A 72,089-nucleotide genomic window follows, 5' to 3' on the forward strand; every position below is an offset into this window, starting at 1 on the left:
CCAGCCTCTTCTCACGTCAGGGATGAAAGTCTGACCTGAGACGCATCACTGAGCACACCTCATGGCCCGATCTTCACATTTGTTTCCCTAAACACTGTAAACCTAAGAGATTCGAACAGATCTTGCTGCCTTTAGGAAGTAGTAACGGTGATTCTGTGTATAGCATGCAGGATGCTTTTCCCAAGCTCATGATAAATCTCATTAAACTTAACTCTTTGCAGAAGAGAAATCACATGTACTCACATCATAATTCAGGCTCAGTGCATGTTGGCAATTAAAGACTCATTAATAGAGACTTTGATTCTGCATTTTATGAGAAGACCAGACATGTGTATTATGGCTCTTTGAAAATATTACAGTATTCTGCACTGTAATATATGTGATTAAGAAACTAACTGTGTTAGTTTCAGGTGTAGAGCAAAGTGATTCAGTTATACATATGCATACATCTACTGCTTCTCAAATTCGTTTCCCACTTAGGTAGTTACAGAATGTTAAGTAGAATTCTCTCTTTTATACAGGAAGTCCTTCTTGGTCATCCACGAAAATATAGCCGTATTTGTCAATCCCAAACTTCAAATCTAACCTCACCCTGAGACTATCCCCTCTGGTAACGATAAGTTCATTCTCTGTGAGTCTGTTTTGTAATAAGTTCATTTTTTCAGACATCACAAGTAAGCGATATCATGTGATATTTGTGTTTCTCTGACTCTTCTTCACCTGAAATTATTTCGTGACTGTGACTGCAGACTTTGCACACAGACACTCTCTCTGTCTCTCTCTCTTCCTCCCTTTCCAACCCAAGGACCACCCGTGTACACAAAGATAACGTGTGTAAAGATGACGGTTGTGTTTTTTGGGAGGGGGATTTGTTCTGCCTGTAAAGGTGGACCACACTGCTTCCTAGATACTCAGATGAACACAAAATACGTCAAATAGAGACTTCCAAGCTCCAGAATGCTTGAGTGAGGGGCGTGTCCACAACAATCAACTCTAAACTGGGACAAAATGGCCCAGCTGTTTCAGGACGCCAAGGGCAGACATACACCCAGTTCAGCTGTTGTTGACAGACAGGAAAGAACCTCACTAAGGGCAGCGATTCCACACCATTGTGCTGGGGGTGGGGGTTGTTAACATTAGTGATGCTCCCTAAGTAATAAATCAGGTCTCCTCTTGATCAATATGTATGCAAAGGAGTAACAGTACAGTCACCCTTCTTAAAATGTCCTTTTATTTCCTTAATATCAGGTCTCAGAATTGATCTGTATTCTTTGTCATTTCAGTTTGTGCATTTTTACTGCCATGTAATGTTTTATTGCAGATATTTAAACCACAAATTTTTTAAATATAAATTTATTTATTTTAATTGGAGGTTAATTACTTTACAATATTGTATTGGTTTTGCCATATTTCAAAATGAATCCGCCACAGGTATACACGTGTTCCCCATCCTGAACACACATCCCTCCTCCCTCCCCGCACCATCCCTCTGGGTTGTCCCAGTGGACCAGCCCCAAGCATCCAGTATCATGCATCGAACCTGGACTGGTGATTCGTTTCATGTATGATATTATACATGTTTCAACAGCATTCTCCCAAATCATCCCACCCTCTCCATCTCCCACAGAGTCCAAAAGCCTGTTCTACATATCTCTTTTGCTCTCTTGCATACAGATTTTAAAAATTAAAAAAATGTATTGAAGTATAGTTCATTTCTGCCATACAGCAAATTAATTCAGCTTGACATGTATATTCTTTTCCATCCTGATTTATGCCAAGATACTGAATAAATTTCCCTGTGCCATACTGTAGGACCTCATTCTTTATCCATTCTATGTATAAAGAGATTTCATCTGCTCATCCCAAGCTCCCAGTCCTTCCCTCCCTGGCAACCACAACCCTGTTCTCTATGTGTGTAAGTCTGTTCCTGTTTCATTGATATGTTCCTTTTAGATTCCACATACGCATGATATCACAGGAAAATTGTCTTTCCCTTTCTGCCTACTTCACTTAATATGTTCATCTCCAGGTTCATGCATGCTGCTGCAAATGGAATGATTTCATTTTTTAAATGTCTGAGTGGCATTCCATTCTCTGTGTGTATAATCATATACATCTTCTTTCTTTATTCATCTCTCGATGGACAATTAGGCTGTTCCCATGTCTTGGCTATTGTAAGTTTTGCTGTTATGAACATAGGGGTGCATCAATCTTTTCAAGGTATAGTTTTTTACCAGATGTATGCTCAGGACTGGAATTGTTGGATCATATGGAAACTCTGTTTTTACAATTTTGAGGAACTGTCGTACTGTTTTCCACAGTGGCTGCACCAGCTTACACACCCCCAACAGTGTAAGAGGGTTCCCTCTTCTCCACACCCTCTCCAGCATCTGTTATTCGTCAAGTGTCTAATGACGGCCATTTTGATCGGTATGAGGTGGTACCTCCTTGCAGTGTCGATTTCCTTTCTCTACTAATTAGCAATGCTGAGCATCTTTTCATATGCCTATTGGCCATCTGTGTATCTTCTTTTAAACCACAGATATCAGTTGTGAGAGTGACCTCCATGGATTTTGTCTAAAATGAACGACACCTCGGTAAATGTCTCATGAATGTGCTCTGAGTCCAGCCTCACGCTGCTTGTCAAGGGACAGAGTGATGAGGTCTTCAGGAAAGGAATAGTGACTTTATGTGGAAAGCCAGCAGACCAACGAGATCATGAACTTGTGCCCCAAAGAATTATCGTACCTGACTTAGACGGGCTTTTGGGGGAAGGAGAGGGATGGTCCAACACTGTTTACTGGATGTAAAATAACCCTAGACCATTGGGAAGAAAATTCCAAGAGAGAAAAATACAGATTAAACACCCATGTGTGAACTCACACACACACACACACACACACACACACACACACACAAAAAGAGAGGGGGAGGTGTAGCTGGTTGTTGCAATGTTTTAATTAACTAGTTAATGTCTGTGCTGGCTCTTCATCGCTGTGCACAGACTTTGTCTAGGTGTGGGAAGGGGGCTGCTCTTTGCTATGGTGCAGGGTCTCTCATCACTGGGGATTCTCTTGTGGTGGAGCACCTGCTCTAGGCACATGGGCTTGTGGCCCACGGGCTTACCTGCCCCAAGGTATGTGGAATCTTCTCGGTACCAGGATCAGGCCTGTGTTCTCCACATGGGGAAGCAGATTCCCAACGCCTGGACCACCAGGGAAGCCCTTTTGCAAGCTTTTTTTCCACTTAATTTATTTATTTTTATTTTTTTTCTATAATTATTTTTTTAGTTTTTATTTTTACTTTATTTTACTTTACAATACTGTATTGGTTTTGCCATACATTGACATGAATCCACCACGGGTTTACATGCATTCCCAAACATGAACCCCCCTCCCCATAACATCTCTCCCCATAACATCTCTCTGGGTTATCCTCGTGCACCAGCCCCAAGCATGCTGTATCCTGCATTGGACATAGACTGGTGATTCGTTTCTTACATGATAGTATACATGTTTCAATGCCAGTCTCCCAAATCATCCATCCCTCTCCCTCTCCCTCTGAGTCCAAAAGTCTGCTCTACACATCTGTATCTCTTTTGCTGTCTCGCATACAGGGTCATCATTGCCATCTTTCTAAATTCCATATATATGTGTTAGTATACTGTATGGCTGTTTTTCTTTCTGGCTTACTTCACTCTGTATGATTGGCTCCAGTTTCATCCATCTCATCAGAACTGATTCAAATGTATTCTTTTTAATGGCTGAGTAATACTCCATTGTGTATATGTACCACAGCTTTCTTACCCATTCATCTGCTGATGGACATCTAGGTTGCTTCCATGTCCTGGCTGTTATAAACAGTGCTGCGATGAACATTGGGGTACACGTGTCTCTTTCAGTTCTGGCTTCTTTCGTGTGTATGTCCAGCAGTGGGATTGCTGGGTCAAAAGGCAGTTCTATTTGCAATTTTTTAAGCAATCTCCACACTGTTCTCCATAGTGGCTGCACTAGTTTGCATTCCCACCAACAGTGTAGGAGGGTTCCCTTTTCTATTTATTTTTAATTAAAGGACAACTGCAGTACTGTGATGGCTTCTGCCACACATCAGCATGGATCAGCCATCGCTGTACTTACGTCCCCTCCACTGTGGAAATCTTTTAATTCTGGAATCCTTTGTTCTTGAAACTGTCCATGCAGGTCTGATCATAATGTCCCTTTAAGCCCCTGACAAGACAAAAGGTTTCATCTGTTCTGCCACTTGTTACCTCTATACGAATGGGAAAGTACTATACCTTTCAAGTTTAGAGCCTTGAGAATAGTTTAGGCCCTCAGTCGTGTCTGACTCTTTGTGATCCCATGGGCTGCAACCTGCCAGGCTCCTCTGCCATGGGGGTTCTCCAGGCAAGAATGCTGGGGTCAGTTGCCATTTCCTTCTCCAGGAGATCTTCCCAACCGAGGAATCGACTCAGGTCTCCTGCGTTGCAGGCAGATTTTTATCATCTGAGTCACCAGGATAGCCGACCAGTAACATAATGTGATTCAATATTTCCTCCCTCAATTAACATTGCCATTGTTTTCCATTTACTTTTGTCATGGCCATGGTGGGATTTTGGCATCATGCTTTCACTCTCAGTGTAGCATAACACTGATGTGGACTATACCATAAATTTAAACATAGAAGTATGAATACAATGCTAGATTTCTAATTAAAAAAAAAGATATGCAACCAGCAACAAATATTTACTGTATAGCATGGGGAGCAATAGTCAATATCTTATAATAAGCTAAAATGGAAAATAATCTGAAAAATAATGTGTGTGTGTTTGTATAACTGAAAATCACCTTGCTGTGCATCTGAAATATTGTAAGTCAACTACACTTCTAATAAAATATGTATATGATGAAATTAAAAATTGAACCAGTAAAATAAATAAATTTTAAAAGAAAATGAAGTCACTCAGTCATGTCTGACTCTTGGCAACACTATGGACTGTAGGCTGGCAGGCTCCAATGTCCGTGGGATTTTCCAGGAAAGAATACTGGAATGCATTGCCATTTCCTTCTCCAAAGAGTGCAGGCCAACTTCAGCATACTCCCTGATGGTCTGTGTACTCACTCTCACATTCCATCTCTGCATACGGTCAATGCATGTGGGCACCCAGAGCTGCCCCAGAGTCTCAGCCCAGATGGTGAGTTTGTGGAAGGTCCCTGGAAGGAAGTCAGAGTCTGAGTCTCAGGATTTCCCCACCCCTCACTCCTCAGCTCAGCTCAGGAGCCCTTCCAGGTTTCACCAGCATCACTCTAGAATCCAGTGCCCCGACCTTGCCCCCCACCAAGTTCCTGGGACTCAAGTGAGATATAGGTCCCAGGAGACCTGAGAGAACCCACCTGCCTCTGGCCCAGACTCAGCCCTGGAAGTGAAAGATCTACCTCGAAAAGCTTGGGCTGATTCTCTCCCCATCAGGATCGCTGGCCCCTCAAGTTGTCTGAGCCCTGTGGTTCCCATAAACTGGGGCTAGCGTGGGCGTCCTGTGCCCACCTGTGGTCCCCTCCCTGCCCTGCACATCTGTCTGAGGAGGAGAAGCTCAGAGAGGATGGAAGGCATGTCTGTAGCTCTGAGTGCCCAGCCGCCCCCGCCCCCACCATGTACAGATGAGGAGACCATGGGGCCCTAGAGGACAAACAGGATGTAGTCCCTGGGGGGCTGCCGCTGCCCCTCGGGGTTCCCACGGCTTTGGACCTGCAGAGGGTGGCGGCACCTCCGTGGACCCAGTGCTGATGTCTCCAGGCAGGGCTCAGGAGGCATCTCAGCCCAGACCTGAGGTCTCAGCTCTTTCTCTTTCTGCCCAGTCGGATCACCTACTCTAGAAGTTGGGACCCAGTTTCTTGTCCTGAATCAGCCCTGGACAATCTGGCTCCAACTAGGACTCAAAACTTTATTTTCTCAGTCCACTCCAGAAATGGAATTTACTTCTCATCTTCAGTCAGTTCATAAATTATTGCAGAGCACCTACTCTGTACAAGGCATTGGTGCCACACAGCAGAAATACACCCATGACCCAGTAAACCCATCTTCTGTAGGTGCGTGAAGAATTCAGATTCTGCTGAATGTGGGCATCAAATGCTAACATTCAAATATTTTTTAAAAAGAACATATATAAGAGTAACTGGGGTTCATGTCTACACTGTGAACATTCAGAAAAATGAAGATTATGACATCTGGTCCCTGCACCTAGAAGCCAAAAGAAAAAAGAAAAAAAGGATAATTAGGAGAAAAATGGAAACAGTGACAGTAGCAACATGTGAGCCCCAGAATGTCTTCACTTTAAGCGATCCTGACATTTCTTGGTAAAAGAGTTCTTGGGTGGTTTAGTTATAAGCCAGGAGAGACATCACACAGACAGCTCAATGAGAATAAGTCTCTGCAGAGCTTGATTTTCACCCCATTTGCCACCTCACTTCACACCAGGGTCCTCATGGCGTTATCCTGTTCAGCCGTCCGCTTGGTTGAGCCAAGCCCCATTGTGCCACCAGTTGATAACTTAAAAGGCACAAGATTCTCAAATCCTTCGCTTTGGTGAAAAGAAGAAAAAAAGACAAAACATGCAAATAACGATGGATTAACACAACACATGCAAAGCCTCCCTGGGGCAAGTGTTCCCTCTGCAGCCCTCAGTGATCTGGAGGGGAATGTCCACTAGAATTCTCCGTGATGACGGGACTTTTTAAACATCTGCTCTGTCCACACCATGGCACCTGGCCACATGACACTACTGAGCACTTGAAATGCGGTGGGTGTGACTGAAGAACTGAATGCTTCACTTCATATACGTGTAGAGTCATTGTCTGTACCGCGAGGCTGGGTGAGTACTTTATCGGCCAGTGCAGATCCAGACTGAGGGGGATATTGTCCTGTTTCTACCCCTGGAACCCCAGCACCCTCAGGGCACATGCCTGGGAAAAGTCTGAGGTTCCTTTCCCGATAGCTCAATGGTAAAGTATCTGCCTGCCAATGCAAGAGGCATGAGAGACGTGGGTTCGATCCCTGGGTCAAGAAGATCCCCTCAGGAAGAGAATGGCAACCCACTCCAGGATTCTTGCTTGGAGAATCCCATGCACAGAGGGGCCTAGTGAGCTACACAACGTCATGGCTTCACAGAGTCGGACATGACTGAATCGCCGTAGCACGCAGACACACAGCCTCATGTGGCAAGTGGCACCACACTGGATATCTCACAGAGAATATACTTCATCTTTTTATTTCTCCAACTTGCATTGCCTTGATTATTATTTCATGGAAAGCATTTTGTTTTAAATAGAGCAGGGTGCACATGTCAGTCTTAAACTTCCAATCTATCTCTCCCCCATCCTTTCCCTCTGTAACCCTAAGTTTTTTCCTAAGTCTAGAAGTCTGGTTCTGTCTTGTAAACAAATTCATCCTTGTAAACTGTTACTGAACAGAGGCTTTTTAAAAATGGCTTTCTTTTATTTAAAACTGAATAATTTGAAGTGTCTACTTGCAAATTTTTATGCTTTACTGGAATTTTCAAAAAAGTAGGATGATCATTGTAACCTCCCTGTATGTGCAATTGATTAGAATACCTTCTCCGAAAAGGTTAGATAGTTAAAATAGAGTGTTAGAATAGCCAGGGGATTACTAAGAAGTGGTGGGATTTTTGAAGATGATCCTATAATTCTTGGACTCCACCGTTCACCTCAGAGCTGCTGGGCTGCTTTGGAGGAGGAAAAGGAGTGCCCATGGAGAAACCCCTTTAAAAAGAGATGTAGCTCTTCAATTGATAACACTCTGTGTGCTCAAAGGATGGGGCCAGGTCAGGGTCAGCATGGTCTTTGTTTACATCGAATTCCTCATGGATATTGGTCTCAGCGAGGAGGTGCAAGGGGCTCAGGGGAGTGGGAGTGAACAGTCCCTCAGAGAGGGTCCTGTGGTTCAAGTGGACGAATATCACATCCTCTGCTGTTGGGTCCTGAGTGGAAGGAGATGTGAAAGATGGAATGAGATGTGATCTTTGAGGTTGGAGCACTGGGCATTGGAGGGGCTCGGGCTGTGGCAAGGGTTTGGGCTGGGAGGACCCACCTCGCCGTTCACTGTTCTGTCTTCCTTGGGCGCTCCTTCCGTGATGGCAACATCTGCAAATGGAAGAGAGTCAAGGCTCTTGGGGTGGGGGCGATTCTTCTAGACTTCCATATCTTTAGTGGGGACATCAAAGCCAAAAAAGCAGGGGTGTGCCGCAGGTTGCTGAGTCTGTCTACTCCACTAAATTAAAAAAAGAAAACAAAAACAAACCATCTCATATATAAGCCCAGCCACTGACGGACTCCCTCAGGAATCTGTGCAAACCCACAGAGCCCATCCTACATCTTCCGTTATGGACCATCCTCTACGGTGTATCAGCAGATTCCCAAGATCATAAAGGGGAGAAGAACAGAGGACTGTGGTTGAAGGGAAGAACAGGGCTTGGAATGTCCCTTGTGGCCCAGGGACAACTTTCCAGTTCAGAGAGTGTGGGTTCTATCTCTGGTAGGAGAACTGAGATTCCACATGCCTTGAATCAACTATCCTCAGTGCTACAACTGCTGAGCCCACGAGCTCTGGAGCCTTAAACTGCACCCCCGCACCGCAATGATGGTTCCCATGCTGTAGCTGAGAACTGATGCAGCTGGTAAGTGGAGGGAGGAGGGAGGGTGGTTCAGGATGGGGAACACGTGTATACCTGTGGTAGATTCATGTTGATGTATGGCAAAACAAATACAATATTGTAAAGTAAAAAATTATTTAATTAACACATTCATAAAACGAATATGGTTCCGTTGTCCTCTGGAAGATATTCATTCAGGGATTACAACAATGTCAATCAGTTTTTAACCTACAGGAAGTAAAAATGCCATTCTCTGCTATGAGCCCACCTCCCCCTGGGTCAGATGATGCTGTGCTTCCCCCCTTCAAACTTACGATTGTGGGTAGAACACCAGTGACAGTTTGGCTCTTCATACTTACTTTATGGGTAACCAGTGACAGACAAGAACAGTGAGGAAGATGCTGGTATAGATGAAGGCTACGGAGAGCTTAAGGAGAAGGTGCAGCTGGCTGGAGTGGCCTTAAGGAAGCCGTGCTTCTGCCAACAAGCCAACGGGAGAAGGTCTGCTTATTCATTCCCTGCCCTACACACAGGAGTTATTGTATACTTGTGTCAAAGTGTGTCAGCAGCCCTCAACCTGATCAGTATGGTCTCCACTTCCCAGGAGGCACCAAAGCATCCAGGAGAGATGCTAGCAGGGGATGGAGTAAAGAGGCCATGCAAGACCAGCAGCGGTCTGAAACCAGGTCCCCCGGGCTCCCATGCAGTTTTTCTCTGCTGCCCGTATGACAAGGCATGGTGCTTGTGAATGAATGGGGACCACTTTCATCCTCCGTATATTTCCCGCTCCATCCACATATGCTTAGAATGGAATCCTCAAGAACACAGGACACTTCTGTTTCTGAACTGTGGAATGTTCAGTTCATAAAACACTAGCAGAGGAATAGCACATAGTGAAGGTGCTCCCTAAAATCCTCCCCTTGACCCCATCCTTCCCCAAAGATGGTCGTGGAGCGAGTGTGAGCAGCTTCATTAAACATGGGGTCAAGTCACTCTGTCTCGCTTTGTTCAATGTAGAAATTCCCAGTCCCAGAGTATCAGAAACTCAGTGCCCCCTCTGGTTCTAATACAGACCATGATCTCAAATATTGACACTACAGGGACATTGAGGAGCCCAAAGTCACAGAGCTGGGAGGTGGTAGAACCAACACTCACACAGGAACCCGCTGTCTTCTCAGAAATGTGCTGAGACAGGAGACTGTCTTGCTTACCTTCTGTGGTGTGTGGATCCATGGTTGACGGGCAAGTGCTTGTAGGGGATCCTGGGGGAGAAAAGCCAGAAGGGGTGAACAGGAACCTTCCTCACCCCACAAAAGGAGGACTCTTACTTCTGGAAGGTTGACCTCCTGCCTGTCCTTGAGTCTGTCATCCCTCAGAGCGCTGATGGGGCAGGGGCGGGCTTCTGGTCCCTCCTGGGGAATGCATTGAGTAGCCCCTCCATCCTGGAGAAGAGATGGTGGAAGGAGGCAGGAAAGATATGCCTGGTGATGAAAGACAGCTGTAATCAAGAGACATTCTGTCTGCTCCAGGAATGAGTATCTATGCTCCTTAGTTGGAAAATCACCTGTATGTCAGGGGTCCTCCTGGGAAAACATTAAGAGCAAGGGGCTGATGCAATCTCGGATCCTCCCGAATGTGCCCAGATTCTCCTCCTCCTGGGTCTACCCTGACCCTTTTCTTTATTTGCCTTGATTACAGGACTCTAATGTGGAGCATCCATACAGGAGGTGGAAGAGGGTTGAGATGCCATCTACCATCTCTTCCTCTCTGGTATTCATTGCCTTTGTTTCTCCAGCCCTAAGGTCCGCTGGTACCAGCACGGAGCACTTAAGATAGAGCCCATGATACAGTAAGATAATATGGGAAAAGCCAAATGGCCTTTTTGGCCAGGGCAACGTGATTTAGTGTTTTGTAAAGCATGGGACTCTTCATGGGGTTCTGGAGGCAGGAATACTGCAGTGAGTTGCCTTTTCCTCCCCCAGGGGAACACGTTTGGTCAGATCTCTTCACTATGACCCATCAGGCTTGGGTGGCCCTGCATGACATGGCTCATAGTTTCATTGAGTTACACAAGCCCCTTCACCACGACAAAGTTGCGATCCATGAAGGGAGGAATGTGAAGGACAGAGGAGTCTGTCGTGCTGCAGTCCATGAGGTCACAAAGAGTTAGACACAGCTTAGAGACTGAACAGGAACAACAAAGCATGGGCCAGGAAGAGGTTCCTCACCTGTGACACTCAGGAACAGTGGGTCGCTGGAGTCTGACCACGAGTAGGGAGAGCGAGTGAAGGAGCCAAGGCTTCTGCAGACCCCGCTGTGGGCTGGGGTCCCAGGACCCAGAGGGAACTCTGCCTGGAGTGCTCTGCGGGGGCCCCGCCCAAGGTTCCCCCTCTCCCTGAGCAGATGGAGCTGGTCAGAGGCGCTCTCAGGGCTGCAGACCAAGGTTACGTTCTCCCCTGACCTCAGCATGGGGCCCCCCTGGGCTGAGAGAGAGGGTTTCTTGGACAGACCTGGAAGGAGGAGAGGCAGTTTCCTGAGACAGGCTCTTCCCGAATCCCAGGTCCTTCAGCCTTGAACTGAGAATTCACACCCGCGGTTCCTCTCAACTCTCTCTCTCTCTTGCTCTCACTCTCCTATTCTCCCCTGTCTCTCTCCTACTTTCTCTCTCTAGGTCTCTGAAATTGCCTCCCTCCTAATTTTTTTCCTTCTTGTATTTTTTTAAACTCTCCCTACTTCTCCTTGGATTGGTTGATTTGATCTGTCTTCTTTTATTCGGAGCCTCTCATCCTCTACCTCATCTCTATCTTTCAGCATTATTCATCTGTTCTATAATCTGTCTATATCTCCATCCACCGTTCCATCTACCCATCTTATCATCTATCTATATATCCACCCATCATTCCGCCCTGTATCTGCCTTCCTATGTATGTAGCTCTCTGCCTGTTTTATCATTGATGTGTATGTTCATCCATCACTTTATCTGCCGATGTATATCTATTTCCACTTCCATGACTTCCTCTGCTTCTCGGTCTCCCTGGCTCTCTATTGTAATCCCTATCCACCTCCACATCACCATCTTTCTCGATCTTTGCACCCATCCACCCTCCCATGTCTCTTATTTTTAGGGCTTCTCTGTCCACTCACTTCTTTCTCATTAATTCTCTATCCCTTTTTCTTTCCATTTACCTTTAGCGTTTAGACGTTTTTCCCACCGCCCCAGTCCCTCTGGCTTGTTTCTGTGTGTGCGCACAGCAAGTGTGTTTCTGCCTCTGCTTTAAGTTGACTCTGTTTTCTCTCTGATTCCATCTCTCTGTGGGCTCTGACCTCCATAATCTTACAATGTTTGGTGTGAAGTTGCACGTGGGCCTGAGCATACAGCATGAGAACCCATGAAACACACAACATACAGGAGCTGGCGTTTGGCTCCGTCACCAGGGACCTTGGGGTCCTGGGGCAAAGTGTGGCTCAACCACCTGGAACGAAGCCACATCTGAGTGAACACAGTATCTTGTGTCACCCGGGGCATGAGGACTAGGGCTCCTGGGGAAACAGCCTGAGACAGACCAACCTGGTCATGAAGCCCTGGGTAGATGCATGGTGTATCCTTGGGTTCCTTGAGTAGAGAAGAGAGTGCACCGTTGAAATGGAAACCGGGCTCCTGAACTGCTTCTGGTCTCTGAACAAAGTCAGGGAGGAAGGGCACCCTCTCTGCTCCTTGCCCTTCTGTCTGTGTCTCTCACTTCACTCTTTATCTCCATCTCTGAGTTCCTCTGTCTCTGACCCTGCCTCTGTCTTTTCTGTCATAACAGGTGGTCTGTACTTGTTTCTCTTCTTTCTTTGTCAGATGCAACTCTCACCAAGTCGGTTTCTCTCCATGAAAAGCACTTTCTCTCATCTCCCACACCACCACCTGGGGCTTCCACATCCTGGTACATCCAGTCTGTATGCCAGCTCTTGACATTCTCACCTGTCATCACCATGTCCAGAGGGTCACTGAGGGGCTGACCACTCAGAGTGGGAGAGATTGAAAGCACAGAAACATCTGCAGGAAAACCACCTCGTCTCAAGGTCACCTGCTTACCAACCTTAGTTCCACATGTGGTTTCATTTCCCTTGTAATGGGACGTAGCAATCGTAGATTTGGGGTTTTAGGATGCGGGCATCATGGGGTGCCATCATTCTGCCCACTGCGGGACCCAATTTCCTCTATTAAATAGCGTTTTATCTAGAATGCCTGGAGCACTTCCTGTCGTTCTGACTGGACCCTGACTCACACTCCCACCAGAAATCTCTGGGGTCCGGGAAACGGGGACAATGGGTGGCCTCTCTGGACAAGAGCTCTCTGACCTGTGATCACAATCTCCAGGGGTCGCTGGGTACTGACCATGCAGGGGGGAGGTGACTATAGTGACCATGACTCCTAGTGGTCCCTGTGTGTGCTTCAGTCATGGGCCCACGAGGAAGTCCTTCCAGAACATGACACCTGTGGTCCCCGCGTGTGCTTCAGTCATGGGCCCATGAGGAAGTCCTAGAATATGACACCTGTGGGTCCCTGTGTGTGCTTCAGTCACGGGCCCACAAGGAAGTCCTTCCAGAATATGATGTCTGGTGGTCCCCGCATGTGCTTCAGTCACAGGCCATGAGGCAGTCTTTCCAGAATATGCCACCTGGAGGTCCCTGCGTGTACTTCAGTCATGGGCCCATGAGGAAGTCCTTCCAGAACATCATGGCCTGGAGCCCAGGGACATCGGTTCTATCACCCTTGTGCACCTGAACCTGTCAAATCCAAGAGGGGAGTGACCTGAGAGTCACATGCTATCCTTGAGGAATCCCAGGGCTTGGCCAGGATGACAGGGAAGGCTTGTAGTGATCACCTTGGGGAAAAGAATGCATGGTTTACAGTAGAAAATGGGGAACCCCTTCTCCTCGCTGGGCTCAGACGACCCACCCGTTTCCCACATCTCTAAGGCTCCTTTTCAAACCAGGGGAACCCATGCTGCATGGAGATTCCCACACCACAGAGGCATAGTACATCCTACACCTAAAACATCTGCTGAGAATTTTGAGGGTGTGTCTGTGCTCAGCCGTGTCTGACTCTTGTGATCCCATGGACTGTAGCCCGCCAGGCTCCTCTGTCCATGGGGATTGTCCAGCAAGAATACTGAAGTGGGTTGCCATTTCCTTCTCCAGGGGATCTTCCAACCCCAGGATTGAACCCCCATCTTCTGCAGCCCCTGCATTGCAGGCAGGTTCTTCACCACTGAGCTACCCGGGAAGCCTGAGAATGTCGAGCAAGTGTCAACTAACAGATTCTTCCTGGATGTTGATGATGTAAAATTTGTTTTATAAAACAAGACGGAGTAGACACCCAGTGGAAGAACAACCTGTGTGAGTGAAATGATGTCAGCTCACATGAGAAACACAGGACATGATGGAGTCTGTGGTAGAACCTTCTGGAATCTCAGGGGGCAGGGCATAGGTTCTCCCCTTCTTCTGAATGGAGGCCAGCAGCAGCAGTTCTCTGCAATGCTTATTCATGGAACTGCTGGAGAGCTGGAGCCATCACCTTGTCCTCCAAGGGTCTGTTGTCCCTGGCCCTGCTGCCTTCCCTCAGTCTACAGATAACACCAGTCCCTCCCAGTCACCCCAGCTCTGAGCATCACAGTCTCTTGTACGGGCCTATAGAGCCTGGCTCTACAGAGGGGAGAGTGTGTGGAGGAGGGTCTCTGGACCAGAATTGGGGGCTAGATTTCCCTGAAAGTGTTAGTCAACCAGTCGTGTCGGACTCTTTGTGACCCCATGGGCAATAGCCCACCAGACTTCTGTATGTATGGAATTGTCCAGGCAGAAATACTGGAGTGGCTTACCATTTCCTTCTCCAGGGGATCTTCCCAACCCAGGGATCAAACCCAGGCCTCCCTCACTGCAGGCAGACTCTCTACCATCAAAGCCACCCTGGGCTCCCATTTTCTACTTCCAAAAGACTCACCCTTATATGGTAATGACTTCCCATGGTTGACCATCACCCTTCCTTCTGTGCCATCTCCCCTTTTATTACAGGAGAGTCTTACTTGAGGTGGATGGCAACCACGGTTTGGGGGAAAGACTCACCCTCTTGCGCCCAGATGCTCTGGATTAAGAAGAACCCTGGAAAGAAAGACTCGTGATGGACAATCCATCTCCCATCAGACCTGGCCTTCTACTCCCCCGGCCTGTTCTATGGGCCTCGTTGGCAAGGACGGTGCTCAGCCTTGATGAATCCAACCATTAAGATCCATTTCACCCCTGTGGAGGCAGGGCTCTCTGTTAAGGTGGACCCAGCCCTCCAGGTCAATATTTGCAACAGGCTTTGTTCCATTCCAGGACTCAACACACGCCAGGCTGACGATTGTGGACTGCATGGTGCTGCTTCTCCTGAGCAGGAGGCAGCAGCTCAGCAGACCTGAAGAATACACAGGATGTTATGATGACGCCCAAACTAACATCGTGTGCAACCTGACCACAGGATGGAAAGGTGACTCACACAGGCTCTTCTTACCTTAAAAAAGGCAGAGTGTGGGGGCCCTGGCTGAGGGAGGAATTGGGCTTCATGGAAAATTTTAAGGCCAGTTCTGTCTCTTCACATTGTTTAACAAACTTGAACCACAACCTCTGACCCAACCTACGTTTGGCTATGTTTTCAAGTTTATCAAAAATTGTATGCTGCAATATCTAATCTGCTATGACTTTGAGGCACTGAATTGTTTTCTGTTTTCATTCTTGATATGATTTTCATAGAATTTCTTATTTCATTCCTATATTAAACAATTTCCAAGCATTATATTTTATCTTTAATGTTCAACCATGTCTATCACATCTGCAGTAAAATTGTCTTTATGGAAAATGCTAATTTCATGATTTTTTTAACCTATGGACTTTCCTATATTGTATTTTCTTTTCTATATATGATGGCCATTTTCATTTCCTTGAAAATGAAACAATTGTTAATAATTTATGTATAGTTGGCTTACAATATTATATTAGCTACATGTGTATTACATAGTGATTCAGTATTCTCAGAGACTACACACAATACAAAATTTATAAAATATTGACTATATTCCCTGTGCTGGACATTATAACGCTGTGAGTTATTTAAATTATAAATGGTTGTTGTTGTTTCTTAATCCACTCTACATACTTTGCTGCCCCTCAACCCCACCCCTCCCCCCTCTCCCCTCTCCCCTCTCCCCTCTCCTCTCTGATAACCATTAGTTGTTCTTTGAATCTGTGATCTGATTCTCTTTTGTTATATTTGTTCATCTATTTTTATTTTCTTAATACTTATTATTGTTTATCTGGATGCATCAGATCTGAGATGTGCAATGTGGTATCTTTTTAGTTATAGCTTGTGGGATCTAGTTCCCTGACCAGGGATTGAACCTGGAGCCCCTGCATTGTGAACCCAGAGTCTTAGTCACTGGACCATCAAGGAAATTACTATTTTGATTTTTAGATTCCACATATAAATGAAAACATACAGAATTTCTCTTTCCCTGTCTGACTTATTTCACTAAGCACAATGCCCTCCAAGTCAATCCATGTTCTCAAAAGCCAGGACTTTGTTCTTTTTAGAAAGGTGAGGGGGCTTCCCTGGAGGCTCAGTGGTACAGAATCCACCTGCCATTGCAAGAGACATGAGAGACTTGGGTTTGATGGGCCAAGAAGATCCCCTGGAGAAGGGAATGGAAATCGATTCCAGGATTCTTGCCTGGATAATCCCATGCACACCGGAGCCTGGGCGGCTACAGTCCATGGGTCGCATGAGTCGGAGATGACTGAGTTGAATTAGCATTCATGTATTCAACCTCATATGGTTAGTGGCACCACACTGGCTATCTCAGAGTACACTTCATCTTTTTATTTTGCCAACAAGCATTAATATTTTTTCATGGAAAGCATCTTATTTTACATATAGCAGTGTTCACATGTCAATCCCAAACTCCCCTCTATCTGTCCCACCACTCTTCCCCTCTGGTAACTCTAAGTTTGTTCTCTAAGTCTACAAGTCTGTTTTGGCCTGTAAATAAGTATACCCTTGTAAAATGTTACTGAAGAGGGGTTTCCTTTTATTGGTTTTGTTTTATTTTAAACTGAATAATTTGCAAAATCAACTGGCAAAATTTTTATGCTTTATTAGAATTGTAGAAAAAGTAGGGTGATCATGATAAGCTACCTAGTATGAGCGATTGATTATAGCATCTCCCCAAACAGGACATAGTTACAATAGTCTTGGAATAGCCAGGGGATTATTAAGAGAGGGTGGGATTTTTTAAGACGATACTATAATTCTTGGACTCCACTCCTCACCTCAGAGCTGCTGGGCTGCTTTGGAGGAGAAGGAGTGTCCAAGAGGAACCCCTTTAACAAGAGATCTAGGTCCTTGATTTGTAACACTCTGTGTGCTCAGAGGATGGGGCCAGGTCAGGGCTCAGCACGGTCTTGGTTTATGTTGAATTCCTCATAGATAATGGGCTCGGCGGAGGGATGCATGGGCCTCAAGGGAGCGGGAGTGGACCGTTTCTTGGAGAGGGTCCTGAGGTCCAAGTGAGCGTATATCACGTCTTCTGCTGCAGAGTCCTGAGAGGAGAGAGGTGAGATGATGGGACTGAGATGCGATCTTTGAAGACTGGGCCACTGGGCATTGGAGGGGCTCAGACTATGGCAAAGGTTTGGGCTGGAGGACTCACCTCGCCATTCACTGTTCTGTCTTCCATGGGCTCTCCTTGCATGTTGGCAACATCTGTGAATGGAAGAGATCAAGACTCTTCAGGGTGGATGCAGTTATTTCAGACCTCTGTAACTTTGATAGTTACATCAAAGTTAGAAAAAGGCAGGGGTGTGCCCCAGGTTATTGAGCCTGTCTTTTCCACTAAATGAAACCAAACAAAACATTCCATATACAAGCCCAGCCATTCATGGACTGTCTCAGGAACCTGTGCAAACCCACGGACCCATCCTACATCTTCTGTTGTGGACCAAGCTCTTCTACATATCAGCAGAGTCCGAGGATCATGTAGGACAGGAAAATGGATGGCTGTAGTTGAAGGGAAGAACAGGGCTTGGAATGTCCCTAGTGGCCCAGGGATTAAGAGTCAGCCTTCCAGTTCAAGGAGAGTGGGTTCTATCCCTGGTGAGAGAACTGAAATCCCACATGCCTTGAAGCAAATATCCTCAATGCTGCAACTGTTGAGCCCATGAGCTCTGCAGCCTTGAACTGCACCCCAGCTCCACAATGGGGATTCCCCATGCTGCAGCCAAGACTTCATGCCGCAAAGAATAAATCAATACATATTTTCATGAAAAGAATGGGGTTCATCGGGTCTCTGGAAGATGTTCCATCCGGGATTACAACAATGGAAATCAGTTTTTAACCCACAGGAAGTGAAAATGCCATTCTTTGCTATGAGCCCACCTCTCCCTCGGTCAGATGATGCTGAGCTTCTCTCTTCAGACTTACGATTTGAGGTAGAACACCAGTGACAGACAAGAGCAGTGAGGAAGATGCTGGTAGAAGTGAAGGCTATCACAAGCCCAAGAACAATGTACCATGTGCTGGAGTGTTCCTGAGGAAGCCATGTTTCTGCCAACAAGCAAATAGAAGGTCTGGGTATTTGTTGCACACGCTGTGCCCCTACACACTGGATTTATTGTATTTTTGTGTCAAACAGTCAGTATCTATCAACCTGATCGATTATGGTCTCCACTTCCCAGGAGGCACCAAAGCATCCAGGAGAGATGCTAGCAGTGGGTAAAATAAAGAGGCTGTGCAAAACTAGCAGACGTCTGAACCAAGGTCCCCCGGGCACTGATGCAGTTTTTCTCTGCTGCCCCGTATGACAGGCATGGTGTTTCTGGTTGAATGTGACCCTTTAATGCACAGTACATTTCCCCCTCCATCCACATGGACCTGGATTGGAATCCTCAAGAAGATATGACACTTATTTCTGACCTCTGGATGCTTAGTTCACAAACACTAACAGAGGAATCACACATATTGAAGGTGCTCCCTAAAATTCCCCGCCTGCCCCGCCATGCTTCCCCAAAGATCCTGGTGGAGCGAGGGTGAGCATCTCCCTTAGTATGGGGTTAGGTCACTCTGACTCACTTTGCTCAATTTAGGAATTCCCAGTCACAGAGCATGAGAAGCTCAATGCCCACCCTGGTTCTAGGCAGTCGACGGTCTCAAATGCTGTAATGACAGGGACATTGACAAGTCCGAAGCCACAAAGCTGGGAGGTGGCAGATCCAGTACTCACACAGGAACCCTCATTCTTCTCAGAAATTTGCTGAGATAGGAGACCGTCTTGCTTACCTTCTGTGGTGTGTGGATCCATAGTTGATGGGCAAGTACTTGTAGTGGATCCTAGGGGAAAAAAGTCAGAAGGGGTGAACAAGAACCTTCCTCATACTCACTGAATGAGGACTTGGTCATCCCTCAGAGCACTGATGGGTGGAGGGGAGGGCTTCTGGTCCCTCCCCGTGAAAGCACTGAGTAGACCCTCCATCCTCGAGAAGGGATGGTGGAAGGAGGCGGGAAGGATATGCCTGGTGGTGAAAGACAGCTGTAAGCTAGAGACATTCTCTCTGCTCTGGGAATGAGTGTCTATGCTCCTTAATTGGGAATCACCTGTATGTCAGAGCTGCTTCTGGGAGAACATTAAGAGTAAGGGTCCAAGGCAATCTCTGATATTCCCAAATCAGCCCAGCCTCTCCTCCTCCTGGCTCTACCCCGACCCTATTCTTTATTTGCCTGGATAGACAGGACTCTGCTGTGGAGCATCCATACAGAAGGTGAAGGAGGGTTGAGATGCCATCTACCATCTCTCTTCTCTGGTTCTCTGGTTCTGGTCTCATTGCCTCCATTTCTCCAGAAACTCTATGGTTCCTCTGACACCAACACAGAGCCCTTGAGATAGAGCTCATGATACAGTAAGATGTTATGCAAACACCCAAATGGACTATTTGCCCAGTGCAATCTCATCTACTATAATGTAAAGCATGGGATTCTTCATCAGTTCTCAGTGCAAGAGTGCTGGAGAGGGTTGCCATTTCCTCCTCCAGGGGACCACCTTTAGTCAGGAATCCTTACTATGACCCTTCAGGCTTGGGTGGCCCTGCATGACTGGCTCATAGCTTCCCTGAGGTATAAAGGCCCCTTCACCACTACAAGGCTGTGATCCATGGAGGAGATCGTGAAGGACAGAGGAGTCTGTCGCGCTGCAGTCCATGGGGTCGCAAAGAGTTGGAAACAGCATAGCAACTGAACAGGAACAACAAAGCATGGACCAGGAAAAGGTTCCTCACCTGTGACAGACAGGAACAGTGGGTCGCTGGAGTCTGACCACGAGTAGGGAGAGTGAGAGAAGGAGCCGTAGCACCTGTAGACCCCGCTGTGGCCTGGGGTCCCAGGACCCAGAGGGAACTCTGCCTGGAGTGCTCCGCCGGGGCCCCGCTCTCCAACCTGCAAGCGCCCAAGGTTCCCACGCTCGCTGAGCAGATGGAACTGATCAAAGGCGCTCTCGGAGCTGCAGACCAAGGTCACGTTCTCCCCTGACCTCACCACGGGGCCTCCCTGGGCTGAGAGAGAGGGTTTCCTGGACTGACCTGCAAGGAAGAGACCTTGATCTCAGAGCACAAAGTAACTCGAGTCCTAAATAGAGGACTAAAGCCTGAAGTGTGCAACAAGAGAGGCACTGCAATGAGAAGGCCGCCCACCGCCAGGAGAGAAAGACCCACAGTAGGGATACTCGGCACAGGGAAAATTTCAGAAATAACTGTAAAAATGGAGTGTCACTTAAAATCCTTTGACACAAATTAATAATTTTTAAAATGGATTGTCATTTAATGTCCTTTTTTAAAGAAAGAGTATATGTATATATATGAATAACTGAACCTCTCTGTTGTACAACAGGAATTAACAACATCTGAAATCAACTAGACTTCAACAAACATAAGTAAAAAATAAATTTAAAATTTAAACATGTGTGGTTCTCTTGAAATAAATGGAACTCACTAACTACTGCTGGGACTATCAGAAAACATGGCATTGACCCAGGAGAAGAGATTATGGAGTAGAAATTGCCAGAATCTCATTTGATCTTTAACCATCTCATTCTTGAGAGCGTGTTCATGGCTGCCATGCCCACCCCCAGGGCCTGGAAGGGACTCCTCAGTGGGAGGGTTGGGGGGACCACTCCCCACTCTTTGTGCAGAAGGACTCGTTAAACCAAGGACCTGAGCAAATTCAGGGTGTCGACCGCCATCTCGATCAACCAGGGGCTGGACTGCAGGGCGTCTGGTACCACATGTGCTGCTGACAGAGGAAGGGAGCTCTGACATGAAAGCAGGAACCCAACCCCTTAAGCAACCATCATTGGTTTCCTGAGCAGGGAATTTCCCGTGTCCCTGCACTGGTACATTTTTCTCCGTGGGTCGTGCTTTCACGTTCTCGCTCCTTCGCTCTGTCACCGGCTGTGTCTTCCCCTTAGCACACGGCAGGGACTCTGTTCTCTTCTCCCTTCCATGTTCACACCTCCTATCTCTGCTTTGTTCCCTCTCTTGAGTTTGTGAGTCTCTGCACACCTGTCATTCTCTCCTGGTATTGATGCTGGACTGGACACCAGACCTGTGACACAGAGAGCAGAAGGGACTGGTCTGGCCACACTCACCTGTGATGATGATGTCCATGGGGTCGCTGGGGGCTGACCATTCATAGGGAGAGTGGCTGAGAGAGCCGTAGCATCTGTAGGTGCCTGCAGTTGCCAAAGTCATGGGGCCAATGATGAAGGCAGCTGGGGCGTGCCCACCAGTGAACGTCTCTCCACGTCTCTGGAACTGCCCTGTGCTGCTTGTTTTGTGCAGGATAAATTTGTCAAGCTGCATTGATGACTGACAGCGGAGGGTCACATTCTCTCCCCCATGCACGAGGGGGCCTGGGTGGGCTGAGATGCAAGGTTTTGGGAACACACCTAGGAGCAAACAGCTTGTGAGCTTCAGTGAATCACCCCATGTCAGCAATTCCCCTGACATCTGAAGGTGTGAAAAACCTCCTCATGAAGCAGCAAAGCCAACTGCCCTTCGTGTCTGTCCTGTTGCATTTTTTTGGCCTTGTTCTCGGGCTCTGGCTCATGCTTTTCTGTTTCTCTTTGCTCAAGACCTCCAGCCTCGTCTGTGTTTATTCTAAGCTCTTTAGCTGTTGGATCTGCTCTCAGCTTCATGCATACATACTCAGTCCCTTCATTGTGTCTGACTCTATGGGGCCCCATGGACTGTATCCCTCCATGCTCCTCTGTCCATGGGATTCTCCAGCTGAGAATGCTGGAGTGGGTTGCAGTGCTCTTAACTTCATCCCATCTCTATTATGCGTGGTGGGGGGCTGGGGTGGGTCTGCTTCTCTGGTAGAATACACACCAGGTATAATACATACCCTGTCTCCCTTCACACTCATCTCCTAGAATGTGGGTGATGATTGGCAGGAGATTGCAAAGCAGATGGAGAAAAAAGTGAACACTTCCCCATCTGTGATCTCCACTTCATGCCTCTGGATACATTCCTGGGCTGACTTGGTCTTAACTGGGACCCCAACTCCTATATACGGGATTACAGCTCCCTACTGGCTCGCAGGAGAGAAACACCCACAGTAATGGATACCCACACAGGGAAAAATTCAAAAATAACTTTAAATATGGGGTGTCATTTAAAATCCAATTAAAAATAATTTTTTAAATGGGGTGTCATTTAACATTAATTTTTTAAATCTGCCTCCGCAACTGAGATTTTAAAGAAAAATTTTAATATAAATTCATTTATTTTACTTGGAGGTTAATTACTTTACAATATTGTATTGGTTTTGCCATACATCAACATGAATCCGCCATGGGTGTGCACGTGTTCCACATCCTGAACCCCCCTCCCACCTTCCTCCCCATACCATCCCTCTGGACATCCCAGTGCACCAGCCCCGAGCATCCTGTATCATGCAGCAAACCTTGACTGGGGATTTGTTTCACATACAATATTATACATGTTTCAATGCCATTCTCTCAAATCATCCCTCACCCTCTCCCACAGAGTTCAAAAGACTGTTCTATACATCTGGGTCTCTTTTGCTGTCTCACATACAGGGTTATCATTACCATCTTTCTAAATTCCTTATATATGCATTAGTATACTCTATTCGTGTTTTTCTTTCTGGCTTACTTCACTCTGTATAATAGGTTCCAGTTTCATCCACCTCGTTAGAATTGATTCAAGCGTATTCTTTTTAATGTCTGAGTAATACTCCATTGTGTATATGTACCACGGCTTTCTTATACATTCATCTGCTGATTGACATCTAGGTTGCTTCCATGTTCTGGCTATTATAAACAGTGCTGCCATGAACATTGGGGTACACGTGTCTCTTTCAATTTTGGTTTCCTCAGTGTGTATGCCCAGCAGTGGGATTGCTGGGTCATAAGGCAGTTCTATTTCTAGTTTTTAAAGGAATCTCCACCCTGTTCTCCCTAAAGTCAGGAACAAGACAAGAGTGCCCACTTTTAGCACTACTATTCAACATAGTTTTGGAATTTTTGGCCACAGCAATCAGAACAGAAAGAGAAAGAAAAGAATCCACATTGGGAAAGAAGGAAAACTCTCACTGTTTCCAGATGACAAGATCCTCTACATAGAAAACCCTAAAAACTCCATCAGAAAATTACTAGAGCCAATCAAGGAATATAGTAAAGTTGCAGGATATAAAATCAACACACAGAAATCCCTTGCATTCCTATACACTAATAATGAGAAAATAGAGAAATTAAGGAAATAATTCCATTCACCATTGCAATGAAAAGAATAAAATACTTAGGAATATATCTACCTAAAGAAACTAAAGACCTATGTATAGAAAACTATAAAAGACTGGTGAAAAAAATCAAAGAGGACAGAAATAGATGGAGAAATATACCGTGTTCATGGATCAGAAGAATCAATATAGTGAAAATGAGAATACTACCCAAAGCAATCTATAGATTCAATGCAATTCCTATCAAGCTATCAAGGGTATTTTTCACAGAGCGAGAAGAAATAGTTTCACAATTTGTATGGAAATACAAAAAACCTCGAATAGCCAAAGCAATCTTGAGAAAGAAGAATGGAACTGGAGGAATCAACCTGCCTGACTTCAGGCTCTACTACAAAGCCACAGTCATCAAGACAGTATGGTACTGGCACAAAGACAGAAATATAGATCAATGGTACAAAATACAAAGCCCGGAGATAAAACCACGCATTTATGCACACCTTATCTTTGACAAAGAAGGCAAGAATATACAATGGAGAAAAGATAATCTCTTTAACAAGTGGTGTTGGGAAAACTGGTTAACCACTTGTAAAAGAATGAAACTAGAACACTTTCTAACACCATTCACAAAAATAAACTCAAAATGGATTAAAGATCTAAAGGTAAAACGAGAAACTATAAAACTCTTAGAGGAGAACATAGGCAAAACATTCTCTGACATAAATCACAGCAGGATCCTCTATGACCCACCTCCCAGAATATTGGAAATAAAAGCAAAAATAAACAAGTGGGACCTAATTAAAATTAAAAGATTCTGCACAACAAAGGAAACTGTAAGCAAGGTGAAAAGACAGCCTTCAGAATGCGAGAAAATAATAGCAAATAAAGCAACTGACAAAGAATTAATCTCAAAAATGTACAAGCAACTCCTGCAGCTCAATTCCAGAAAAATAAATGACTCAATCAAAAAATGGGCCAAAGAACTAAACAGACATTTCTCAAAGAAGACATACAGATGGCTAGCAACCACATGAAAGATGCTCAACATCGCTTATTCTCAGAGAAGTGCAAATCAAAACCACAATGAGGAACCATTTCATGCAGTCAGAACAGCTGCTATCCAAAAGTCTACAGGCAATAAATGCTGGAGAGGGTGTGGAGAAAAGGGAACCCTCTTACACTGTTGGTGGGAATGCAAAATAGTAATATCCTTTTTTAAAAAACCCAATACAATATTCTAAAGTAATTAGCCAAAATAAATAAATTCAAATTTAAAAAAGGAATATATGTATATGAATAGCTGAACCATTCTGTTGTACAACAGGAATTAACAACATCTTAAATCGACCAAACTTCAACAAAAATCAATAAGAAGAAATAGATTTTAAAAATCAACAAGATTGGGCTGCTCTTGAAAAACGTAACATACTAACTACTGCTGGGACCAACAGAAAACATAGTATTGACCAAGAAGCAGGCATTATGAAGTGGAAATTGCCAGAATCTCACAGGATCTTTGACCACCTCATTCTTGAGGGAGTGTTCAGTGCTGGCCTGTCCGACCCCAGGGGCTGGACGTGACTCCTTAGTGGGACGGTTGGAGGGGCCACTCCCCCCTCTTTATGCAGAAGGATGTGTTAAACCACAAGGCTGAGCAACTTCAGGGTGTCAAGCTCCATCTCGATCACCCAGGGGCCAGACTGCAGGGAGGCCAGTACCACAGTGTGCTGCTGACAGAGGAAGGGAGCTCTGACATGAAAGCGGGAAACCAACCCCTTAACCAGCCATCAGTGGCTGCCTGAGTGGGGAACTGCCCGCGTCCCTGCTCTGGTACATTTTTCTCCTTTGGTCGTTCTTTCACGTTCTCGCTCCTTCCCTCTGTCACCGACTGTGTCTTCCCCTTAGCATGTGGCAAGGACTCTGTTCTCTTTTCCCTTCCACTTTCACACCTCCTCTCTCTGCTTTGTTCCCTCTCCTGAGTTTGTGAGTGTCTCTGCATGCCTGTCATACTCTCCCGGTACTGATGCTGGACTGGATACTGGACCTTCTGTGACACAGAGAGCAGAAGGCACTGCTTTGGCCACACTCACCTGAGATGATGATGTCCACGGGGTTGCTGGGAGCTGACCACACATAGGGGGAGTGGCTGAAAGAGCCATAGCATCTGTAGGTGCCCGCACTCACCAAAGTCATGGGGCCAATGGAGAAGTCAGCTGGGGCATGCCCACTAGTGAGCATCTGTCCACGTCTCTGGAAATGCCCTGTGCTATTTTCTTGGTGCAGGATAAACTTGTCAAACCCCAGCAGTGACTGACAGCGGAGGGTCACATTCTCTCCCGCACGCATGAGGGGGCTTGGGTGGGCTGAGATGGAGGGTTTTGCGAACACACCTAGGAGCAAAGAGCTTGTGAGCTTCAGTGAGTCACCCCACCTCAGCATTTACCCTGACATATGAAGGTGTGAAAAATGTCCCCATGAACCATCAAAGCCAATCACCCTTCCTGTCTGTTCTGTTGCATTTTCTTCAGCCTTGTCCTCGGGCTCTGGCTCATGCTTTTCTGTTTCTCTTTGCTCAAGACCTCCAGCCTCCTCTGTGTTTATTCTAACCTCTTTAGCTGTTGCATCTGCATTCAGCTTCAGGCATGCATACTCAGACACTTCAGGCCTGTCCAACTCTGCAACCCCATGAACCATAGCCTGCCAGGCTCCTCTGCCCATAGGATTCTCCAGGAGAGAATACTGGAGTGGGTTGCCATGCTCTCAGCTTCATCCTGTTCCTAATATGTGTGGTGGGGAGCTGGGTTCTGACGATACATACCCTGCCTCCATTCACACTCATCTAGAATGTGGGTGATGACTTGCAGGAGATTGGAAAGGAGGTGGAGAACAAAGGGAATATTTCCCCATCTATGACACCCACATCATGCCTCTGGAGACATTCCAGGGACTTCTCCTTGGGGCCCCAGCTCCTTCATATGGGATTACAGCTCCCTACTGTGTGGCAGGTGCTGGATCACAGTCGTTCCCCATCCTCCCTGCTGACAGGCAGCGGCAGCATCCTGTCTAACACCTAGGGAGGCTCATCCTTCCTTTGCAAGAGCACCCCATCTATTCAACACCCTGAGTTTAAACTCTCAGAGTGGGTTCTCTTTCCTGGTTCCTTCCTGGCTGGATATCCTGAGTAAATCTTGGACCACGTAAGGAACTTGGATCTAGGATGGGATTGCCTGCATAGATGGCTGTCCAGGGCTGGGCTGGACCCCTCCTACCTGTGACCACAATCTGCAGGGGGTCACTGTGTCTGGACAACGCAGGGAGAGACCTGGCAAATCCAGAACATCTGTAGGACCCAGCATGTTCTCTGGTCACCGGGCCAAGGCTGAAGGTGTTGAAATGATTTCCATGGAGCTCGGTCAAACTGGCCCCATCTGTTTTGAAGAGTCTGAATCTCTTCAGTGGAGAACGGAAGTGACACTGAAGAGTCACAGTCTTTCCTAAGAGAACCATGGGACTTGGCCAGGCTGACAAAGAGGGCTTGTCATTTTCATCTAGGAGAGAAGGAGTCACAGGTTTTGAGAGGAAACTAGGAATGGTCCCCTCTCCCCACTGGTCTTGTTGGAGTGCTTCCCCTTCAATTCTTCCAAGGCACCAACCTTAAAGTGTATCAGCCTGATACTCAAGGACACCTGGGGCTTGGGGACAGACAGAGACACAGTCAACCCAGGACAGACATCATGTAGATTCTAAGAATATGATTCTCAGCAGTGATTCTGATCAGGAGAAGAACAACTCCTTGGGTTGACAAAATGTTGAAAACTCTCAAAACACAAAACACTGGGGATTCCTGGGTTGTCAGGTGGTTAGGACTCAGCACTTTCTCTGCCAAGGGCCTGGGTTGAATCCCTAATCATGGAACTGAGATCCTATATGCTGTACAATGCAGGCAAAAGAAACCCCGTGAAAAAACTGATTCATAGAAAAGAAGTGGGAGGGCTTCCCTGTTGGATTTGTTGTAGCTCACACAGTAAAGAAATTCCTGAAATGCAGAAGAGCAGGGTTCAGTCCCCAGGTAGGGAAGATTCCCTGGAGAAGGAAGTGGGAAGACCATCCAGTATTCTTGCCTGGAGAATCCCATGGACATAGGAGCCTGGTGAGCTACAGTTCCTGGGTCGCAAAGAGTCGGACATGAGTGAGCGACTAACAGTAACAGAGGTAACAAGTGAAAAAGCCACTTGACTGAAAAGAAGGAAATAAAGCTTGAAGCTGGCTCCTTTGTTAGCTAACCAACAACAAATGTGAGACAAGGTCCAGGTGGCCCTGCCTGAGGAGCAGACCCTTCCCTGGGCTCAGGTCCAGCGGGCTTCCTGCAGATCCTGTTGTTAAGGGCCAGCTGGACATGCCATGAGCCAGCTTGTAGGGGAGGGTCCTTGGGCTGCAGCCTCTTGCTCCCCTCACATGATAGAAATGGCACTCACTGGGCCTAGCTCCCAGCTCCCAGACTTCCTACTGTGCCTTCAGGTCCAGAGTCCAAAGCTGGGCTAACCTCTGGGAAGAGTGAAGATGAGTATCAAGGCCAATAGGAGGACCTGGAATCCACAGGGCATGTGGCTCTCACTGTACTGACACGGGTCTCACCCAGTCCCCAGTGTCATCTGCATCAGCCCCAACTGCTCTGCTCAACAGAGAAATAAGGGATGGGGAGGACTCACCCACAGCTGCCCAGGTCCTCAGACTCACACAGAATCCTAAAAGGAAAAACACGTCAGAGATGGCTTATCCCGATAGACCCCACACTCGTTGCACCCTCATGCAGGGAACCTGGTCAGTGGTGTGAAGACCTCCTAATTTCCACCATAACTCTCTCCAACCGTGTCTTTCTGGACTCACCGAGACTCAGGAGGCTGAGGAGTGTGGGGCACATGGCTCTGCTTCTGTGAGACAGGCGGCAGAACTGAGCAAAGCTGACAGAGTCACAGGATGCGGAAGCGGTCAGTGTTGTTGGTACAGTCAGCCTGGTTCATGTCACATGGGAAGGTGGCCAGCCTCTTCTCAAAGCCAGGGATGGAAGTCTGACCTGAACCACATCACGGAGCATGCCTCATGACCTGTTCGTCACTTTTTGTTTCCCTAAACACTGTAAACCTAAGAGGATTCGAACAGATATTGCTGCCTTTACGAAGTACTAACTGTGCTTCAGTGTATACCATTCAGGATGCTTTTCCCACGCTCATGATAAATCTCATTCACCTTAACTCTTCACAGAAGAGAAACCACATGTTCCCACCTTGTATGTCAGGCTCAGTGCAGGTTGCCAATTAAAGACTCATTAATAGAGACTTTGATTCTGCATTTTTATGAGAGGATCAGACATGCGTATTATGGCTCTTTGAAAATATGAAAAAATTCTGCATTGTAATATATGTGATTAAGCAACTAACTGTGTTAGTTTCAGGTGTACTGCAAAGTGACTCAGTTACACATATACATGCATCTGCTGCTTTTCAAATTCTTTTTCCACTTAGATAGTTACAGAATATTAGGTAGAATTCTCTGTTTTATAAAGTAGGGCCTTGTGGTCATGCATTTTTAATATAGCCTTGTGTATATGTCAATACCAAACTTACAATATAACCTCCCCCTGACATATTCCTCCTGGTAATCGTAAGTTCCTTCTCTGTGAGTCTGTTTTGTAAATAAGTTCATTTTCTTAGATGTCACAAATAAGCAATATCATGTGATATTTGTCTTTCTCTGACTCCTCTTCATCTGAAATTATTTCATGACTGTGAGTGGAAACTTTACAGACACAACACTCTCTGTCTCTCTCTCTTCGTCCCTTTCCAACCCAAGGATCACACATGAACACAAAGATAACATGTGTAAAGGTGACTGTGGTGTTTTTCTGGGAGGGGTATTTGTTCTGCCTGAAAAAGTGGACCACATTGCTTCCTAGATACTCTGCTGCTGCTGCTAAGTGGCTTCAGTTGTGTCCGACTCTGTGCGATCCCATAGATGGCAGCCCACCACGCTCCCCCATCCCTGGGATTCTCAGATGAACACAAAATATGTCAAGTAGAGACTTCCAAGCTCCAGAATGCTTGAGTGAGGGGCGTGTCCACAACAATCAACTCCAAACTGGGACAAAATGGCCCAGCTGTTTCAGGAGCCCAAGGGCAGACATACCCAGTTCAGCTGTTGTTCATAGACAGGAACGAACCTCAGTAAGGGCTGTAATTCCACACTATTGTGCTGGGGGTGGGGGTCATTAACATTAGTGATGCTCCCTAAGTTATAAATCTGGTCTCCTCTTGATCATTAAGTATGTAATGGAGTAACAGTACAGTCACCCGTCTTAAAATGTCCTTTTATTTACTTAATATCATGTTCCAGAATTGATCTGTATTGTCATTTAAGTTTGTGCACTTTTACTGCCATATGTTTCCTTGCAGATATTTAAACCACAAATTTTTAAAAATTAAAAACATTATTGAAGTATAGTTCATTTCTGCCCTACAGCAAACTGATTCCGCTCGACATGTATATTCTTTTCCATTATGATTTATGGCAAGATACTGAATAGAATTCCCTGTGCCATACTGTAGGACCTCATTCTTTATCCATCCTATGTATAAGTAGATTGCATCTGCTCATCACAAGCCTCCAGACATACCTCCTTGGCAACCACAAGTTTGTTCTGTATGTTTCTGAGTCTGTTCCTGTTTCATTGACATGTTCCTTTTAGATTCCACATATGGGTGATAGCACATGAAAATTGTCTTTCTCTTTCTGTCTGCTTCCATTAATCTGTTAATCTCCAGGTCCATCCATGCTGCTGCTAATGGCATGATTTCATTCTTTAAATGTCTGAGTGGTGTCCATTCTCTGTGTGTATAAGGATATACATCTTCTGTATCCATTCATCTCTCGATGGACAATTAGGCTGTTCCCATGTCTTGGCTATTGTAAGTTTTGCTGCTATGAACATAGGGGTGCATCAATCTTTTCAAGGTAATTTTTTTTCCAGGTATATGCTCAGGATTGGCATTGTTGGATCATATGGAAACTCTGTTTTTACTTATTTTGAGGAACTGCCATACCGTTTTCCACAGTGGCTGCACCAGTTTACACTCCCCCAACAGTGTAAGAGGGTTTCCCTCTTCTGCATACCCTCTCCAGCATGTTATTTATCAACTGTCTAATGGTGGCCATTCGGATCGGTCTGAGGTGGTACCTCCTTGCAGTGTTGATTTGCCTTTCCTACTAATTAGCAATGCTGAGCATCTTTTCATATGCCTGTTGGCCATCTGCGTATCTTTTAAACCACAGATATCAACTGTGAGAGTGACGTCTATGGATTTTGTCTAAAATGAATGACACCTCTGCTAAAGTCTCATGAATGTGCTCTGAGTCCAACCTCACATTGTCTGTCAAGGGACAGAGTGAAGAGGTCTTCAGGAAAGGAATAGTGACTTTATTTGGAAAGGCAGCAGACCAACAAGATCGTGAACTTTTGCCCCAAAGAATCATCTTACTTGAGTTAGATGGGCATTTGGGGAGTGAGAGGGATGGTCAAACAGTGTTTGCTGAATGTAAAATAACCCTAGCCCAAGGGGAAGAAAATGCCAAGGAGAAGAGAGAACAATACAGATTAAATACCCATGTGTGAACTCACACTTTCACACTTACACCCACACACTAAAAGAGGAGGAGGTGTGGCTGGTTGTTGCAGTGTTTTAATTAACTAATTAATGTCTGTGCTGGCTCTTCGTCACTGTGCACAGGCTCTCTCTGGTTGAGGGAAGGGGGCTGGTCTTTCTGTGGTTCAGGGTCTCTCATCGCCGGGGATTCTCTTGTTGTGGAGCACCCGCCCTAGGCACATGGGCTTGTGGCCCACGGGCTTAACTGCCCCGAGGCACATGGAATCTTCCCATTCCCGGGATCAGGCCTGTGTCCCCCACATAGGCAGGCAGATTCCCAATGACTGGACCAACAGGGAAGTCCTGTGGCAAGCTTTTTTCCCCTTAGTTTACTTATTTTTAATTTTAGCATAATTACAATACTGTGATGCCTTCTGCAATACATCAACATGGATCAGCCATAGCTATGCTTATGTCCCCTCCACTGTGGCATGTTTTAATTCTGGAATCCTTTGTTCTTGAAGCTGTCCATGCAGGTCAGGTCATAATGTCCCTTTAAGCCCCTGACAAGACAAAAGGTTCTGTCTGTTCTGCCACTTTTTATCTCTATACGACTGGGAAAGTGTTATACCTTTCAAGTTCAGGGCCTTGAGAATAGTTTAGTCCCTCAGTCGTGTCTGACTCTTTGTGATCCCATGCGCTGCAGCCCGCCAGGCTCCTCTGTCCATGGGGCTTCTCCAGGCACGAATGCTGGGGTGGGTTGCCATTTCCTTCTCCAGGAGATCTTCCCAATTGAGGGATTGACTCAGGTCTCCTGCGTTGCAGGCAGATTCTTTATCCTCTGAGTCACCAGGAATGCCCACCAGTAACAATGTGATTCAATATCTCCTCCCACAATTAACATTGCCATTGTTTTCCATTTACTTTAATGTGGACATGGTGGGATTTTGGCATCATGCTTTTACTCTCAGTGCAGCAAAACACTGACGTGGAATATACCATAAATTTAAAAATAGAGGTATGAATACAAAGCTAGATTTCTAATTTTAAAAAACAATATGCAACAAGCAGCAAAGATTTACTGTATAGCATGGGGAACTATAGTCAATATCTTGTAATAACTTAAAATGGAAAATAATCGGAAAATAATGTATGCATATTTGTGTCATTCAAGATCACCTTGCTGTGCAACTGAAACATTGTAAGTCAACTTCACTTCAATAAAATATGTATGTGATGAGATTAAAAATAGAATATGTAAAACAAATAATTTTTAAAATAAGATGAAAAAAATTGAAGTCACCCTGTCGTCTCTGACTCTTTGCAACCCTATGGACTGTAGGCTGGCAGGCTCCAATGTCCGTGGGATTTTACAGGAAAGAATACTGGAATGCATTGCCATTTCCTTCTCCAAAGAGTGCAGGCCAACTGCAGCATACTCCCTGATGGTCTGTGTGCTCACTCTCACATTCCAACTCTGCATAAGGTGTATGCACATGGGCACCCTGAGCTGCCCAGAAGAGTCTCAGCTCAGATGGTGAGTTTGTGGAAGGTCCCTGGAAGGAAGTCAGAGGCTGAGTCCCAGGACCTCCCCACCCCTCACTCCCCAGCTCAGCTCAGGAACCCTTCCAGGTTTCACCAGCATCACTCTAGAATCCCAGTGTCCTGACCTTGCCCCCCACAAAGCTCCTGGGATTCAAGTGAGATATGGGTCCCAGGAGACCCGGGAGAACACACCTGCATGGTTCAGGTCCCTTGGCCCAGACTCAACCCTGGAAGTGAGAGATTTGCCACCAAAAGCTTGGGCTGATTCTCTCTCCATCAGGATCCCTGGTACCTACTGCTGATGGAACCCTGTGGTTCCCATGAACTGGGGCCAGGGTGGATGTCCCGTGCCCTCCTGCCGTCCCCTCCCTGCCCTGCACATCTGGCCAAGGAGGAGAAGCTCAGAGAGGATGGAAGGCATGTCTGCAGCTCTGAGCGCCCAGCTGCCCCCGCCCCCACCCTGTACAGATGAGGAGGCCACGGGGCCCTAGAGGGCAAACAGGATGCGGTCCCTGGGGGGCTGCCACCACCCCTCGGGGTTCCCACGGCCGTGGACTCGCAGAGGTGGGCAGCGCCTCTGTGGACCCAGAGCCAATGTCTCCAGGCAGGGCTCAGGAAGCATCTCAGCCCAGACCTGAGGTCTCAGCTCTTTCTCTTTCTGCCCTAACTGACCACCTACTCTAGAGGTTGAGACCCAGGTTTTCATCCTGAATCAGCCCTGGACAGTCTGGCTCCAACTAGGACTCATAAGTTTATTTTCCCAGACCCTTCCAGAAATGGAATTTACTTCTTGTCTTTGGTCAGTTCATAAATTTTTTTTTTTGGAAATTTTATTTATTTAAAAAAAGTTTTTTATTTTAATTTTTAATTTATTTTTTAAATGTAAATTTATTTAATTTAGTTGAAGGTTAATTACTTTACAATATTGTATTGGATTTTTTTTTCCATTTGCTCAGATTTTACTTGATTTTTTTCCCACACTGTTTCATCTTCTAGACATAGATATGTACACATTGTGTTAGATGTATAATTAGGTATCTCATTTTTTGGTGCTATTGTAAATGGTATTTTTAAAAATTTCAGTTCTAAATACCTGGAACCAACATAATATTTTTCTTTCAACTTTACAATATTGTATTGGTTTTGCCATACATCATCATGATTCCGCCATGGGTGTACGCGCGTTCCCCATCCTGAATCCCCCTCCCACCTCTCTCCCCATACCATCCCTCTGGTTTTCCAAGTGCACCAGCCCCAAGGATCCTGTATCATGCATCAAACCTGAACTGGTGATTCATTTCTTATATGATATTATACATGTTTCAATGCCATTCTCCCAAATCATCCCACCCTTGCCCTCTCCCACAGAGTTCAAAGGACTGTTCTATACATCTGGGTCTCTCTTCCTGTCTCGCATACAGGGTTATCATTACCATCTTTCTAAATCCCATATATATGCATTAGTATACTGTATTGGTGTTTTTCTTTCTGGCTTACTTCACTCTGTATAATTGGCTCCAGTTTCATCCATCTCATCAGAACTGATTCAAATGTATTCTTTTTAATGGCTGAGTAATACTCCATTGTGTATATGTACCACAGCTTTCTTATCCATTCGTCTGCTGATGGACATCTAGGTTGCTTCCATGTCCTGGCTATTATAAACAGTGCTGTGATGAACACTGGGGTACACTTGTCTCTTTCACTTTTGGTTTCCTTGGTGTGTATGCCCAGCAGTGGGATTGCTGGGTCATAAGGCAGTTCTATTGCCAGTTTTTTAAGGAATCTCCACACTATTCTACATAGTGGCTGTACGAGAATGCATTCCCACCAACAGTGTAAGAGGGTTCCATTTTCTCCACAACTCTCCAGCATTTATTGCTTGTAGACTTGTGGATAGCAGCCATTCTGAAATGCAATTTACTTCTCATCTTTGGTCAGTTCATAAATTATTGCAGAGCACCTACTGTGTACCAGGCATTGGTGCCACACAGCAGAAATACACTCATGAACCAGTAAACCCATCTTCTATCATTGGGTGAAGAATTCAGATTCTATAGAATGCAGGCATCAAATGCTAACATTCTAATATTTTTTTAAAAGAAGATATGTGAGAATAACTGGGGTTCGTGTCTACACTGTGAACATTCAGAAAAATGAAGGTTATGAAATCTGCTCCCTGTACCTGAAGGAGAAAAAAAAAACAAAAGGATAATTAGGGGGAAAATGGAAACAAGGACAGTAGCAACACGGGAGCCCCAGAATGTCTTCACTTTAAGCGATCCTGACATTTCTTGGTAAAAGAGTTCTTGGGCGGTTGAGTTCTAAGCCAAGGGAGACATCACACATAAGGAGCTCAATGAGCAACTAAAGCTAAATGGAGCTTGATCTTCACCCCACTTGCCAGCTCGGTTCACACCAGGGTCCTCACGGTGTTATCCTCTTCAGCCCTCTGCTTGGTTGAGCCAAGCCACATTGTGCCACCAGCTGATAACTTAAAAGGCACAAGATTCTCAAATCCTTGGCTTTGGTGAAAAGAGGCAAAAAAGACAAAACATGCAAATATTGATGGATGAGCAGAACACATGCAAAGCCTCCCTGGGGCAAGTGATCTCTCTGCAGGCCTCAGTGATCTGGAGTGGACTGTCCAGTAGAATTCTCTGTGGTGACGGGATGTTTTAAACATCTGCTCTGTCCAGCACCATGGCACCTGGCCACATGATGCTACTGTGCACTGGAAATGTGGTGGGTGTGACTGAAGAACTGAATGCTTTACTTCATATACTTGTGAGTCATTGTCTGTACCACGTGGCTGGGTGAGTACTTTATCGGCCAGTGTAGATCCAGACTAGGAGGATCTTGTCCTGTTTCTACTCCTGGAACCCCAGCTCCCTCAGGGCACATGGCTGGGAAAAGGCTGAGGGGCTTCCTGATGGCTCAGTGGTAAAGAATCCGCCTGCCAATGCAAGAGACATGAGAGATGAAGGTTCGATCCCTGGGTCTAGAAGATCCCCTCGGGAAGGGAATGGCAACCACTCCAGGATTCTTGCCTGGAGAATCCCATTCACAGAGGAGCCTAGCGAGCTACACAGCATCCATGGGGTCACAAAGAGTCAAACATGACTGAATAGCCATAGCATGCAGACACACAGCCTCATGTGGCAAGTGGCATCACAGTGGATATCTCAAAGAGAATATACTTCATCTTTCTTTGGGCGTCATGCATTGCTTTTATTATTGTTTCATGGAAAGCATTTTGTTTTAAATATAGCAGTGTGCACATGTCAATCTTAAATTTCCAATCCATCTCTCCCCACATCCTTCCCCTCTGTAACTCTAAGTTTGTTCTCTAAGTCTACAAGTTGGTTTCTGTCTTGTAAACAAGTTAATTCTAGTAAACTATTACTGAACAGAGGTTTTTTTTCCATTGGCTTTATTGTATTTTAAACTGAATAGTTTGAAGACTCAACTTGCAAATTTTTATGCTTTATTGGAATTTTCAAAAAAGCTAGATGATAATGGTAACGTACCCTGTATGTGCAATTGATTAGAATAACTTCTCCTTAAAGGTTAGATAGTTAAAATAGAGTGTTAGAATAGCCCGGGGATTCCTAAGAGGTGGTGGGATTTTTGAAGACGATCCTATAATTCTTGGACTCCACTCTTAACCTCAGAGCTGCTGGGCTGCTTTGGAGGAGGAGGAGGAGTGCCCACGGAGGAACCCCTTTAGAAAGAGATGTAGCTCTTCAATTTATAACGCTCTGTGTGCTCAAAGGATGGGGCCAGGTCAGGGTCAGCATGGTCTCAGTTTACATCGAATTCCTCATAGATACTGGGCTTGGTGGAGAGGTGCATGGGGCTCAGGGGAGTGGGAGTGAACAGTCCCTCAGAGAGGGTCCTGTGGTTCAAGTGGACGAATATCACATCCTTCGCTGATCGGTCCTGAGAGGAAGGAGATGTGAATCATGGAATGAGATGTGATCCTCGAAGGCTGGAGCATGGGGCATTGGAGGGGCTCGGGCTATGGCAAGGGTTTGGGCTGGGAGGATCCACCTTGCTGTTCACTGTTCTGTCTTCCTTGGGTGCTCCTTCCATGATGGCAACATCTGCGAATGGAAGAGACTCAAGGCCCTTGGGGTGGGGGCGATTCTTCTAGACTTCCATATCTTTGGTCGGGACATCAAAGCCAAAAAAGCAGGGATATGCCCCAGGAGGCTGAGTATGCCTACTCCACTAAGTTAAAAAGAAAAAAGAAAAAAAAAAAAACCATCCCATAAATAAATCCAGCCACTGACAGACTCTCTCAGGAATCTGTGCAAACCCACAGAGCCCATCCTACATCTTCTGTTATGGACCATCCTCTAATGCCTATCAGCAGATTCCCAAGATCACAAAGGGGAGAAGAACAGATGGCTGTGGTTGAAGGGAAGAACAGGGCTCGGAATGTCCCTGGTGGCCCAGGGATTAAGAGTCCACCTTCCAATTCAGGGAGCGTGGGTTCTATCTTTGGTGGGAGAACTGAGATCCCACATGCCTTGAAGCAACTATCCTCAATGCTGCAACTGCTGAGCCTGCCAGCTCTGGGCCTTGAACTGCACCCCAGCACTGCAATGAGGATCCCCCATGCTGCAGCTGAGACCTGAGGCAGCTGGTACAGGGAGGGAGGAAGGAGGGGGGTTCAGGATAGGTAACAGGTGCATACCTATGGCACATTCATGTTGGTGTAGAGCAAAAGCAATACACTATTGTAAACTAAAAAATAAATACATAAATAAATTAACACATATTTTCATAAAAAGAACATGGTTCCATTTCCTCTGGAAGATATTCCCTCAGGGATTACAACAATGGAAATCAGTTTTTCACCTACAGGAAGTGAAAACGCCATTCTCTGCTATAAGCCCACCTCCCCGTGGGTCAGATGATGCTGTGCTTCCCTCCTTCAGACTTGCAATTGTGGGTAGAACACCAGTGACAGTTTGGCTCTTCATACTTTGTGGGGAACCAGTGACAGACAAGAACAGCAAGGAAGATGCTGGTATAGATGAAGGCTACAGAGAGCCTAAGGAGAAGGTGCACCTGGCTGGAGTGGCCTTGAGGAAGCCGTGCTTCTGCCAAAAAGCCAACGGGAGAAGGTCTGGTTATCCGTTGCACACACCCTGCCCCTACACACAGGAGTTCTTGTATCCTTGTGTCAAAGTGTGTCAGCAGCTCTCAACCTGATCAGTATGATCTCCACTTCCCAGGAGGCACCAAAGCATCCAGGAGAGACGCTAGCAGTGGATGGAGTAAGGAGGCCATGCAAGACCAGCAGCAGTCTGAAACCAGGTCCCCCGGCACTGATGCAGTTTTTGTCTGCTACCTGTATGACAAGGCATGGTGCTTTTGCATGAATGGGGACTGCTTTAATCCTCCATACATTTCCCCCTCCATCCACATAGACCTGGAATGGAATCCTCAAGCAGACACGACACTTCTATTTCTGAACTGTGGAATGTTTAGTTCATAAAACACTAGCAGAGGAATAATGCATACTGAAGGTTCTCCCTAAAATCCTCCCCTTGCCCCCCATCCTTCCCGAAAGATGCTGGTTGAGGGAGGGTGAGCAGCTCCCTCATGCATGGGGTCAAGTCACTCTGTCTCGCTTTGTTCAATGTAGAAATTCCCAGTCCCAGAGAACCAGAAACTCAGTGCCCCCTCTGGTTCTAATAGAGACCATGATCTCAAATGCTGACATTACAGGGACGTTGAGGAGCCCAAAGTCACAGAGCTGGGAGGTGGTAGAACCGACACTCACACAGGAACCCTCTGTCTTCTCAGAAATGTGCTGAGATAGGAGACCGTCTTGCTTTTACCTTCTGTGGTGTGTGGATCCATTGGTGATGGGCAAGTACTTGTAGTGGATCCTAGGGGAGAAAAGGCAGAAGTGGTGAAGAGTAACCTTCCTCGCCCCAACAAGGGAGGACTCTTGTTATGGAAGGCTGACCTCCTGCCTGTCCTTGACTGTCTCATCCCTCAGAGCACTGATGGGGCAGGGGAGAGCTTCTGGTCCCTCACCGTGAATGCGTTGAGTAGACCCTCATTCCAGGAGAAGAGATGGTGGAAGGAGGTGGGAAGGATATGCCTGGTGATGAAAGACAGCTGTAAGCAAGAGATATCCTCTCTGCTTCAGGAATGAGTACCAATGCTCCTTAATTGGAAAATCACCTGTATGTCAGAGGTGCTACTGGGAAAACATTAAGAGCAAGGGGCTGATGCAATCTCGGATCCTCCCGAATGAGCCCAGCCTCTCCTCCTCCTGGGTCTACTCTGACCTTTTTCTTTATTTGCCTGGATAGACAGGACTCTGGTATGGAGCATCCATATAGGAGGTGGAAGAGGGTTGAGATGCCATCTACCAAATCCCTTCCTCTCTCTTTCTCATTGCCTCCATTTCTCCAGAAGACCTAAGGTTCCCTGACGCCAGCACGGAGACCTTGAGAAGGAGCTCAGTGATACAGTAGGATATTATGGAAAAAGCCAAATGGCCTTCTTGACCACCGCAGTGTGATTTAGTGTATTGTAAAGCAAGGGACTCTTCATGGGTTCTCCAGGCAAGAATACAGGAATGGGTTGCCATTTCCTTCTCCAGGGGATCACGTTTTGTCAGGACTCTTCACTATGACCCGTCAGGCTTGGGAGGCCCTGCACGACTGGCTCATAGCTTCCCTGAGGTATGAAGGCCCCTTCACCACTACAGGGCTGTAATCCATGAGGAGGAGATCGTGAAGGACTGAGGAGTCTGTCGTGCTGCAGCCCACAGGGTGGCAAAGAGTTGGACACGGCATAGTGACTGAAGAGGAACAACAAAGCATGGGCCAGGAAGAGGTTCCTCACCTGTGGCAGACAGCAACAGTGGGTCGCTGGAGTCTGACCACGAGTAGGGAGAGCGAGTGAAGGAGCCGTAGCACCTGTAGACCCTGCTGTGGGCTGGGGTCCCAGGACCCAGAGGGAACTCTGCCTGGAGTGCTCCACGGGGGCCCGGTTCCCCAGCGAGGAGGCGCCCAAGGTCCTTCCCTTCCCTGAGCAGATGGAACTGGTCAAAGGTGCTCTCGAAGCTGCAGACCAAGGTCATGTTCTCCCCTGACCTCACCACGGGGCGCACCCGGGCTGAGAGAGAGGGTTTCCTGGACTGACCTGCAAGGAGAACTTGATCTCAGAGCACAAAGTAAGTCTAGTCCTAAATAGAGGACAAAAGCCAGAAGTGTGCAACAAGAGAGGCACTGCAATGAGAAGGCCGCCCACCGCCAGGAGAGAAAGCCCCACAGGAAGGGGTACCCGGCACAGGGAGAAATTCAGAAACAACTTTAAAAATGGGGTGTCATTTAAAATCCTCTTGAACAAATTAATAATTTTTAAAATGATTTGTCATTTAATGTCCTTTTTTAAAGAAAGAGTATATGTATATATATGTATATATATATGAATAACTGAATCACTCTGTTGTACAACAGGAATTAGCAACATCTTAAATCAAGTAGACTTCAACAAACATAAATAAAAAATAAATTTAAAAAATCAAACGTGTGCGGTTTCTTGAAATAAATGGAAGTTACTCGCTACTGCTGGGACAATCAGAAAACATGGCATTGAGCCAGAAGAAGAGATTATGGAGTGGAAACTGGCAGAATCTCATTCGATCTTTGACTGTCTCATCTTGAGGGCATGTTCAGGACTGCCCTGCCCACCCCCAGGGCCTGGAAGGGACTCCTTAGTGGGAGGGTTGGAGGGACTGCTCCCCCCTCTTTGTGCAGAAGGACGCATTAAACCAAGAGGCTGAGCAACGTCAGGGTGTCGACCCCCATCTCGGTCACCCAGGGGCTGGACTGCAGGGCATCTGGTACCACATGTGCTGCTGACAGAGGAAGGGAGCTCTGACATGAAAGCGGGAAACCAACCCCTTAGCCACCATCGGTGTCTGCCTGAGCGGGAACTGCCCGCGTCCCTGCTCTGGTGTATTTCTCTCCGTTGGTCGTTCTTTCACTTTCTCGCTCCTTCACTCTGTCACCGGCTGTGTCTTCCCCTTAGCACACGGCAGGGACTCTGTTCTCATTGCCCTTCTGCTTACACACCTCCTCTCTCTGGTTAGTTCCCTCTCCTGAGTTTGTGAGTGTCTCTGCACGCCAGTCATTCACTCCCGGTACTGATGCTGGACTGGACACCAGACCTGTGACACAGAGAGCAGAAGGGACTGGTCTGGTCACACTTACCTGTGATGATGTCCACGGGGTCACTGGGTGTTGACCCTCATAGGGGGAGTGGCTGAGAGAGCCGTAGCATCTATAGGTGCCTGCACTTGGCAAAGTCATCGGGCCAATGACAAAGTCAGCTGGGGCGTGCCCACCAGTGAGCGTCTCTCCACATCTCTGGAAATGCCCTGTGCTGCTTGTTTTGTGCAGGATAAATTTGTCAAGCAGCAGCGGTGAGTGACAGCAGAGGGTCACATTCTCTCCTGCACGCATGAGGGGGCCTGGGTGGGCTGAGATGGAGAGTTTTGTGAACACACCTAGGAGTAAAGAGGGTGTGAGTTTCAGTGAGTCACCCCACCTTGTCACTTCCCCTGACATCTGAAGGTGTGAAAAAGGTTCCCATGAAGCAGCAAAGCCAACTACCCTTCCTGTCTGTTCTGTTGCATTTTCTTTAGCCTTGTTCTCGGGCTCTGGCTCATGCTTTTCTGTTTCTCTTTGCTCAAGACCTCCAGCCTCCTCTGTGTTTATTCTAAGCTCTTTAGTTGTTGGATCTGCTCTCAGCTTCAGGCATGCATACTCAGACACTTCAGTCCTGTCCAACTCTGCAACCCCATGAACCATAGCCTGCCAGGCTCCTCTGCCCATAGGATTCTCCAGGAGAGAATACTGGAGTGGGTTGCCATGCTCTCAGCTTCATCCTGTTCCTAATATGTGTGGTGGGGAGCTGCATGGTTCTGATGATGCATTCCCTGGCTCCGTTCACTCTCATCTAGAATGTGGATGATGACTGGCAGGAGTTTGGAAAAGAGGTAGAGAAAAAAGGGAATAATTCCCCATCTGTGACACCCACATCATACCTCTGGAGACATTCCTGGGACTCCTCCCTGGGCTCCAGCTCCTTCATATGGAATTACAGCTCCCTACTGGGTGGCAGGTGCTGGATCACTGTCATTCCCCATCCTCCCTGCTGGCAGGCAGTGGCAGCATCCTGTCTAACTAATGTCTAGTGAGGCTCCTCCTTCCTTTGCCAGGGCATCCCATCTACTCAACACCCTGAGTTTAAACTCTCAGAGTGGGTTCTCTTTCCTGGATCATTCCTGGCTGAAAATCCTGAGTAAATCTTGAACCACCCAACGAATGTGGACCTAGGATGGGATTGCCTGCATAGACGGCTGTCCCGGGCTGGGCTGGACCCCTCCTACCTGTAACCACAATCTGCAGGGGGTCACTGTGTCTGGACAACACAGGGAGAGACCTGACGAATCCAGAACATGTGTAGGACCCGGCATGTTCTCTGGTCACCGGGCCAAGGGTGAAGGTGTTGAAATGATTTTCATGGAGCTCGGGCACACTGGCCCCATCTGTTTTGAACAGTCTGAATCTCTTCAGTGGAGAATGGAAGTGACACTGAAGAGTTACAGTCTGTCCTAAGGGAACCATGGGGCGTGGCCGGGCTGACAAAGAGGGCTTGTCATGTTCACCTAGGAGAGAAGGAGTCACAGGTTTTGAGAGGAAACTAGGAATGGTCCCCTCTCCCCACTGGTCTTGTTGGAGCACTTCCCATTCAATGCTTCCAAGGCACCAACCCTAAAGTGTATCACCCTAATACTCAAGGACACCTGGCACTTGGGGACAGACCGAGACACAATCAACCCAGGACAGACATCACGGAGATTCTAAGAATATGATTCTCAGCAGTGATTCTGATCAGGAGAAGAACAACTCCTTGGGTTGACAAAATGTTGAAAACTCTCTCAAAACACAAAACACTGGGGATTCCTGGGTGGTGTGGTGGTTAGGACTCAGCACTTTCTCTGCCAAGGGCCCAGGTTGAATCCCTAATCATGGAACTGAGATCCTGCATGCTGTACGATACAGGCAAAAGAAAGCCCACAAAAAAACTGTTGCATGGAAAAGAAGTGGGAGGGCTTCCCTGTTGGATTTGTAGTAGCTCAGACAGTAAAGAAACTTCCTGCAATGCAGAAGAGCAGGGTTCATTCCCCAGGTAGGGAAGATCCCCTGGAGAAGGAAATGGCAACCCCGTCCAGTATTCTTGCCTGGAGAATTACATGGACAGAAGAGCCTGGTGAGCTACACTCCATGAGGTCACAAAGAGTCTGATATGACTGAGTGACTAACAGTAACACAGGAAACAAGTGAAAAAGCCACTTGAATGAAAAGAAGGAAATAAAGCTTGAAGCTGGCTCCTTTGTTAGCTAACCTGCATCACATGTGTGACAACGTCCAGGTGGCCCTGCCTGATGAGCAGACCCTTCCCTGGGCTCAGGTCCAGCGGGCTTCCTGCAGATCCTGTTGTTAAGGCCCAGCTGGAGATGCCGTGAGCCAGCTTGTAGGGGAGGGTCTGTGGGCTGCAGCCTCTTGCTCCCCTCTCATGATAGAAATGGCACTCACTGGGCCTAGCTCCCAGCTCCCAGACTTCATACTGTGGCTTCAGGTCCAGAGTCCAGAGCTGGGCTAACCTCTGGAGAGAGTGAAGATGAATATCAAGGCCGATAGGAGGACCTGGGATCCGCAGGGCACGCAGCTCTCACTGTACTGACACGGGTCTCGCCCCGGTCCCCCTGTGTCCTCTGGATCGGCCCCAACTGCTCTGCTCAACAGAGAAATAAGGGATGGGGAGGACTCACCCATGGCTGTCCAGATCCTCAGACTCACACAGAATCCTAGAAGGAAATCCACGTCACAGATGGCTTGTCCTGATGGACCCCACACTCTGCACCCTCATGCAGCAAACCTGGTCAGGGGTGCAAGGACCCCCCGATTTCCACCATAACCCTCTCCAACGGTGTCTTTCTGGACTCACCAAGACTCAGGAGGCTGAGGAGTGTGGGGCTCATGGCTCTGCTTCTGTGAGACAGGAGGCAGAACTGAGCAAAGCTGACTGAGTCACAGGATGCGGAAGGCGGGCCGTATTGTTGGTACAGTCAGCCTGGCTCATGTCACATGGGAAGATGGCCAGCCTCTACTCACACCAGGGATGGAAGTCTGACCTGAGCCGCCTCACAGAGCATGCCTCATGACCCGATCATCCCTTTTTGTTTCCCTCAACACTGTAAACCTAAGAGGATTCAAACAGATCTTGCTGTCTTTACGAAGTACTAACTGTGCTTCAGCGTATACCATGCAGGATGCTTTTCCCAACTCATGATAAATCTCATTAACCTTAACTCTTCACAGAAGAGAAACCACATGTTCCCACCTGGTGTGTGAGGCTCAGTGTAGCTTGCCTATTAAAGATTCATTAATAGAGACTTTTATCCTGCATTCTTATGAGAGGACCAGACATGCGTATTATGGCTCTTTGAAAATATGAAAAAATTCTACATTGTAATATATGCGATTAAGGAACCAACTGTGTTAGTTTCAGGTGTACAGCAAAGTGACTCAGTTATACATATACATGCATCTATTGCTTTTCAAATTCTTTTCCCACTTAGGTAGTTACAGAATATTAAGTAGAACTCTCTGTTTTATTCAGTAGGTCCTTGTGGTCATGCATTTTTAATATAGCCATGTGTATATGTCAGTATCAAACTTACAATACTCCCTCTGACATATCCCCCCTGGTAACCATAAGTTCATTCTCTGTGAGTCTGTTTTGCAAATAACTTCATTTTTTCAGATGTCGCATAAGCGATATCATGTGATATTTGTCTTTGTCTGACTCTTCTTCATATGAAATTATTTCGTGAGTGTGAGTGGAGACTTTGCACACACAACACTCTCTCTGTCTCTCTCTCTTCCTCCCTTTCCAGCCCAAGGACCACACATGTACACAAACATAATGTGTGTAAAGATGACTGTGGTGTTCTTTGGTGAGCGGGATTTGTTCTTCCTGAAAAAGTGGACCACCTTGCTTCCTAGATACTCAGATGAACACAAAATATGTGAAGCAGAGACTTCCAAGCTCCAGCATGCTTGAGTGAGGGGCATGTCCACAACAATCAACTCCAAACTGGGACGCAATGGCCCAGCTCTTTCTGGACTCCAAGGGCAGACATACACCCAGTTCAGCTGTTGTTCATAGACAAGAAAGAACTTCAGTAAGGGCAGCGATTCCACACCATTGTGCTGGAGGTGGGGGTCGTTAACATTAGTGATGCTCCATAAATAATAAATCAGGTCTCCTGTTCATCATTATGTATGGAATGGAGTAACATTACAGTCCCCCTTCTTAAAATGTCCTTTTATTTACTTAATATCATGTTTCAGAATTGATCTGTGTTCTTGATCATTTCAGTTTGTGCATTTTTACTGCCATGTAATGTTTCATTGCAGATATTTAAACCACACATTTTTAAAAATTAAAAAAATGTATTGAAGTATAGTTCATTTCTGCCATACAGCATATTGACTCACCGTGACAATATATTCTTTTCCTTTATGATTTATAGTAAGATACAGAATAGAATTTCCTGTGCCATACTGTAGGACCTCATTCCTTATCCATTCTATCTATAAATAGATTGCATCTGCTAATCCCTAGCCCCAGTCCTTCCCTTCTTGGCAACCACAAGCCTGGCCTCTATGTCTGTGAGTCTCTTCCTGTTTCACTGACATGTTCCCCTCAGATTCCACATACGGGTGATATCACATGAAAATTGTCTTTCTCTTTCTGTCTACTTCCATTAATAATGTAATCTCCAGGTCCATCCATGCTGCTGTAAATGGCATGATTTCATTCTTTAAACGTCTGAGTGGTGTCCATTCTCTGTGTGTATAAGCACATGCATCTTCTGTATCCATTCATCTCTCGATGGACAATTAGGCTGTCCCCATGTCTTGGCTATTGTAAGTTTTGCTGCTATGAACAAGAGGTGCATGAATCTTCTCAAGGTATAGTTTGTTACCAGATACATGCTAGGACTGGAATTGTTGGATCATATGGAAACTCTGTTTTTACTGTTTTTTGAGGAACTTCCAAACAGTTTTCCACAGTGGCTGCACCAGCTTGTGCGCCCCCAACAGTGTAAGAGGGATTCCCTCTTCCACAACCTCTTCAGCATCTGTTATTAATCAACTGTCTAATGATGGCCATTCTGGTCGGTATGAGGTGGTAACTCCTTGCAATGTTGATTTGCCTTTCTCTACTAACTAGCAATGCTGAGCATCTTTTCATATGCCTGTTCACCATCTGCGTATCTTCTTTTAAACCACAGATATCAGCTGTGAGACTGACGTCTGTGGATTGTGTCTAAAATGAATGACACCTCTGCTAAAGTCTCATGAATGTGCTCTGAGTCAAACCTCACATTGTTTGTCAAGGGACAGAATGATGAGGTCTTCAGGCAAAGAATAGCGACTTTATTTGGAAAGCTAGCAGACCAATGATTTCGTGAATTTGTGCCCCAAAGAATCATCTTATTAGAGTTAGATGGGCTTTGGGGGGAGTGAGAGGGATGGTCCAACAGTGTTCACTGAATGTAAAATAACCCTAGCCCATGGGGAAGAAAATTCCAAGGAGAAGAGAGAACAATACAGATTAAACACCCATGTGTGAACTCACACTTTCACACTTACACACACACACTAAAAGGGGAGGAGGTGTGGCTGGTTGTTGCAGTTTTAATTAACTAATTAAGGTCTGTGCTGGCTCTTCCTCACTCTGCACAGGCTTTCTCTAGGTGTGGGAAGGGGGCTGTTCTTTGCTGTGGTGCAGGGTCTCTCATCGCCGTGGCTCCTCTTGTTGTGGAGCACCTGCTCTAGGCACATGGGCTTGTGGCCACGGGCTTAACTACCCCGAGGCACGTGGAATCTTCCCGTCCCGGGATCGGGCCTGTGTCCCCCACATAGGCAGTCTGATTCCCAACCAGTGGACCACCAGGGAAGTCCTGTTGCAAGCTTTCTTCCCCTTAATTTATTTATTTTTAATTAAAGGACGATTGCAGCACTGTGATGGCTTCTGCCACACATCAGCACGGATCAGCCATCGCTATACTTATATCCCCTCCACTGTGGAATTTTTTAATCCTGGAATCCTTTGTTCTTGAAGCTGTCCATGCAGGTCTGATCATAATGTCCCTTTAAGCCCCTGACAAGACAAAAGATTCTGTCTGTTCTGCCACTTTTTGTCTCTATACAAATGGGAAAGTGTTATACCTTTCAAGTTCAGAGCCTTGAGTATAGTTTAGTCCCTCAGTCGTGTCTGATTCTTTGTGATCCCATGGGCTGTGACTCGCCAAGAACCTCTGTCCTTAGGGGTTGTCCAGGCAAGAATCCTAGGGTAGGTTTCCATTTCCATCTCCAAGAGATCTTCCCAACCAAGGGATTGACTCAGGTCTCCTGCATTGCAGGCAAATTCCTTACCCTCTGAGTCACCAGCAAAGCCCACCAGTAACATAATGTGATTCAATATTTCCTCCCTCAGTTAACATTGCCAGTGTTTTCCATTTACTTTAACGTGGACATGGCGGGATTTTGGCATCAAGCTTTCACAAAAGTGTACCATAACACTGACGTGGAATGTACCATAAATGTAAAAATAGAAATATGAATACAATGCTAGATTTCTAATTTTTAAAAAGATATGCTGGGAGAGGGAAAGATGGAGGAGGAATAGGACGGCAAGACCACTTTCTCCCTCACAAATTCCTCAAAAGAACATTTCAACGCCGAGCAAACTTCACAAAACAACTTCTGTAGGCTGGCAGAGGACATCAGGCAACCAGAAAAGCAGATCATTGTCTTCAAAAACAGGTAGGAAAAAATATAAAAGACGAAAAGGAGACAAAGGAGGTGGGGAGGGAGCTCCGTCCCGGGAAGGGAAGCCCGTCCCGGGAAGGGAATTTTAAGAAGAGAGGTTTCCAAACACCAGGAAACACTCTCCCTGCCGAGTCTGTGGCGAGCCTTGGAAACACAGAGGGCAACATAACAGGAAGGAAAAATAGATAAATAATTAAAACCAACAGATTACAAGCCCAACAGTAACTCCCCCAGCGGAAAAGCAGCAAAGACGCCTGCATCCGCCACTGGGAAGTGGGGGCAGGGCAGGGACGCGCGGGAGGCGCGGGCTGCAGAGCTTTGTAAGAATCGGGCAGGAACGCCCCACGCGCAACCAGAACGATCTAACGTGGGCTAGCAAACCGGACTGTGGGATAGCTACCACGCGAAAAGCTCGAACATAAGACACCGCCAGGACCGAGCACAGAACAAAGGACGGAACGGAAAAAGCCGGCTGCAGACCATCCCCCGCCGGGGACAGGCAGCCAGAGCCGCAAGGACTGGAAAGGGGCAATTGCAGACTCGGGACCTAACTGCAAGCAAGCTCCTTTGCTAAGACTTCTGGGGGTGCTGGACAGTCACAATCTACCGCACGGGGTGCGCCAGCGGTCCGCCCAGAAAGCTGAGCAGCAGCGGCAGAAAAGGTGACAAGCCGCGGCGATCGCGCTCGCCAAACTCCTGAGCTACTCGGACCTGGGAAGGGCACAAAGCGCAGTTCCAGCCGAATCTGCGCCTCTGAGGGCTGCCTGAGCGCCGAACCTGAGCGGCTTGAACTGGGAAAGTGCACGCAGCCTAGGGCCAGCCCCAGACGGTTCCCGGCTGAGCATCCTAGAGCTGGAGCGGTTTGTGCGCCGCGAGAAAGGACAGGTCAAGCCGGGCAGAGATACTGCGTGCACACGACAGTGCTATTTGTTAGCAGCAGCCCCCCTCCTCACAGCACAACTAAACTAGTGAGCCTAAAAAGCCAGCGAACAGAAGAAGTTAAACAGAGGGAACCACCTTGGAAGTGATCCCACACGGCCCATTACACCAGAAAGGGCCAGATATTTTTAATATTTTTAAAATCATTCCTTTTTTTTTTTTTTTGCTTTTTTTTCTAACTTTTTTTTAATTGTTAAGTCTTCTATTTCTCCTCTAATTTTTATTTCTATAACCTATTATTACTATATTTTTTTGTTTGTTTGTTTGTTTTAAAAAGACTTTTTTTTTTTTTTTTTTAAGGCAAACACCATATACAGTCTTTGGATGGTTGTTGATGGCTTTTTTTTTTTTTTTGATTGTTTGTTTGTTTATTTGTTTTTTAATAATTCTTTTTCTTTCTTTTTTTTTTCTTTCTTTCTTCCTTTTTCCTTCTGCTTCTCTCTAATATTGTATCTTTGAAAATCCAACCTCTACTCTAGATTTTTAATCTTTGCTCTTAGGTTTTTGTGGTCAATTTTGTACATTTAAAAACCCAAACTTCACTATCCCAGTTTACCTGAGAGCGAGATTACTGGCTTGACCACTCTCTCCTCCTCTGGACTCTCCTTTTTCTCCACCAGGTGGCCTCTGTCTCTTTTCTCCCCCATCTCTCCTCTATCCAACTCTGTGAATCTCTGTGTGTTCCAGACGGTGGAGAACACCTAAGGAACAGGTTACTGGCAGGATTTGTCTCTCTCCTACTCATTTCTCTCTCTGATCCTCCTGGTCACCTCTGTCTACTTCCTCCCTCTCCTCTTCCCCGTATAACTCTGTAAATACCTCTGAGCGGTCCAGACTATAGAGCGCACATAAGGAAGTGACTACTGGCTAGCTTACTCTCTTCTCTTTTGATCTCACCGCATCTCATTCCAGTTACCTCTAACTACCCCCTCCATCTTCTCTTCTCCTTATAACTCAGTGAACCCCTCTGAGTGTCCCTCAATGTGGAGAAACTTTTCATCTTTAACCTAGATGTTTTATCATCAGTGCTGTATAGATGGAGAAGTCTAGAGGCTACTGTAAAAATAAAACTGAAAACCAGAAGCAGGAGGCTTAAATCCAAAGCCTGAAAACATTAGAGAACTCTTGAATTCAGGGAACATTAAGCAACAGGAGCCCATCTAATGCCTTCATACCTACACCGAAACCAAGTTCCACCTAAGGGCCAACAAATTCCAAAACAAGACATACCACGCAAATTCTCCAGCAACACAGGAACACTCCCCTGAGCTTCAATATACAGGCAGCTCAAAATTATCCCAAAACCTTTGATGTCTCATAACCCATTAAGGGTCACTCCATTGCACTCCAGAGAGAAGAAACCCAGCTCCACCCACCAAAACTCCAACACAAGCCTCCCTAACCAGGAAACCTTGACAAGCCACTGATAGAACCCCACCCAAAGTGAGGAAGCTCCATAATAAAGAGAACTCCACAAATTCCCAGAATATAAAAAGGCCACCCCAAACTCAGCAATATAACCAAGATGAAGAGACAGAGGAATACTCAGCAGGTAAAGGAACAGGAGAGTTGCCCACCAAACCAAACAAAAGTGGAAGAAGTAGGGAATCTACCGGAGAAGGAATTCCGAATATTGATAGTGAAAATGATCCAAAATCTTGAAATCAAAATGGAATCACAGATAAATAGGCTAGAGACAAGGATTGAGAAGATGCAAGAAAGGTTTAACAAGGACCTAGAAGAAATAAAAAAGAGTCAAAATATAATGAATAATGCAATAAATGAGATCAGAAACACTCTGGAGGCAACAATTAGTAGAATAACGGAGGCAGAAGATAGGATTAGTGAAATAGAAGATAGAATGGTAGAAATAAATGAATCAGAGAGGAAACAAGAACAACGAATTAAAAGAAATGAGGACAATCTCAGAGACCTCCAGGACAATATGAAACGCTCCAACATTCGAATTATAGGAGTCCCAGAAGAAGAAGACAGAAAGAAAGATCATGAGAAAATCCTTGAGGAGATAATAGTTGAAAACTTCCCTAAAATGGGGAAGGAAATAATCACCCAAGTCCAAGAAACACAGAGAGTTCCAAATAGGATAAACCCAAGGCGAAACACCCCAAGACACATATTAATCAAATTAACAAAGATCAAACACAAAGAACAAATATTAAAAGCAGCAAGGGAAAAACAACAAATAACACACAAGGGGATTCCCATTAGGATAACAGCTGATCTTTCAATAGAAACTCTTCAGGCCAGGAGGGAATGGCAAGACATACTTAAAGTGATGAAAGACAATAACCTACAGCCCAGATTACTGTACCCAGCAAGGATCTCATTCAAATACGAAGGAGAAATCAAAAGCTTTACAGACAAGCAAAAGCTGAGAGAATTCAGCACCACCAAACCAGCTCTCCAACAAATTCTAAAGGATATTCTCTAGACAGGAAACACGAAAAGGGTGTATAAACTCGAACCCAAAACAATAAAGTAAATGGTAACGGGATCACACTTATCAATAATTACCTTAAACGTAAATGGGTTGAACGCCCCAACCAAAAGACAAAGACTGGCCGAATGGATACAAAAACAAGACCCCTCTATATGCTGCTTACAAGAGACCCACCTCAAAACAAGGGACACATACAGACTGAAAGTGAAGGGCTGGAAAAAGATATACCACGCAAATAGAGACCAAAAGAAAGCAGGAGTGGCAATACTCATATCCGATAAAATAGACTTTAAAACAAAGGCTGTGAAAAGAGACAAAGAAGGCCACTACATAATGATCAAAGGAACAATCCAAGAAGAAGATATAACAATTATAAATATATATGCCCCCAATATAGGAGCCCCGCAATATGTAAGACAAATGCTAACAAGTATGAAAGGGGAAATCAACAATAACACAATAATAGTGGGAGACTTTAATACCCCACTCACACCTATGGACAGATCAACTAAACAGAAAATTAACAAAGAAACGCAAACTTTAAATGATACATTAGATCAGTTAGACCTAATTGATATCTATAGGACATTTCACCCCAAAACAAGGAATTTCACTTTTTTTTCAAGTGCTCATGGAACCTTCTCCAGGATAGATCACATCCTGGGCCATAAATCTAAACTTGATAAATTCAGAAAAATCGAAATCATTCCAAGCATCTTTTCTGACCATAATGCATTAAGATTAGATCTCAATTACAGGAGAAAAACTATTAAAAATTCCAACATATGGAGGTTGAACAACACACTTCTGAATAACCAACAAATCACAGAAGAAATCAAAAAAGAAATCAAAATATGCATAGAAACTAATGAAAATGAAAACACAACAACCCAAAACCTGTGGGACACTATAAAAGCAGTGCTAAGAGGAAAGTTCATAGCAATACAGGCATACCTCAAGAAACAAGAAAAAAGTCAAATAAATAACCTAACTCTGCAACTAAAGCAACTAGAAAAGGAAGAGTTGGAGAACCCCAGAGTTAGTAGAAGGAAAGAAATCTTAAAAATTAGGGCAGAAATAAATGAAAAAGAAACAAAAGAGACCATAGCAAAAATCAACAAAGCCAAAAGCTGGTTCTTTGAAAGGATAAATAAAATTGACAAACCATTAGCCAGACTCATCAAGAAGCAAAGAAAGAAAAATCAAATCAATAAAATTAGAAATGAAAATGGAGAGATCACAACAGACAACACAGAAATACAAAGGATCATAAGAGACTACTATCAGCAGTTGTATGCCAATAAAATGGACAACGTGGAAGAAATGGACAAATTCTTAGAAAAGTACAATTTTCCAAAACTGAACCAGGAAGAAATAGAAAATCTTAACAGACCCATCACAAGCACGGAAATTGAAACGGTAATCAGAAATCTTCCAGCAAACAAAAGCCCAGGTCCAGACGGCTTCACAGCTGAATTCTACCAAAAATTTCGAGAAGAGCTAACACCTACCCTCCTCAAACTCTTCCAGAAAATTGCAGAGGAAGGTAAACTTCCAAACTCATTCTATGAGGCCACCATCACCCTAATACCAAAACCTGACAAAGATGTCACAAAAAGGGAAAACTACAGGCCAATATCACTGATGAACATAGATGCAAAAATCCTCAACAAAATTCTAGCAATCAGAATCCAACAACACATTAAAAAGATCATACACCATGACCAAGTGGGCTTTATCCCAGGGATGCAAGGATTCTTCAATATCCGCAAATCAATCAATGTAATTCACGACATTAACAAATTGAAAAATAAAAACCATATGATTATCTCAATAGATGCAGAGAAGGCCTTTGACAAAATTCAACATCCATTTATGATAAAAACTCTCCAGAAAGCAGGAATAGAAGGAACATACCTCAACATAATAAAAGCAATATATGACAAACCCACAGCAAACATTATCCTCAATGGTGAAAAATTGAAAGCATTTCCCCTAAAGTCAGGAACAAGACAAGGGTGTCCACTTTCACCGCTACTATTCAACATAGTTCTGGAAGTTTTGGCCACAGCAATCAGAGCAGAAAAAGAAATAAAAGGAATCCAAATTGGAAAAGAAGAAGTAAAACTCTCACTGTTTGCAGATGACATGATCCTCTACATGGAAAACCCTAAAGACTCCACCAGAAAATTACTAGGGCTAATCAATGAATATAGTAAAGTTGCAGGATATAAAATCAACACTCAGAAATCCCTTGCATTCCTATACACGAATAATGAGAAAGTAGAAAAAGAAATTCAGGAAACAATTCCATTCACCATTGCAACGAAAAGAATAAAATACTTAGGAATATATCTACCTAAAGAAACTAAAGACCTATATATAGAAAACTATAAAACACTGATGAAAGAAATCAAAGAGGACACTAATAGATGGAGAAATATACCATGTTCATGGATGAGAAGAATCAATATAGTGAAAATGAGTATACTACCCAAAGCAATTTACAAATTTAATGCAATCCCTGTCAAGCTACCAGCCACATTTTTCACAGAACTAGAACAAATAATTTCAAGATTTGTATGGAAATACAAAAAACCTCGAATAGCCAAAGCAATCTTGAGAAAGAAGAATGGAACTGGAGGAATCAACTTGCCTGACTTCAGGCTCTACTACAAAGCCACAGTCATCAAGACAGTATGGTACTGGCGCAAAGACAGACATATAGATCAATGGAACAAAATAGAAAGCCCAGAGATAAATCCACACACATATGGACACCTTATCTTTGACAAAGGAGGCAAGAATATACAATGGAGTAAAGACAATCTCTTTAACAAGTGGTGCTGGGAAAACTGGTCAACCACTTGTAAAAGAATGAAACTAGATCACTTTCTAACACCGTACACAAAAATAAACTCAAAATGGATTAAAGATCTAAATGTAAGATCAGAAACTATAAAACTCCTAGAGGAGAACATAGGCAAAACACTCTCAGACATAAATCACAGCAGGATCCTCTATGATCCACCTCCCAGAATTCTGGAAATAAAAGCAAAAATAAACAAATGGGATCTAATTAAAATTAAAAGCTTCTGTACAACAAAGGAAAATATACGCAAGGTGAAAAGACAGCCTTCTGAATGGGAGAAAATAATAGCAAATGAAACAACTAACAAACAACTAATCTCAAAAATATACAAGCAACTTCTGCAGCTCAATTCCAGAAAAATAAACGACCCAATCAAAAAATGGGCCAAAGAACTAAATAGACATTTCTCCAAAGAAGACATACGGATGGCTAACAAACACATGAAAAGATGCTCAACATCACTCATTATTAGAGAAATGCAAATCAAAACCACAATGAGGTACCACTTCACACCAGTCAGAATGGCTGCGATCCAAAAATCTGCAAGCAATAAATGCTGGAGAGGGTGTGGAGAAAAGGGAACCCTCCTACACTGTTGGTGGGAATGCAAACTAGTACAGCCACTATGGAGAACAGTGTGGAGATTCCTTAAAAAATTGCAAATAGAACTACCTTATGACCCAGCAATCCCACTTCTGGGCATACACACGGAGGAAACCAGAATTGAAAGAGACACATGTACCCCAATGTTCATCGCAGCACTGTTTATAATAGCCAGGACATGGAAACAACCTAGATGTCCATCAGCAGATGAATGGATAAGAAAGCTGTGGTACATATACACAATGGAGTATTACTCAGCCGTTAAAAAGAATTCATTTGAATCAGTTCTGATGAGATGGATGAAACTGGAGCCAATTATACAGAGTGAAGTAAGCCAGAAAGAAAAACACCAATACAGTATACTAACACATATATATGGAATTTAGGAAGATGGCAATGACGACCCTGTATGCAAGACAGGAAAAAAGACACAGATGTGTATAACGGACTTTTGGACTCAGAGGGAGAGGGAGAGGGTGGGATGATTTGGGAGAATGGGAATTCTGACATGTATACTGTCATGTAAGAATTGAATCGCCAGTCCATGTCTGACGTAGGGTGCAGCTTGCTTGGGGCAGGTGCATGGGGATGACCCAGAGAGATGTTGTGGGGAGGGAGGTGGGAGGGGGGTTCATGTTTGGGAACGCATGTAAGAATTAAAGATTTTAAAATTTAAAAAAAAAATAAAAAATTTAAAAAAAAAATAAATAAAATATCAGTATCAAAAAAAAATAAAATAAAATAAAAAGATATGCTGCTGCTGCTGCTAAGTCACTTCAGCCATGTCTGACTCAGTGAGACCCCATAGACGACAGCCCACCAGGCTCCCCAGTCCCTGGGATTCTCCAGGCAAAAAAGATATGCAACAAGCACAAAGATTTACTGTATAGCACGAGGAACTATAGTCAATATCTTGTAATAACCTAAAATGGAAAATAATCTGAAAAATAATCTATGCATATTTGTATAATGGAAAATCACCTGGCTGTGCACCTGAAACATTGAAAGTCAACTACACTTGAATAAAATATGTACATGATGAGATTCAAAATGGAACCAGTAAAATAAACAAATTTTTATTAAAAAAATTAAAGAAAATGAAGTCACTCAGTCGTGTCCAACCCTTTGTAACCCTATGGACTGTAGGCTGGCAGGCTCCAATGTTCATGGGATTTTCCAGGCAACAATACTAGAATGCATTGCCATTTCCTTCTCCAAATAGTGCAGGCCAACTGCAGCATACTCCCTGATGGTCTGTGTGCTCACTTTCACATTCCAGCTCTGCACACTGTGTATTCATGTGAGCAGCCTGAGCTGCCCAAAACAGTCTCAGCCGAATGGTGAGTTTTGGGAAGGTCCCTGGAAGGAAGTCAGAGGCTGAGTCCCAGCACTTCCCCACTCTTCACTCCCCAGCTAAGCTCAGGAGCCCTTCCAGGTTTCACCAGCATCACTCTAGAATCCCAGTGTCCCGACCTTGCCCCCCACCAAGCTCCTGGGACTCAAGTGAGATATGGGTCCCAGGAGACCCGGGAAAACACACCTGCAAGGTTCAGGGTCCCTTGGCCCACACTCAGCCCTTGGAAGTGAGAGATTTCTCACCAAAAGCTTGGGCTGATTCTCTCCCCATCAGGATCCCTGGCCCCTCCAGCTGCCCGAGCCTTGTGGTTCCCGTGAACTGGGGGCAGGGTGGGCTTTCTGTGCCCTCCTGCCATCCTCTCCTTGCCTTGCTCAGCTGGCCGAGGAGGAGAAGCTCAGAGAGGATGGAAGGCATGTCTGCAGCTCTGAGTGCCCAGCCGCCCCCACCCCCGCCCTGTACAGATGAGGAGACCATGGGGCCCTAGAGGTCAAACAGGATGTGGTCCCTGGGGGGCTGCCGCCGCCCCTTGGGGTTCCCACGGCCATGGACTCGCAGCAGGGGGCTGTCCCTCCGTGAACCCGGCGCCGATGTCTCCAGGCAGGGCTCAGGAGGCATCTCAGTTGAGACCTGAGGTCTCCGCTCTTTCTCTTTCTGCCCAGTCTGACCGCCTGCTCTAGAGGATGGGACTATCCTGAGTCAGCCTGGACAGTCTGGCTCCAACCAGGACTCATAAGTTTATTTTCCCATTCCCCTCCAGAAATGGAATTTATTTCTCATCTTTGGTCAGTACATAAATTATTGCAGAGCACCTACTGTGTACCAGGCATTGGTGCCACGCAGGAGAAATACCCCCATGACCTAGGTAAACCCATCTTCTGTAGTTGGGTGAAGAATTCAGATTCTGTACAATGCAGGCATCAAATGCTAACATTCCAATATTTTTTAAAAAGAAGATATATGAGGATAACTGTGGTTCATGTCTACAGTGTGAACATTCAGAAAAATGAAGATTATGACATCTGCTCCCTGCACCTAGAGGCCAAAAGAAAAAAAAAAGAGGATAATTAGTGGAAAAATGGAAACAGTGGCAGTAGCAACACAAGAGCCCCAGAATGTCTTCACTTTAAGCCATCCAGAGATTTCTTGGTAAAAGAGTTCTTCTGCGGTTTAGTTCTAAGCCACGAGAGACATCACACACAGAGAGCTCAGTGAGCAACTAAGGCTCCATGGAGCTTGATCTTCATCCCACTTGCCAGCTCAGTTCACACCGGGGGCCTCATGGTGTTATCCTTTTCAGCCCTCCCCTTGGTTGAGCCAAGCCACGTTGTGCCACCAGTTGATAACTTAAAGGGCACAAGATTCTGAAATCCTTGGCTTTGGTGAAAAGAAGCAAAACAGACAAAACATGCAAATATCGATGGATGAACACAACACGTGCAAAGCCTCCCTGGGGCATGTGTTCCCTCTGCAACCCTCAGTGATCTGGAGTGGAACGTCCAGTAGAATTCTCTGTGGTGACGGGACGTTTTAAACATCTGCTCTGTCCAGCACCATGGCACCTGGCCACATGATGCTACTGAGTACTTGAAATGTGGTGGGTGTGACTGAAAAACTGAATGCTTCACTTCATATACGTCTAGAGTCATTGTCTGTACCACGTGGCTGGGTGAGTATCGGCCAGTGCGGATCCAGACTGAGGGGAATCTTGTTGTCCTGTTTCTACCCCTCGAACCCCAGCACCCTCAGGGCATAGGGCTGGGGAAAGGCTGAGGGGCCTTCACTGATGGCTCATTGGTAAAGAATCCACCTGCCATTCGAGAGATATGAGAGACAAAGGTTCGATCCCTGGATCAAGAAGATCCCCTCGAGAAGGGAATGGCAACCCACTCCAGAATTCTTGCCTGGAGAATCCCATGCACAGAGGAGCCTAGCGAGCTACACACTATCCATGAGGTCACAAAGAGTCGAACATGACTGAATCGCCGTAGCATGCACGCACGCAGCCTCATGTGGCAAGTGGCACCACGCTGGATATCTCAAAGAGAATATACTTCATCTTTCTTTGGCCAACATGCATTGCTTTGATTATTGTCTCATGGAGGGGCATTTTGTTTTAAATATAGTAGTGTGCACATGTCAATCTTAAACTTCCTATCTATCTCTCCCCCCATCCTTCCCCTCTGTAACTCTGTTTGTTTTCCAAGTCTACAAGTCTGTTTCTGTCTTGTAAACAAGTTCATCCTTGTAAACTATTACTGAGCAGAGGTTGTTTTTAATTGGCTTTCTTTTATTTTAAACTGAATAATTTAAAGACTCATGGAGAAATATACCATGTCCATGGAGTGGAAGAATCAATATAGTGAAAATGAGTATACTGCCCAAAGCAATCTACAAATTAAATGCAATCCCTATCAAGCTACCAGCCATATTTTTCACAGAACTAGAACAAATAATTTCAAGATTTGTATGGAAATACAAAAAACCTTGAATAGCCAAAGCAGTCTTGAGAAAGAACAATGGAACTGGAGGAATCAACTTGCCTGACTTCAGGCTCTACTACAAAGCCACAGTCATCAAGACAGTATGGTACTGGCACAAAGACAGAAATATAGATCAATGGAACAAAATAGAAAGCCCAGAGATAAATCCACACACATATGGACAGCTTATCTTTGACAAAGAAGGCAAGAATATACAATGGAGTAAAGACAATCTCTTTAACAAGTGGTGCTGAGAAAACTGGTCAACCACTTGCAAAAGAATGAAACTAGATCACTTTCTAACACCATACACAAAAATAAACTCAAAATGGATTAAAGATCTAAATGTAAGACCAGAAACTATAAAACTCCTAGAGGAGAATATAGGCAAAACACTCTCCAACATAAATCACAGCAGAATCCTCTATGATCCACCTCCCAGAATTCTGGAAATAAAAGCAAAAATAAATAAATGGGATCTAATTAAAATTAAAAGCTTCTGCACAACAAAGGAAAATATAAGCAAAGTGAAAAGACACCCTTCTGAATGGGAGAAAATAATAGCAAATGAAGCAACTGACAAACTACTAATCTCAAAATATACAAGCAACTTGTGCAGCTCAATTCCAGAAAAATAAATGACCCAATCTAAAAATGGGCCAAAGAACTAAATAGACATTTCTCCAAAGAAGACATACGGATGGCTAACAAACACATGAAAAGATGCTCAACATCACTCATTATTAGAGAAATGCAAATCAAACCCACAATGAGGTACCACTTCACACCAGTCAGAATGTCTGCGATCCAAAAATCTGCAAGCAATAAATGCTGGAGAGGGTGTGGAGAAAAGGGAACCCTCCTACACTGTTGGTGGGAATGCAAACTAGTACAGCCACTTTGGAGAACAGTGTGGAGATTCCTTTAAAAATTGCAAATAGAACTACCTTATGACCCAGCAATCCCACTGCTGGGCATATACACCGAGGAAACCAGAATTGAAAGAGACACATGTACCCCAATGTTCATCGCAGCACTGTTTATAATAGCCAGGACATGGAAACAACCTAGATGTCCATTAGCAGATGAATGGATAAGAAAGCTGTGGTACATATACACAATGGAGTATTACTCAGCTGTTAAAAAGAATACATTTGAATCAGTTCTGATGAGATGGATGAAACTGGAGCCAATTATACAGAGTGAAGTAAGCCAGAAAGAAAAACACCAATACAGTATACTAACACATATATATGGAATTTAGAAAGATGGCAATGATGACCCTGTATGCAAGACAGCAAAAAAGACACAGATGTGTATAACGGACTTTTGGACTCAGAGGGAGAGGGAGAGGGTGGGATGATTTGGGAGAATGGCATTGTAACATGTATACTATCATGTAAGAATTGAATTGCCAGTCTATGTCCGACGCAGGATACAGCATGCTTGGGGCTGGTGCACGGTGATGACCCAGAGAGACGTTATGGGGAGGGAGGTGGTGAGGGGTTCATGTTTGGGAATGCATGTACACCCGTGGTGGATTCATGTCAATGTATGGCAAAACCAATACAGTATTGTAAATTAAAATAAAGGAAAAAAAAGACTCATATTGCAAATTTTTATGCTTTATTGGAATTTTCAAAAAAGCTAGATGATCATGGTAATCTACCCTGTATGTGAAATTGATTAGAATACCTTCTCCCCAAATGTTACATAGTTAAAATAGAGTACTAGAATAGCCAGGGGATTACTAAGAGGTGGTGGGATTTTTGAAGACGATCCTATAAATCTTGGACTGCACCGTTCACCTCAGAGCTGCTGGGCTCCTTTGGAGGAGGAGAAGGAGTACCCACGGAGGAATCCCTTTAGAAAGAGATGTACCTCTTCAGTTTATAACACTGTGTGCTCAAAGGATGGGGCCAGGTCGGGGTCAGCATGGACTTGGTTTACATCGAATTCCTCATAGATACTGGGCTTGGTGGAGAGGTGCATGGGACTCAGGGGAGTGGGAGTGAACAGTCTCTCGGAGAGGGTCCCATGGTTCAAGTGAGCAAATATCACGTCCTCTGCTGATGGGTCCTGAGAGGAAGGAGATGTGAATGATGGAATGAGATGTGATCTTCGAAGGCTGGGGCATTGGGAATTGGAGGGTCTCGGGCTATGGCAAGGGTTTGGGCTGGGAGTACTCACCTCACCTTTCACTGTTCTGTCTTCCTTGGGTGCTCCTTCCGTGATGGCAACATCTGCGAATGGAAGAGAGTCAAGGCTCTTGGGGTGGGGCAATTCTTCTAGACCTCCATATTTTGGTCGGGACATCAAAGCCCAAAAAAGCACGAGTGTGTCCCTGGTTGTTGAGGCTGTCTACTCCACTAAGTTTAAAAAAAAAAAAAAAACACCATCCCATATGCATGCCCAGCCACTGATGGACTCTCTCTGGAGCCTGTGCAAAACCAGGGATTCCGTCCTATGTCTTCTATTATGGATTATCCTCTGATGCATATTGGCAGATTCCCAAGATCATAAAGGGGAGAGAACAGATTGCTATGGTTGAAGGGAAGAACAGGGTTTAGGATGTCCCTGGAGCCCAGGGATTAAGAGTCCACCTTCCAGTGCAGAGTGTGTGGGTTCTATCCCTGCTGGGAGAACTGAGATCCCACATGCTTTGAAGCAGCTAAGCATTATGTGCTGCAACTGCTGAGCCCGTGAGCTCTGGAGCCTTGAATTGCACCCCAGCACTGCAATGAGGATCCCCCATGCTGCAGCTGAGACCTGATGCAGCTAAGAATAAATTAAGACATATTTTCATAAAAAGAACAGGGTTCCATGGTTCTCTGGAAGTTCTTCCCTCAGGGATTACAACAATGGAAATCAGTTTTTAACCTACAGGAAGTGAAAACGCCATTCTCTGCTATAAGCCCACCTCCCTCTGGGTCAGATGATGCTGTGCTTTCCTCCTTCAGATTTAAGCAATTGTGGGTAGAAACCAGTGACAGTTTGGCTCTTCATACTTACTTTATGGTAACCAGTGATAGACAAGAACACAAAGGAGATGCTGGTATAGACGAAGGCTATGGAGAGCCTCAGGAGAAGGTGCACCTGGCTGGAGTGGCCTTGAGGAAGCCGTGCTTCTGCCAACAAGCCAAAGGAAGAAGGTCTGCTTATTCGTTGCATACACCCTGCTCCTACACACAGGAGTTCTTGTCTCCTTGCGTCAAAGTGTGTCAGTAGCTCTCAACCTGATCAGTATGGTCTCCACTTCCCAGGAGGCACCAAAGCATCCAGGACAGATGCTAGCAGTGGATGGAGTAAGGAGGTCATGCAAGACCAGCAGCGGTCTGAAATCAGGTCCCCCGGGCACCCAGGCAGTTTTCCTCTGCTGCCCGTATTACAAGGCATGGTGCTTTTTCATGAATGGGGACTGCTTTAAGCATCGATATATTTCCCGCTCCATCCACATATGCTTGGAATGGAATCCTCAAGAAGACATGACACTTCTCTTTCTGAACTGCAGAATGTTTAGTTCATAAAACACTAGCAGAGGAATAGCACATGCTGAAGGTGCTCCCTAAAATCTTCCCCTTGACCCCATCCTTCCCCAAAGATGCTGGTGGAGGGAGGGTGAGCAGCTCCCTCATGCATGGGGTCAAGTCACTCTGTCTCACTTTGTTCAATGTAGAAATTCCCAGTCCCAGAGAATCAGAAACTCAATGCCCCCTCTGGTTCTAATACAGACCATGATCTCAAATGCTGACGTGACAGGGACATTGAGGAGCCCAAAGTCACAGAGCTGGGAGGTGGTAGAACCAACGCTCACTCCAGAGCCCTCTGTCTTCTCAGAAATGTGCTGAGATAGGAGACCGTCTTGCTTACCTTCTGTGGTGTGTGGATCCATGGTTGACGGGCAAGTACTTGTAGGGGACCCTAGGGGAGAAAAGCCAGAATGGGTGAACAGTAACCTTCCTCACCCCACCAAAGGAGGACTCTTGTTTCTGGAAGGTTGACCTCCTACCTGTCCTTGAGTCTGCCATCCCTCGGAGCACTGATGGGGCAGGGGCGGGCTTCTGGTCCCTCCTGGGGAATGCATTGAATAGCCCTTCCATTCTGAAGAAGAGATGGTGGAAGGAGGTGGCAAGGATATGCCTGGTGATGAAAGACAGCTGTAATCAAGAGACATTCTGTCTGCTCCAGGAATCACTATCTATGCTCCTTAATTGGAAAATCACCTGTATGGCAGGGTCCTTCTGGGAAAACATTAAGAGCAAGGATATGATGCAATCTCAGATCCTCCTGAATGGGCCCAGATTCTCCTCCTCCTGGGTCTACCCTGACCCTTTTCTTTATTTGCCTTGATTACAGGACTCTGCTGTGGAGCATCCATACAGGAGGTGGAAGAGGTTTGAGATGCCATCTACCATCTGTCTTCCTCTCTGGTTCCATTGCCTCCGTTTCTCCAGAAGCCCTAAGGTCTGCTGATGCCAGCACGGAGCACTTAAGATAGAGCCCATGATACAGTAAGATATTATGGGAAAAGCCAAACGGCCTTTTCGGCCATGGCAATGTGATTTAGTGTATTGTAAAGCATGGGACTCTTCATGAGGTTCTGGAGGCAGGAATGCTGCAGTGAGTTGCCATTTCCTCCCCCAGGGGACCACGTTTGGTCAGATCTCTTCACTATGACCCGTCAGGCGTGGGTGGTCCTGGATGACATGGCTCATAGTTTCATTGAGTTACACAAGCCCCTTCACCACAACAAAGTTGTGATCCATGAAGGGGGGAATGTGAAGGACAGAGGGGTCTGTCGTGCTGCAGTCCATGGTGTCGCAAAGAGTTAGACACAGCTTAGCAAATGAACAGGAACAAGAAAGCATGGGCCAGGAAGAGGTTCCTCACCTGTGACAGACAGGAACAGTGGTTCGCTGGAGTCTGACCATGAGTAGGGAGAGCGAGTGAAGGAGCCATGGCACCCGCAGACCCCGCTGTGGGCAGAAGTCCCAGGACCCAGAGGGAACTCTGCCTGGAGTGCTCTGCGGCGGCCCCGCCCAAGGTTCCCCCTCTCCCTGAGCAGATGGAGCTGGTCAAAGGCGCTCTCAGAGCTGCAGACCAAGGTTACGTTCTCCCCTGACCTCACCATGGGGCCCCCCTGGGCTGAGAGAGAGGGTTTCCTGGACAGACCTGGAAGCAGGAGAGGCAGTTCCGTGAGACAGGCTCTTCCCGAATCCCGTGTTCTTCACCCCTGAACTGAGAATTCAAACCCGCAGTTCCTCTCAACTGTCTTTCTCTCTCACTCTCACTCTCCTATTCTCCCCTCTCTCTCTCCTACTTTCTCTCTCTAGGTCTCTGAAATTCCCTCCCTCCTAATATTTTTCCTTCTTGTATTATTTTTAACTCTCTCTACTTCTCCTTGGATTGGTTGATTTGATCTGTCTTCTTTCATTCGGAGCCTCTCATTCTCTACCTCATCTGTATCTTTCAACATTATTCATCTGTTCTGTTATCTGTCTATATCTCCATCCACCGTTCGATGTACCCATCTTATCATCTATCTATATATCCACCCATGTTTCCACCATCTATCTACCTTTCTATGTGTGTAGCTCTCACCCTATTTTATCATCCATGTGTATGTTCATCCATCATTTTACCTACCTATCTATCATCTATTTCCACTTCCATGACTTCCTCTGCTTCTCAGTCTCCCTCGCTCTCTTTTGTAATCCCTATTATCTGCCCCCACATCACCATCTTTCTCGATCTTTGCACCCATCCACCCTCCCAAGTCTCTTATTTTTAGGGCTTCTCTGTCCACTCACTTCTTTCTCATTAATTCTCTATCCCTTTTTCTTTCTATTTACCTTAATTTTTTAGATGTTTTTCCCACTGCCCCAGTCCCTCTGGCTTATTTTCTGTGTGCACACAGCGTCTGTGTTTCTGCCTCTGCTTTCCATTGACTCTGTTTTCTCTCTGATTCCATCTCTCTGTGGGCTCTGACCTCCATAGTCTTACAACGTTTGGTGTGAAGTTGCATGTGGGCCTGAGCATACAGCATGAGAACCCATGAAACACACAACATACAGGAGCTGGTGTTTGGCTCCATCACCAGGGACCTGGTGTCCTGGGGCACAGTGTGGCTCAGCCACCTGGAATGAAGCCACATCTGAGTGAGCACAGTATCTGTGTGTCACCCGGGGCATGAGGACTAAGCCTCCTGGGGAAAGAGCCTGAGACAGACCAACCTGGTCATGAAGTCCTGGGCAGATACATGGTGTATCCTTGGGTTCCTTGAGTAGAGAACAGAGTGTAGAGTTGAAATGGAAACCAGGCTCCTAAACTGTTTCTGGTCTCTGAACAAAGTCAGGGAGGAAGGGCACCCTCTCTGCTCCTTGCCCTTCTGTCTATGTCTCTCACTTCACTCTTTATCTCCATCTCTGAGTTCCTCTGTCTCTGCCCCTGCTTCTGTATTTTCTGTTATAACAGGGGGTCTGTACTTGTTTCTCCTCTTTCTTTGTCTGTCGGATGCAACTCTCACCAAGTTGGTTTCTGTCCATGAAAAGCAACCTTCTCTCATCTCCCACACCACCACCTGGGGCCTCCACATCCTGGTACATCTAGTCTGTATGCCAGCTCTTGACATTCTCACCTGTCATCACCATGTCCAGAGGGTCACTGAGGGGCTGAACACTCAGAGTGGGAGAGATTGAAAGCACAGAAACATCTGCAAGAAAACCACCTCGTCTCAAGGTCATCTGCTTACCAACCTTAGTTCCACATGTGGTTTCATTTCCCTTGGAATGGGACGTAGCAATCGTAGATTTGGGGTTTTAGGATGCGGGCATCATGGGGTGCCATCATTCTGCCCACTGCAGGATCCAATTTCCTCTATTAAATAGCGTTTTATCTAGAATGCCTGGAGCACTTCCTGTCATTCTGACTGGACCCTGACTCACACTCCCGCCAGAAATCTCTGGGGTCTGGGAGACTGGGACAATGGGTGGCCTCTGGACAAGAGTGCTGACCTGTGACCACAGTCTCCAGGGGTCGCTGGGTGCTGACCACGCAGGGGGGAGGTGACTGTAGTGACCATGATGCCTGAGGGTCCCCGCGTGTGCTTCAGTCACGGGGCCATGAGGAAGTCATTCTAGAATATGCTGCCTGTGGGTCCCCGCATGTGCTTCAGTCACAGGCCCACAAGGAACTCCTTCCAGAATATGACGCCTGGGGGTCCCTGCATGTGCTTCAGTCACGGGGCCACAAGATAGTCTTTCCAGAATATGCTGCCTGTGGCTCCCCGCATGTGCTTCAGTCACGGCCCACAAGGAAGTCCTTCCAGAGCATCATGGCCTGGAGCTCAGGGACATCGGTTCTGTCACCCTTGTGCTGCCTGAACCTTCAAATCCGAGAGGGGAGTGACCAGAGAGTCACATGCTGTCCTTGAGGATCCCAGGGCTTGGCCAGGCTGACAGGGAGGGCTTGTAGTGATCACCTTGGGGAAAAGAATGCATGGTTTACAGGAGAAAATGGGGAACCCCTTCCCCTCGCTTGGCTCAGTTGACCCACCCCTTTCCCACATCTCTAAGGCTCCTTTTCAAACCGGGGAACCCATGCTGCATGGAGATTCCCACACCACGGAGGCCTAGCACACCCTACACAAAAAACATCTGCTGAGAATTTTGAGCGTGTGTGTGGGCTCAGCCATGTCTGACTCCTGTGACCCCGTGGACTGTAGCCTGCCAGGCTCCTCTGTCCATGGGGATTGTCCAGGCAAGGATACTGAAGTGGGTTGCCATTTCCTTCTCCAGGGGATCTCCCAACCCCAGGATTGAACCCCCATCTTCTGCAGCCCCTGCATTGCAAGCAGGTTCTTCACCACTGAGCTACCAGGGAAGCCTGAGAATGTTGAGCAAGTGTCAACTAAGAGATTCTTCCTGGATGTTGATGATGTAAAATTGGTTTTATAAAACAAGATGGAGTAGACACCCAATGGAAGCACAACCTGTGTGAGTGAAATGATGTCAGCTCACCTGAGAAATATAGGACATGATGGAGTCTGTGGTAGAACCTTCTGGAATGTCAGGGGGCAGGGCACAGGTTCTCCCCTTCTTCTGAGTGGAGGCCAGCAGCTGCAGTTCTCTGCAATGCCCATCCATGGAGCTGCTGGAGAGCTGGAGCCATCACTTGTCCTCCAAGGATCTGTTGTTCCTGGCCCTGCTGCTTTCCTTTAGTCTACAGATAATACTAGTCCCTCCCAGTCACCCCAGCTCTGAGCATCACAGTCTCCTGTAGGTGCCCATAGAGCCTGGCTCAGCAGAGGGAAGAGTGTCTGGGGAGGGTCTCTGGGCCAGAGTTGGGGGCTAGATTTCCCTGAAAGTGTTAGTCAACCAGTCATGTCAGACTCTTTGTGACCCCCTGGGCTATAGCCCACCAGACTCTTGTATCCATGGAATTGTCCAGGCAAGAATACTGGAGTGGCTTGCCATTTCCTTCTCCAGGGGATCTTTCCAACCCAGGGATCAAACCCAGGTCTCCCTCACTGCAGGCAGACTCTCTATCATCAAAGCCACCCTGGGCTCCCATTTTCAAATTCCAAAAGACTCACCCTTGTATGGTAACGACTTCCCACGGTTGACCATCACCCTACCTTCTGTGCCATCTCCCCTCTCATTACAGGAGAGTCTTACTTGAGGTGGATGGCAACCACGGTCTGGGGGAAAGACGCACCCTCTTGTGCCCAGATGCTCTGGATCAAGAAGAACCCTGGAAAGAAAGACTCGTGATGGACAATCCATCTCATGTCAGACCTGGCCTTCTACTCCCCCAGCCTGTTCTATGGGCCTTGTTGGCAAGGACGGTGCTCAGCCTTGATGAACCCAACCATTAAGATCCACTTCACCCCTGTGGAGGCAAGGCTCTCTGTTAAGGTGGACCCAGCCCTCCAGGTCAATATTTGCACCAGGCTTTGTTCCATTCCACGGCTCAAGACATGCCAGGCTAACGATGATGGACAGCATGGTGCTGCTTCTACTGAGCAGGAGGCAGCATCTCAACAGACCTGAAGAGTACACAGGATGTTATGATGACGCCCAAACTAACATCGTGTGCAAGCTGACCACAGGACGGAAAGGTGACTCACACAGGCTCTTCTTGCCTTAAAAAAGGCAGAGTGTGGGGGCCCCGGCTGAGGGAGGAATTGGGCTTCATGGAAAATTTTAAGGCCAGTTCTGTCTCTTCAGATTGTTTAAAAAACTTGAACCACAACCTCTGACCCAACCTACCTTTGGCTACATTTTCAAGTTTACCAAAAATGTATGCTGCAATATCTAATCTGCTATGACTTTGAGGCACTGAATTATTTTCTGTTTTCATTCTTCATATGATTTTCATAGAATTTCTTATTTCATTCCTATACTAAAAATTTCCAAGCCTTACATTTTATCTTTAATGTTCAACCATCTCTATGACATCTGCAGTAAAACTGTCTTTATGGAAAATGCTAATTTCATGATTTTTTTAATTTATGGATTTTCCTATATTGAATTTTCTTTTCTATGTATGCACGGCCAAGTTCCTTGAACAGGAAGCAATTTTTAATAATTTATGTATAGTTGGCCTGGGATTTTCTTGGAAGGATTGATGCTAAAGCTGAAACTCCAGTTCTTCGGCCACCTCATGCGAAGAGTTGACTCATTGGAAAAGACTCTGATGCTGGGAGGGATTGGGCACAGGGGAAGAAGGGGACGACAGAGGATGGCATCACTGACTCGATGGATGCATGTCTGAGTGACCTCCAGGAGTTGGTGATGGACAGGGAGGCCTGGCATGCTGCGATTCATGGGGTCTCAAAGAGTTGAACACGACTGAGTGACTGAACTGAACTGATAGTTGGCTTACAATAATATATTAGTTAGAGGTATATTACATAGTGATTCAGTATTTTCAGAGATTATACACAATACAAAATTTATAAAATATTGACTATATTCCCTGTGCTGGACATTATAATCCTGTGAGTTATTTATTTTATAAATGGTTGTTGGTGTTTCTTAATTCACTCTACATACTTTGCTGCCCCTCACACCCACCCCTCTCCCCTCTCCTCTCTCCCCTTGGTAACCACTAGTTTCTTCTTTGAATCTGTGAGTCTGATTCTCTTTTGTTATATTTGTTCATCTATTTTTATTTTCTTAATACTTATTATTGTTTATCCGGATGCATCAGATCTGAGTTGTGGAATGTGGTATCTTGTTAGTTGTAGCTTGCAGGATCTAGTTCTCTGGCCAGGGATTGAACCTGGACCCCCTGCATTGCAAACTCAGAGTCTTAGTCAGTGGACCATCAAGGAAATCCCTATTTTGATGTTTAGATTCCACATATAAGTGAAAACATACAGCATTTCTCTTTCCCTGTCTGACTTATTTCACTAAGCATAATGCCCTCCAAGTCAATCCATGTTCTCAAAAGTCAGGACTTTGTTCTTTTTGAAAGCTGAGGGGGCTTCCCTGGAGGCTCAGTGGTGCAGAATCTGCCTGACATTGCAAGAGACATGAGAGATCTGGGTTCGATGGGCCGAGAAGATCCCCTGGAGAAGGGAAGGGAAACCAATTCCAGGATTCTTTCATAGAGAATCCCATGCACACAGGAGCCTGGGCGGCTACAGTCCATGGGTCGCCAGAGTCAGCCATGACTGAGTTGACTTAGCATGCATGTATTCAGCCTCAAATGGTTAGTGGCACAACTTTGGCTATCTCAAACAGAGTATACTTCATCTTTTTATTTCGACAACTAGCATTATTATTTTTTCATGGAAAGCATTTTATTTTACATGTAGCAGTGTTCACATGTCAATACCAAACTCCCCTCTATCTGTCCCACCACTCTTTCCCTCTGGTAACTCTAAGTTTGTTCTCTAAGTCTACAAGTCTGTTTCAGCCTGCAAATAAGTTTACCCTTATACAGTGTTACTGATGAGGGCTTTTCTTTTATTGGTTTTGTTTTGTTTTGTTTGTTTGTTTTTTTAATGTTTTTTTTTTAGTTTTTTATTTTTTAAATTTTAAAATCTTTAATTCTTACATGCGTTCCCAAACATGAACCCCCCTCCCACCTCCCTCCCCATAACATCTCTCTGGGTCATCCCCATGCACCAGCCCCAAGCATGCTATATCCTGCATCAGACATAGACTGGCGATTCAATTCTTACATGATCCATCGGCAGATGAATGGATAAGAAAGCTGTGGTACATATACATGATGGAGTATTACTCAGCCGTTAAAAAGAATTCATTTGAATCAGTTCTGATGAGATGGATGAAACTGGAGCCAATTATACAGAGTGAAGTAAGCCAGAAAGAAAAACACCAATACAGTATACTAACACATATATATGGAATTTAGAAAGATGGCAATGACGACCCTGTATGCAGGACAGCAAAGGAGACACAGATGTGTATAACGGACTTTTGGACTCAGAGGGAGAGGGAGAGGGTGGGATGATTTGGGAGAATTTTGTTTTATTTTAAACTGAATAATTTGAAGAATCAACTGGCAAGTTTTTTATGCTTTATTAGAATTGTAGAAAAAGTAGGTGATCATGATAAGCTACCTAGTATGAGCGATTGATTATAGCATCTCCCCAAGCAGTGAGATAGTTACAATAGAGTTCTAGAATAGCCAGGAGATTATTAAGAGGTGGTGGGATTTTTGAAGACGTTACCATAATTCTTGGACTCCACTCCTCATCTCAGAGCTATTGGGCTGCTTTGGAAGAGAAGGAGTGTCCACGAGGAATCCCTTTAACAAGAGATCTAGGTCCTCGATTTGTAACACTCTGCGTGCTCAGAGGATGGGGCCAGGTCAGGGCTCAGCATGGTCTTGGATTATGTTGAATTCCTCATAGATAATGGGCTCGGTGGAGGGGTGCATGGGCCTCAGGGGAGCGGGAGTGGACCGTCTCTTGGAGAGGGTCCCAAGGTCCAGGTGAGCGTATATCACGTCTTCTGCTGCAGAGTCCTGAGAGGAGAGAGGTGAGAATGATGAACTTAGACATGATCTTCGAAGGCTGGACCACTGGGCATTGGAGGGGCTCCGACTATGGCAAAGGTTTGGGCTGGGAGGACTCACCTCGTCTTTCACTGTTCTGTCTTCCATGGGCTATCCTTGCATGATGGCAACATCTGTGAATGGAAGAGAGTCAAGACTCTTCAGGGTGGATGCAGTTATTTCAGACCTCTGTAACTTTGATAGTTACATCAAAGTTAGAAGAAGGCAAGGGTGTGCCCCAGGTTGCTGAGCCTGTCTTTTCCACTAAATGAAACAAAACAAAACATTCCATATACAAGCCCAGCCATTCATGGACTGTCTCAGGAACCTGTGCAAACCCATGGACCCATCCTATGTCTTCTGTTGTGGACCAAGCTCTTCTACATATCAGCAGAATCCCAAGATCATGTAGGACAGAAAAATGGATGGTTGTATTTTAAGGGAAGAACAGGACTTGGCATGTCCCTGGTGGCCCAGGGATTAAGAGTCAACCTTCCAGTTCAGGGAGCATGGGTTCTATCCCTGGTGGGAGAACTGAGATCCCACATGCCTGGAGCAACTATCCTTAATGCTGCAACTGTTGAGCCCACGAGCTCTGCATCCTTGAACTGCACCCCAGCTCCACAATGAGGATTCCCCACGCTGCAGCCAAGACTTCATGCCACCAAGAATAAATCAGTACATATTTTCATAAAACGAACAGGATTCCATGGGTCTCTGGAAGATGTTCCATCAGGGATTACAACAATGGAAATCAGTGTTTCACCTATAGGAATTGAAAATGCCATTCTCTGCTATGAGCCCACCTCCCCCTGGGTCAGATGATGCTGAGCTCGCCTCTTCAGACTTACGATTTGAGGTAGAACACCAGTGACAGACAAGAGCAGCGAGGAAGATGCTGGTAGAGGTGAAAACTATGACAAGCCCAAGGACAATGTACCATGTGCTGGACTGTTCTTGAGGAAGCGGTGCTTCTGCCAACAAGCAAAAGGAAGTTATGGGTATTCTTTGCACACACTGCGCCCCTACACACTGGATTTATTGTATCCTTGCGTCAAACTGTCAGTATCTATCAACCTGATCAGTTATGGTCTCCACTTCCCAGGAGATACTAAAGCATCCAGGAGATATGCTAGCAGTGGATAAAGTAAAGAGGCTGTGCAAGAGCAGCAGACATCTGAACCAAGGTCCCCCGGGCACTGATGCAGTTTTTCTCTGCTGCACATTATGACAAGGCATGGTGTTTTTCAGTGAATGTGACCCTTTAATCCACAATACACTTCCCCCTCCATCCACATAGACCTGGAATGGAATCCTCAAGAAGATATGACACTTATTTCTGACCTCTGGAATGCTTAGTTCACAAAACACTAACAGAGGAATAACACATATTGAAGGTCTTCCTAAAATTCTCCTCTTGCCCCACCATCCATCCCAAAAGATCCTAGGGGAGGGAGGGTGAGCATCTCCCTTAAGCATGGGATTAGGTCACTCTGACCGACTTTGTTCAATTTAGAAATTCCCAGTCACAGAGCACGAGAAGCTCAATGCCCCCTCTGGTTCTAGGCAGATCATGGTCTCAAATGCTGACATGACAGGGACATTGAGGAGCCCAAGGTCACAGAGCTGGGAGGTGGCAGAGCCAGCACTCACACAGGAGCCCCCTGTCTTCTTGAAAACTTGCTGAGATAGGAGACCGTCTTGCTTACCTTCTGTGGTGTGTGGAAC

The 72,089-nt window shown here is 45.8% G+C and overlaps 1 protein-coding gene and 2 pseudogenes across 1 annotated transcript; all 3 read right to left on the reverse strand.

The window, feature by feature from the left end:
* LOC108638053 (putative killer cell immunoglobulin-like receptor like protein KIR3DP1) lies at positions 16,783 to 28,407 on the reverse strand. The gene is made up of 9 exons (XM_018063120.1): positions 28,374 to 28,407; positions 28,196 to 28,231; positions 26,756 to 27,034; positions 25,577 to 25,876; positions 20,009 to 20,308; positions 19,017 to 19,067; positions 18,162 to 18,284; positions 17,392 to 17,444; positions 16,783 to 17,281 (listed from the first exon to the last, which is right to left on the reverse strand). Exons 1-9 carry the CDS (start codon positions 28,405 to 28,407, stop codon positions 17,126 to 17,128), a joined length of 1,332 nt encoding a protein of 443 aa, XP_017918609.1. The 3' UTR covers positions 16,783 to 17,125.
* Positions 37,566 to 41,474, reverse strand: LOC102191037 (annotated as a pseudogene).
* LOC102168625 overlaps positions 69,912 to 72,089 on the reverse strand; it is a 7,416-nt pseudogene continuing 5,238 nt past the window's right edge.

Source organism: Capra hircus, chromosome 18, assembly GCF_001704415.2.
Source record: "Capra hircus breed San Clemente chromosome 18, ASM170441v1, whole genome shotgun sequence".
NCBI lineage: Eukaryota > Metazoa > Chordata > Mammalia > Artiodactyla > Bovidae > Capra > Capra hircus.

Excerpts from the sequence above, each read along its gene's own strand:
- LOC108638053 (XM_018063120.1), bottom strand. The coding sequence starts at position 28,407 with ATGTGCCCCACACTCCTCAGCCTCCTGAGTCTCG. Across the intron at positions 25,877-26,755 it reads CCTGCAGATTGTGGTCACAG|GTGTGTTCGCAAAACCCTCC; the intron begins GTAGGAGGGGTC and ends CTTTGCTCCTAG. Across the intron at positions 17,282-17,391 it reads ACAGAACAGTGAATGGCGAG|GACTCTGCAGCAGAAGACGT; the intron begins GTGAGTCCTCCA and ends CTCTCCTCTCAG.